Source organism: Microtus oregoni, unplaced genomic scaffold, assembly GCF_018167655.1.
Source record: "Microtus oregoni isolate MIOR12 unplaced genomic scaffold, Mior012 000006F_ref0000085, whole genome shotgun sequence".
In the NCBI taxonomy this organism is placed as follows: Eukaryota; Metazoa; Chordata; class Mammalia; order Rodentia; family Cricetidae; genus Microtus; species Microtus oregoni.
The window spans coordinates 18,158,806-18,230,894 of record NW_024543065.1 but is presented as its reverse complement, the minus strand read 5'-3'; positions in this window follow the sequence as shown (position 1 = coordinate 18,230,894).

The window sequence follows — 72,089 nt, the reverse complement described above, 5'->3', positions numbered from 1 at the left end:
GGAACCCTCAGAGAACAAGCGTGGCTGTGGAATCTGGAACATGTCAAGGGTGTGTGGACTGTAACTCAGTCGTGTTCTGTTTACCTTGCTTACCTCTAGGGCTTGCTCTGTGATCTTCTGCTTCCAGATCACTTATGTGTCTAGCTCCCTCCCACCCTGGCTTTTCTCTGGCTGGATTACAACTTATTTCAATCCACATTTGCAGATGGTTTACTCCTTTCCCCTCACATATTCACCTCACTGATTTCTTCTTCCTGTTCTCTAACAGTGCCTCCCAGTTCCAATGGCCCAAGAGCCTATGTTCCAGCAGAGACCCTGGATAAAATCCCCAGTGCATTCTGTAGCGATGCCTCCTTCCCTTACTCCAGGTTCCTCACATTTGCCGAGCAGCTCTGAACTGAAAATTGAAATAAAAATTCAAGGGTGAGTTCATTCGCATTATAAAGGACAGAGGGATGAGGTCCTTTAAGTAGTATCCTCTCAAGTGTTTGTTCATAGATCATTAAATATTTAACTTGGTGAATAAGTAGAAACTGGACTGTTCCAAACTACTGTTGGTTAAATAACAACTGGGACTTAAGATAAGGCAACTCTAAAATGAAAATAAAATTCAAGGGTTCTGTTATCAAGTAAGTAGTGAAAATACTCAACTCTGTGCTTCAACAAGGGACAGTCAACAACCTTGGATTTAGACTTCACCAGCAACTGAGACCCCATGCTTAGATTTTGGTTCCATCTGATATCTACATTGTCTCTTCTGTGAGAGACAGAAACAGAAACGCTAAACCTCAAAATTCTCACAATAAGTGAAAAGGACATTTGGAACTTCAGTGTGAACCATGGCATTAGGAAGGGACAAGACTTGATGGAGCAGTGGCATATATCATCTAAGACAGAAAATAACCTTCCAACTTTGATTTTACCTTGGTATTTTCATCAGGAAGCATGATCTTTAAATGAGCAAGTGGAGCACAAACACAGTTAAGAAGTCATAGGAGCCCAGGTAGAGAAATCATAGCGACAAATCACTAAGCTGTCTCTAGAGTTGGGCAAAACTTGGGCAAACTGTATTCCAGAAGGATGTTAGTACTTGACAGTACTATCGGCCAGCTACTTTGGACTTTGGAGGGTTTATGAAAGAGATGCAGAAAGCCTGGGAAAGGTAAATGTCCTAATTAACATTCAGGAGAGAAGGCAGATTTCAGAGATAGAAATTTGAAGGTAGGATTTAGAAAAGGAAATGACATCTGCACTACTATGGGTTTAGGTAACCCCAATAGTGATCTACACAGACTTAAGGCCAGCTCAGCAAGAGGAAATTCATGCCTGGTGCTGTAAGTCTAGGAACTACCCATGGATGGTAAGGTCATGGGACTTACAAAAGCACCCACGGTTGCCACTTTACCAAGCTAGTATAATCTCTTACCCTATTCTTAATACTCATCATTATACTCACAAACAAGTGTATCTTTTATACCTAATCAAAAAAGCTTGCTTTTGCAATAGATACAAATCAGTATAGAAAGCCACAACTGGTCAAAATACAGAAGACAACTGACTTTGGGGTGTCTAGCCCTAATTGATATGTCTAAACACAACCCCTACACCTAAGGCTCAAGAAACATTGTGTGTGTGTGTGTGTGTGGTGGGGGAAGACTGTAAGAGCCAGAGGACCAGTATGTCTTTTGTGGGATTGTTCCTTCTATATATGTCAGGGAAGTGGCATTTATGATCTCTCAAGAATGTTTCTGAGAAATATGAAAAATGAGAATACTAATTGACATGCCAGCGTGGGCTTCACTGCTTGACAAAGAGCTATAGGCAATTAACGATTGCAAGAATAGGTCGTCTCCAGGCATAAATCCCCTAAATTGATTGTCTAATACCAAGTGGGCAACCCTAAGAACATATGCATATGAGTGACACTAAATACAACCCAGAAGGTTGTAGTTGCATCGTGGAGGGGATAAGAGGAGACAATATCTGCAAGCATGTAGGGAAGGTGAATGCAGCGGAAAAGAAGCACTACTGTGTCTGGAAGTATATTCCCATTTTTGGCAAAGACATCTGAGTTAATGGCAGTACTCTTCTTGATGCCCTTGTAGAAGGACACTCCAAGGGTGGATGGAGTGACTTTAAACAAACTGTCTCCCAGAAGCACTTTTTCGTCATGTGCCAGAGGGTTCTGTGGAACTTTGAATCAACCTGTGGTGAAGCTTAAAAAGCAAACTCATCAAACCCGAGGATGACACGGAGCTGAGAGCAATGACTAATTAATTGGATGAGAGACTCAGGGCTCAAAGACACTGACAGGCTGGATTGATTGTCTTCACCGAACAAGATGACATTTAATACATAAAAACATGACCTCTGGCACCAAGGTTAGGAAAAACAACCCTACCAGAGGAAAGTTCAGAGTTCTGAGCTAGTACCATTGCAACTCTTAGCTGTATTTGCTTAAGGTTGCTTGACTTTCCCTTAAATCTTTGTTCAATGTCAAAATTCCTTCCTTGCTCATCACAGTACTTGCTTCTTTGTACCTGACCTCTGGTAGTAGACCTTCGCCTCTTGTCTTTGGCCTTGGCTTTTAACTTAGTGTTTCTGTCTCTGTGTATTTACAAGCAAGGTCATACTCAGTGAAGTCTGCCCTTGGCTTGCAAGTGAGTTCCCTGTCAGTCTAAAACTGCAGTGCCCTCTGATGCCTGACCTCAGAGGGATCCCCACCACTCTTATCTGAGACTTCCTGTCTTATCTGTTTGTTATACACCATGACCATCACTTTCATTCTGCCCAAAAATTAATTCAAAATGAGTCACAGACTTTAGGCTCCCATATGGCTTTCTCATACACAAAAGCTAATGGACTATTATCTATCTCTCAAACTTTCTGTCCAGACTATCTTTTGCTGATCTCATTTCTTGCCCCAAATAGAGCCTCCTTCTGCTTTGATGTCACATGTATTCCATTGCCTTCTCTTTTCCATAACTCTTCTCTTCATTAGGGACTCTTCAGCTGTTTTCATGATCTCCTTTCTAATTTATACACACACACACATACAAAGAGATTTTACACACGTGTGTTTTGATTTCAGATATAGCTGAAAGAACTAGACATCTATCTTCCAGGGTCTTGTAGTGATAAGGTGAGCAGACCTGCTTTTCATCCTGCCCAGCTCCCGCATGGTTAGCGTTACACCCGAAATAACAACACACAAATTGTATTCTTTTCAACACTGCCTGGCCCGTTAGTTCTAGCCTTTTCTTGGCTAATTCTCACATCTTGACTAACCTATTCCTAATAATCTGTGTAGCACCATGAGGTGGTGGCTTACCAGGAAAGATTCAGCCTGTCTGACTTGGTGGCTGGCTCCATGGTGTCTGACTCAGAGAGGAGAGGCATGGTGATTGCCTCACTTCCCTCTTCCTCCCAGCATTCTGTTCTGTCTACTCCACCTACTAAGGGCTGGCCTATCAAATGGCCAAGGCAGTTTCTTTATTAACCAATGAAATCAACACAAAACAGAAGACCCTCCCACATCAGGGTCTGGCTTAGTTCCCTTAACATGATGATCTATCCCATCCATTCTGTAATGTTAGGATCTCATTTTCTCTTTCTGCTGATTGATCTTCCATTGTGTAGATGTGCAACATTTCCTTCATCCATTCCTCTATTTATGGACATTTAGGCTGCTTCTGTTTCCTAACTGTGTGAACAGTACAGCAATGAACATGTGTAGTGGCCTTTCATTTGTATTTTAGTAAATAAAACTTGCCTGAGGATCAGAGAGTAAAACAGCCACACTGGCCATCCTTATAAACCAAGCAGTAATGATACACACCTTTAATCCCAGTAGCCTCACTAGTTGCCATTGAAACCAGGTGGTAGTGGTGCTGTCCCTTAATCCCAGAACTAGAGAGGATTATAAAATAGGAGAACACAGCTCTCAGTGACAGTCTCGTTCTGAGATTCCTAGAAGCAGGATCGCCACTTCGGACTGAGGTTGAGGTAAGTAGCTGGCTGTTTTGCTTTTCTGGTCTTCAGGTTGAACCCCGATATCTGTCTCTGAGTTTTTATTAATCGTGCTTCAAACAGGAATGTGCAATATTCCTGATATGTTGATTTAAGAGTCCTTAGTGTTTATTTACAAAAGTAGGAAAGCTGGGTTATATATAGCGCTCTAGTTTCAGTATTTGTGGAACCTCTTTACTCACTTCCATGGTGGCTACATCAGTTTACATTCTCAGCAACACTCTGGAAGAGCTCACCTTTTCCCTTGTATTTATCGTTTCCTTGATGCTTGTCATTACCCATTTTGACAGGGGTGAGTTGGAATTTCAAGGTTATAATGAATCTGAACATAATTTTATATATTTTTGGCCACTAATATTTGTTCTTTTGAGAACTATCTGTTTAGTTCATCAGGTCATTCTCTAATTAGATAACTTAGAATTATTTTGGTAATTAATTTTGCAATTTTTTATATATATTAGATATCAGTCCTCTGTCTAAGATGTGGTGGTTAAAGCCTTATGTGCAGTCTGTAGGATGTCTCTCCAGTCTGGTGATTGCTCCCTTTGCTGTCTACAAACCTTTTAAGGTAACCCCATCCGTGAGCTCCTGGGGTTATTTTCTGGATGCAAGGAGTCCTTTTCACAAAGTCTTGGACTATGGCTGCATCCCAGTGTTTTCTACCAGTTGTTTTGAAGATTCTGATCTTACATTAAAATCTTTGACCTATTTTGAACTAATTTTGTGCAGGACGAAAGTGGCATTTTTCATTTTACTCTTTAATGGGTACCAGTTTTCCTGATCATGTAGGAAATACCTTTCAGGGATACCATTCACTGAAAAGGATTTTACCCCCAAATGTGGTTTAGGTCCTTTTGTGTAAAAGCGGTATTCACAGCTATGTAGGTTTATTTCTGGGTCCGTTATTCCATTCAATTGACCCAAATGCTCAACTTTGTACTAATTTCATATAGTTTTCATTACTATGACTCTGTTGTATGACTTGAGATCAGGCATTGTGATACTTCCAGCATTGGTATTTTTTTTTTCTATTTCTTATAATGTCATTGGAATATACATGAAACAGCACTGAATTTATAAATCCCTCCTGGTAATGCAGTCATATTAACAATACTAATTCTGCCAATCCATGTCCATGAGGGGGTTATTGTCTTCTGATGCCTTCTTCAATTTCACTTTTGAGTGTTTTAACGTTTTCGTTATAGAGCCCTTCCACATCCTTGGTTGGGTTTATTCTTAGGCACATTATTATTTATTTGAAGGTGACGTGAGTGAGGATTTCCTTTATATTTTATTCTAAGCAAGATCATCTCTGCTGTATAGAAGCAAATCTGACCTTTCACATGTCGGTGATGCATCGTACTAGTTAGCTAAGCGTGTTGGCAACATTGAGAATTTTCTGGTGGAGTCTTGGGAGTCTTTCAAGAATTGGCTCATGCCATCTATGAAATAGAAGTAGTCTGGTTTCTTCCCTCCTTATTTGTATCCCCTTGGCTTCTTTCTCTTGCTTTACCACTCTGGACACATCTGATCTTAAGAACGAAGTGGCCAGCATGAAGATGGGAGGCCACTCTGATTTGTTGTCTCTTGTCGGATATGACTCAGTATGGCACGGATACATGCCTGTAGAACACTGACAGAGGTCTCACTTTAGACATGAGAGCTCCAGCTCCACCTTCTATGCACCTGCTCAAGAAACTCAAACCTTGCACTCACACCGTCTTATCATGAGTGCTGCTTTCATGGACTTTTGCTTGTTTAAATTTGACCATGATGCTATAGTTAGGCTTAGAATTTTCTGCTGTACAGCTGGGGAAATGGAGGTTAAGGGTGGTGAAATAATAGGGCTACATCCACACAGTTCTTATTGGTAAAACAGATATGAAATTTCAGGCCTCTGATAAGCCCATCTCACACTTTACCTGTTTTTTAACCAGCTTGTAGGGCTCGAGTTTTCTCTTACACATGGCCTTCTCTCAAAGACACATTTTGAGACTAGTGGACAAAAGTCCATTGATTTACAGAGATGCACAGTCCTTAAAGACTAAATCCATTCTTCACTGACATGTTCATAAAAGTATATAACATTTTTGGTTATTTTCATTCCCCCCATTACCATTCCTCCTCCTCCACTACTTTTGTTAATCACTTCTTTTCCCAACCTACCCCCCCCCCCCAATTTATAGATTTTGATGTTTTAAAATTTAAAATTGTGACCCACTGAGTTCATCCTAACATGGTTGGCTAGGAATTATTTATGGGAGAATGTTAACATGCTTGTGACAACATTGCAAAATAAAATGATATACTCCCTAGTAATTATTGAATTCTGTATCTTCTTTGAAGAGGGGAAACCTCATGAGCCCTTCCATCCATGGTGTAAGTTGATAGCCCCATCTTGTCCAGGTCTTGCTGCAGATAGAACCCTGTACACGCCCTGCACAGACAAAGATTTGTTAGGTGGAACCCAACAGTTTTCCATTATTACACATCAACAAATACATCACTGGTTAAGTATGTTATTATCTTAAGGAAATATCAGAAATGGAGCTCATCCCAGTGTTGAGTAAGCATTTCCGCTTCTACCATCTCTGTGTTACTCATTCTGGGCCATGGTTGAGTGTCTGTATCAATGTTTTGCTGGTGTACCTGCTTTGTTTTGTCTCCAGCTCCAACTCCATTCTGTCCCATACTTTGAAGCGACTCAATATTGCTTTTATTATTGCCACACTTTGGATCAAAGGCTTTTATTGGCTTCTCCTTGCCTCTAGCATTATGATGAAATACCATGTCTGTGTCTCAGTGCCCTTCAGAGATTGACTATACTCATCTGGCCAAGCGATTTTTTTAGTCCAGAACTGTGTTCTCCTTCTCTTTTATCCATACTGCTTACTGTGAGTTCCCTGAAGTCCCCAGATCGAATCAGCTTTACTCAATTGTTTTTTTTCTGCTGTGGGCAGCCCCCTCGGCTCAGGCCTGCATATGTGATGGAATCACGTTAAACTGGTGGCTTTAGCGAGGGAGAGCCTTTGAAGCTTGTAGGAGCCAACTTTCCACCACTGGAATGACACCGGGTGGATATTTTATAGAGAAGAGTTTCATTAGTTCACAATTTTAGAGGCTGAAAGGCCAAGACACAGCAGCCCCAGTGGCTTGGCCTCTGCTTGTGGTGCATGGTGGGCAATGGCAGCAGCAAGTACAGGTGGAAGAGAAGCCATTCAGAAACAGGAAGCTAGAAATGAAGGGAAGGGCCAGGCTTGCTCTTAAATCACGAGAACTTATGAATTTGTTTCTTTTTTTTTCAATTTATTTATTTATTAAGGATTTCTGCCTCCTCCCCGCAACCACTTCCCATTTCCCTCCCCCTTCCCTGATCAAGTCCCCCTCCCTCATCTGCTTGAAGAGCAATCAGGGTTCCCTGACCTGTGGATAGAGGTGGGCGGTCCTTGGGCTTCCCACAGGTCATGAATTTGTTTCTTGAGAAGCATCTTAATTCCTGTCAAATGCAGAGCCCTTCACGATCCAAGGAATTCCTGCCAGGTTCCATATCTTAAAGGTGCACACCACTTCCTGATATAGCTGCATGTGAGATCAGATTTCCAACTCATGAACCGCTGGAGTAGCCACTAAAACCACCATATTCCTTACAGCTAAGAATGTTGCTGCCTAGGCAATGTCTTAAACCTGAATTGATAAAGATTCCTTTTCAAAGATCACAGATTGAAATAATAAGAACTTTGATAAAATAAACAGAAAGGGTATTGTTTGAAGTTTTTTAAAACATAACTTTAGGGGTTGAGTGATAACTCAGTAGGTAAAAGGCTTGCTGTAGGAGCATGCAGATAAGTTTGATCTTCTGCATTCATGTAAAAAGCTAAAGCTAAGCATAGTGGCATGTGTATATAATTCCAGAGCTTAGGAGAGAGAGACAGATGGATCTTGGGGTTCACTTGTGAGCCTACGTAGCCTGAATCAGCAAGCCTTGGATCTCAAGAGAGGGAAAGAAGAGGAAACGGAGAGAGGGAGCTAAGTAGATATTAGATACGTCTTTAAAAATGTCATCCTGAAGAATGGCACCTAATTATCTCCCAGTCTCTGAAGTCATAATTTCAGTAAGCTTCAAATAATACCCTTTCTACAACAGCTTATTATTATTAAAGTTGGTCTATGCAAGTATGTACACATAAGTCTATGTGTGTATAAATGTGCACTCTTCCAAAAACATGCATAGATACGCAACCAGATCTCCCCTCACATATAACTGAAATAATATAGTGTCTTTATTCCATATGTGAAAGGGACACAGATGACCCGTGTGAAAGAAAACCGGAGACTCAGCTGATATTCCTATAGAAAAACAGAATCCCAGACCAAAAACCCAGCATGGGCTGAAATTTGAAAGCCATTGATTAGGAAGATGTGGAATTCCAAATAGAAATAAAGTTCTGGGAAAGCAAAGGGATCTGAGACCAGCTCTGAGAATCTAGGTCACCACATTGGAATTAAATGGAGGAATGCAAACTCTTTCTTTTGTGTGTGACGGAACAATTCTTCATTCTAGAACCAGTGGGTCCTAGTTCATTTGTAGGGTTTTTACAGGTATTTTTAGGTTAAGGATCCTAACCCAGCCATAACAGTATGGGTCATCTGGGTGAGCTTAAATCCAAGTATCTTCAGGAGGAGCAGACATCGGAGTACACAGTGAAGGGAATGCATGTGTCAGAGGGGTGCAGGTCAAGCGCTGATGGGAGCGTCGGGCAGTAAGAGACATGGCATCCATGAGAGTCTTGGAGGGACTGTGGGCCTGGTGATGTCCTAATTTCAGCCTCGCGGCCCCAGAACTTCTAAGTGATGAATGTGTTTCTTCTAGAATGGGCAGGAACTTAATGCAGTGTTCCAATCTATCTGTCTAGAGAACTCTCTCTCTCAGAACAGCTTGCAATGAGTTCCTACGTACTTCTTATATTCCTGTTTCTTCTTTCCTTCGTCTTGTCCCTCCCTCCCCCAGGACAGTGACTGTTTTTCCTTTAAAGACTGCTGCAGAATGAGAGGATTTTGAAATAAGAGGAGATATTTGAGATAGTTTTGTTGGTTTTCACACAAGGAAATTAAGGTCCTCTGTTGGGAGTTGACCAAGTCCTGGCCACCATGTGCTCATCAGATTCTGTGCTCCCAGGCTGGTGGTCCTTCTACCCTGTCCTGCCTTCTAGCAAGAACCATTCAAGGTCTCACACAGTGCTATTTCTTTTATGCACCTACCAGTCAGGCATTGACCTTAAACTGTGAGTAAGCTTCTGGACACTGAAACTATTACCTTTTTTTTTTTTTTAAAAAAGGTTATTTTTATGCCTATGCATGGGAGCAACAAGAGGAGTAGGAGGAAGCACATAAAATTGTTTTTAAAGTGTGATGACGTCATCTAGTCCTCAGGCGAATCTACCCTATAGAGGAAATCTCAGATGTTTGTTAGTATTTGTTATTTAAATGCTTTCCTTCTGCACCAAGAGTTCCAAGGAAAAGCCAAGATCGGTTCAGTTCTGGGAAGCTGTCTCTTACAGTTCTGGCTACTGACATCTCTTTAATAGACTGGTTTCCTAGGAATGATCTCTTTAACAAATAGTTATGTCATATTTTAAAAATTGTAGCATTGGCACATTGAAACTCAAAGACAGATGTATTCCTATGAGACTTATCCATTATGTCAACAGTGACTAAATCTCAGCATGGAGATTGTATTATATATATGTCTAGTGAATAATCTTCACCAGACTGAAAAGCAATTATCAGTGTTCTGAATCATACGTCCCTAGGAATTTTGCTTAATTTTAAGTTTTGTAAAATGGTAAATATTCTCAAATGTTTTATATCATAGACATTCTATTTATGATTCTATTTGGCATGTGCATGTGCGTGTGTGTATGTGTGTGTGTTGGGGGGGGTCAGAGAACAACTTTTGAGAATTGATTCTCTTTTTCTACCATGTAGATTCCTTGGATTGACCTCTGGTTGTCAAGCTTGGAAGGAAGTGCATTTACCCTCTGAACCATCTTGTCGGTCCTACCTTAGACAAGCTTTGATTGTGTTGATGATTTTTTGATTATGTTTATGATATTTCAGTTTTCACAGCACTGTTTCTAGCAAGGTTATTTGTTAACTCACTCACACTTGTCATTAACACACTTTACAGGTTTCTTTAAAAAGTCATAGACATAGTCTCGCTAATAGCATTTTAAGAGAATCCCAGTTTACTTTATTAAAGGCAGTTACAATTATGCGGACAAGAAAGCTGATTCTGTCTATTATGCAGACAAGTCACGAGATGCCAGGAGGAACACGCAGACACCCATGCAGGCTGTGAGACTCAGCTCCAAATGCCTAAATGAACATTGAATATCAAGTCAGTTTCCAATGGTCCACATGCTTGCTAGCTTTTACATTTAATAGAATTTTAAAGTGCTCTGTTAGAAAAACGGTCTATTTCACAGTTTGTGAACACCCAGAGGATAAGTCATTAGTTTTTATCTGCATGACTTCGATAAGTTATTTAATTTCTTTGTATCTCCCTTTCCTAATCTATAAAATTGTGATGACAAAAGTACAGACTCCAGAGGCACTGGTGAAGAACACCTGATGGAAGCTCACGGAGGAACTGCACCAACTCTTAACTCACACGCCTGCTGCCTTCCCAGACTGAAATATAGGAGAATTAAATAATATTTGTAAATGATTACTGCTAGTGATAGCTATAGAAACATGCACTCATGGAGATACCACAGAAGATGACTTACCTAAAGTTAATATAAATATTCTATTAATATGAAAGCAACATGTATGTTTACTTCCTTTCATGTTATCTATTTTTTTTTAGACCCTGGGTATTCTAGGGCCAGAAGCAGAAAACCTTCATAAATGAATGTTGTAGGAGGTGCGGGCTGTGTTCCACCCGGCTCCCAGCTGCCTGACTAGCTTATGCCCCGAAATAACAACACACAAATTGTAGTCATATAAACACTGCTTGGCCCATTTCTATTAATGTGTGTAGCACCCCAAGGTGCACTTACCAGGAAGATTCTAGCCTACGTCCATCCTGGGTCGGAGCTTCATCGCGTCTGCCCCAGAGAGGAGAGCTACCGAGTCTGAGCTCACTTCCTCTTCCTCCCAGCCTTCTGTTCTGTTTACTCCGCCTATCTAAATTCTACCCTATCAGAGGCCAAGCAGTTTCTTTATTACTTAACCAATGAAACAACAGATAGAAAGATGACCCTCCTCCATGAAATGAATTTTGTGTTCTTCCTTCTACTCTAATGACTAATAAGTAGAAGAAGTCATGTATGTTTGGGTCTCATCCCCCATCTTCTTGTGGCTCTATACCTGTCTGTAGGTGGAGACTGTTCATTCATTTCCCAGCTGCCCAGACCTGAAATAATTACATGGAAACTTTATTAATTAAAACACTGCTTGGATTATTAGCTTAGGCTTCTTATTAAATAACTCTTACATCTTCAATCAACCCATTTCTATTAATCTATGTATCATCACGTGGCTATGACTTAGTGGCATGGATAGGGTGTATGTCTTCTTCAGTAGCTACATGGTGTCTTTCTGACTTTGCCTACTGTCTCGCTATATCTCTTCCAGTCTGACTATATTTTGCCCTGCTATAGGCTGAAGGAGATTGTTTTCTTTTTTTTTTTGGTTTTAAATATTTATTTATTTATTTAGTATACAATGCTCTGTCTGTATGCCTACAGGCCAGAAGAGGGCACCAGACCTCATTACAGATGGTTGTGAGCCACCATGTGGTTGCTGGGAATTGAACTCAGGACCTTTGGAAGAGCAGGCAATGCTCTTAACCACTGAGCCATCTCTCCAGCCCCCGGAGATTCTTTTCTTAACCAAAGGTAGTAAAACATATCCAGAGCATACATAAGGAAATCCCACATAATCTCCCCCTTTCTGTTTAAATTAAAAAAAAAGGTTTTAACTTTAACATAGTAAAATTGCATATAACAAAATAGGTAGCAAGCAAGAATTATAGTTACAATATTTATATCTATTTTATCTTTTATCATAACTAAGGAAAACTAGAATTTTATTTTTCAACTCCATCAAAGACACCAGAAGTATATAATATTACTTAAGTTAACAGGAAGTACATTGTAAGCAACTTCCAAAATTCTGGAGTTGACAGAGAAATCTTGCTGCCTGGATAGTCACCCAAAGTTCTTTTGTAACAGTGGGAAATCTATCTTCAGTGTACAGGCCATAGCATCTGGCAGAGTTTCCCATGAAACAAAAAATTTGAAGATCTGTTTTGCCTTGTAATGCCAAATTTCATCAGGTCCTTTTTTCTGTGTCCTGCAAAATGTCTTGCAGTTCTTTCATGAAGCAAGAACCCCAAAGGGCCATCTCTCTTTTAGGCAAGTTCAGCTGTCATTTTTTTTGTCAGTCCTGCATGTCCAGTTCATATAGCATAACATCAAGCAGTCCAGGCAAGAGCAGTTTCTTTCTCAAATGGCTAACAAACCTCTTAAGGAGCCTCTTCCATGCTTATCATCCTCTTGAAGTAGATTGGTGCTGTCTGGAAGAGATGCGGCTCATTGTCATGAAAAGTCCTAAGTTCTTAAAACATTTTAAATGCCATATTCTGTTAGTCTTTGGAAGGTTTGAAGAATAACTATCCATCTGAAATATATCTCTGTACATCTAGAAAACCTAACTAACTTGACTACAAACTTAACTATTTAGATGACTATCTATTAACCTGTATTTTAATTATATATTACATTTTTAAATGAGCTGTTCAAGCACAATATCTTAGTCAAGAGCAAATATACATATAACAAAACTGACCTTAAATTTGTATCAATAAACCAAGAGCCATATAAATACAAAGTATTCATCTCTATAGCATATTCCCCTTTAAATGTAATCAAATGCTTATAAACAATCGTTTTATATAATTTTATAGGGAATTTGATAATTGTTTTTCAGACTACTTTTTGTTGATTGTGAGCACTGTTAATCATGTCTTTCATGTGTTATCTTGTGTGGTAGGTTCATCTCAGCCAGCAGTCCTGAAGCTGTCATGTTGGACCATCAGGGCCATTGCTTCAGGGGGTCTTGTTTGATCAAACCATATTGGCCAGCAAGGAATCCATAGTTTTCTATCTTCTGTGAAAACAAAAGCAGAACCTCTTTACCAATGCAACATATCCTTAGACCCAAATTTTAAAGTCATGATACCTTTAAAATATCTATGCTGGTTTCGCTTAGCAGCCCATGCAATGAAATGTCTCTTTGTACTTAGCTCATTCACAGTCAAAAAAATTCAAAGAAAGCACAATAATATACATAATCCAGAGTCTGTGTATATTTTATATTTTTGTGGCTTACATTTTTACTCTATTACTTTTTGTGAGTTTAATATTTATTTTATTATCTTTAATTTTTAATCTATGATTGTAATACTTTTTTATTATGATTGTCTAAACTTTTTTCCTCTCTTTCTCAAGCCCACATACATTTATCCAATACTGTGACCCATTTAGAGCTCTTTTTTATTTGAATTTGTCTTTATTGCAAGTGTATATGTAATTCTTGTTTTTTTTTTTTTTTGTTTTTTTTTGGTCAGTCCAACATAGCAGAGGTCTGTTTAGTGCCATCCCTGTGAGCCATGCTCACAGTTTCATTTTCAGGCACACAGCGGGTCTATGCTGCCATTAAGCAGTTTGTAGCACTCTGCTCACAAACCCCATTTAAGTGCTCATTCTCTTGAAAGAGCTAGAGCTGTTCACACAACTAGCACAAACCAGGAAGCCTTCTTAAAGGAGCCATGTAGTTTTTGCTGCTATTGCTGAGTCAGGAAGCCTTATCTTATAGGAATTGTGGCTCTGCTTGCTTCTAGCAAACAGAGCCGGCCTGAGAAATGCTGCTGCCATAAAGCCATGCTTAACTTTGTCTTTAGTTTCTAGAATATTTTTTTTAAAGTTCTCTCAGGTTTTATGTGGATGTAGTCAGCCTCACATTAGGTGCCAGATGTAGATGAATATGATAAAATAGTCCCACACTAGCTCAGAATTGAGTATTATAAAGGATTCTTTATTTAGGGGTAGACTCACAGATCAACCGTCCTATGCACAAGTGGGGAACAGGAACCAAATCCAGCAGCTGGGGGTGGGAAGAAAGACCACACATCTTTCTATCTTGTTTTTATAGTACCCAAGGCCATGCTCAACGTGGTCCAGCATCTCAAAGGCCATTAGCTGAAGGAGTTCCCCCAGTACTTCTCACTACTAGCTTGTCACTGGTCTGAGGTGAAAATGGAAACAGCTAACATGTGTAATGTGTCAGCCACTGTACTAAGTGTTTTGCCTGTTTTGCCTCACTTAACATGCACCAGAAACAAAGGAGGTGAGCACTATTATTTTGGCTTCTATTAGGCTTCAAGTTTGACTTGTTGAAGATCATAAAGTCAAACACTATTCCTGGATAGTCTCTTATGCTTTGGTAATTAAACTCCATATTCTTCTTTATTGAATATCACCACTGGGGTGGTAGGTACCTCATGGTCATACACTCAAAAAGGAAGATAATAGTAATAGTAATAGTAGTAGTAGTAGTAGTAATAATAATAATAATAATAATAAAGGTTTCACTTTACTCATCTCTGGTGTTTGAATTGTCAGGAGCTGGTTGCAGACTGTTGGAGTCTCAGGAGTGGCAGTGAATAATTTGAGATTATTATCCCCATTTCACAGAGTGTGACTACTTCAGCTTTCAAAAGAATAAAATAAAATGCACACATCTCTGGAAGAGTTTTGTGCTTATAGGTTTTATTTATTTTGCATGTGTGGTTAAAATATGCTTATCATAGATTAAAAGACAGAGTGAAGTTAGGGGAAGTATCATCCACAGGATGTGGAAATGTAAATCTAAGCCTTAAAATGCCCTGAGTGCAGCATCTCAACCCATTCTTCTTTCATCTCTGCAAGAAGAGTAGGTGTAATCTGTGGAAAAAAGTAAGACATAAGAACTTGCTAGGCTTTATTAATTGAATAGTGATGGAGGTCATTGGCAATGCCAACCTATCAGAAGGTGCAGGAAATAGAACCCTCACTAAGGTAAAGTATCCAGGAAAACTTGGAACCAATAAAAGATTCTGACAAAAGTTTTTTGTGCTGGAGAGATAAAAGACTGGGGTTCTGGGGTTAGAAAGGAAGGTCCTGAGAAACAATGTAAGTTTTTAGTCTTGTTGATGCCATTTAAAATTACTGAGATAAATGTATTTAATAAAAAAATGAGCAAATAGAAAATTTCCAGGAGGATTGAAATTGTTAAAGATCAAATGAAAAATTTGATCCAGATAAGGACATCTAATAACAAAATACTATAGTTAATAGTTTGAATATAACAGGGTATTGGGCAAAGCAAAAAAGAGGTCCTATAACCTGGAAGATGATAAAAAGGAAAGTATTTAGATTGAAGGGTTAAAAGTAAAAATGATGAAAAATGTTAGAAAAGGGTAAAAGAATTATGAATTTTGATATAAAATATGCATAATTAGAGACATTGAAGGGTAGAGTAGACATTATATCAAATCTAATAGATGTCCAGTGTTAACTTTATAGAAGATCATTGTTCAGAGACTAATAAAAGATACCAACTCACACAATCAAAAGCGAATTTTCATCTCAAAGAAGGGTATATGCAAAGAAACCACAGATACATTATTGAAGAACAGCCTTCAAAATATTGGTATACAGAGGAAAAACAGGAATACAATTTCAAAAGAGTAAAATCAGTACTATTATCTGGCTTCTTGGTGGAAATAACAGGAGCAGAAAACATCTGCCAATTTAGAATTCTATGCCTAACAGAGATACCCTTCATAAGTGAAGATGAAATAAAGGTATTCTAGACAAAGAGAAGCGCAACAGGAAAATAAAACAAACTGAAGCAAACACTTCATAACCACAGAGAATGTTTCAGGCAATAGGTATCTCAGTGGAAAAACATAAACACAAAGCCAGAAAAGGAAGGACAACAGAACACAGCTCTCTGAGTATACATTTCTAAGAACAAAGTTTGCATATTCACAAAGAGGAAACAGCCTTGGAGCAAAATGTATGTAAGTGTACAGCACTCAAAAAGTCATTGCTGACATAAAATAAGTAGACATAAACCCAGTAAAAACTGCATCAATCACAGTTTTGCACACAAAGTGTTTAAAGCCCCACACAATGAGCAGTAAACACGGCATTTTAGGTCTCAAAAGGTCTGATCTTTTAACAATATAAGTTAGCTGGAGAAGAATGGCAGCTTGTATGTTATTATAAAGGTAGAGGCAGAAGGTTATCTGAGATTGTACAGAAAGCTACTACACTAGGTGCCTGTTGGTGTGGCCTGGGTTACATATGGTGCACTGAACAAGCTGGTAAGTGTTTACACTAAATCTATGTTATGCATTCATGTCTTTTACTATGTTTAATTAATGAGGATGCAGATTCTTTTGTATTTGCCTGTCTTTCTCTAAGTAAAACTGACTAATAGGAAATGAAGATTTATATTATTATATTATTCTCATTTTTAAGTGTCAAACTGATGCTTTCAAGCAAGCATCAAAGAATTAAATATAAGAAATTCCAAATGAGGCCAAGTGTGATAGCACACATATCTTTTAATCCCAAGACTTGGTAGGCATAGGTTGGTGAATCTCTGTAAATTCAAGGCCAACCTGGTCTACATAGAGAGTTCCAGGACATCCAGATATCCATAAAGAGACTCTGTCTCAACATTTCCTCTCAAAAATAGAAAATCTATATGAATATTGACTATACAAAAATAATAAAATACATAAAAATTACGTCAATCATGTCATAAGAGTACAGAAGAAGAAAAAAAATGTTGATTTTTTTGTGATCCTATTATGGTCTAAGAAGGAGAAATAGTAGCAATTTATTGTAGTTGATAATTCAAAATATCAGTTGGAATTTTTAAAATATAAGAAATTATATTTAAGACATTAACAAAGAACAGTAGATGGATATAAAGAACATACAGTTCTGTGGGACGATGGTCTTGTATCATGTAAATATTTGTTACTTGTATGTGTTCAATAAAATGTTGATTGGCCAGTAGCCAGGCAGGGAGTATAGGTGGGACGACCAGAATAGGAGAATTCTGGGAAAAGAAAAGGCTCAGTCTGCAGTTGTCACCCAGATGCAGAGGAAAGTATATGAGAATGCCTAACTGATAAAAGGTACCAAGCTATGTGGCTAACACAGACAAAAATTACGGGTTAATGTATGATGTAAGAGTTTGCTAAAAAGAAGCCTAAGCTATTGGCCAAGCAGTGTTGTAATTAATATAGTTTCTGTGTGGTTATTTCAAGTCTGGGAGGCTGGGAAATGAACAAGCAGACTCCTCCTACATCTTTAATGCAAAAGTAAGCAAAAATAAAAAAAATAAGAAAATATGGAATAAATTTAAAAGCAAATAGTGAAACAACAATGACAATTATAGCTACTAATTGTACTTAAGGAAAGAACTCTAAATACTCCAATCAAAAGACAGAAATTACTATACACTGCTGTAAAAATTCTTCACGTTATGAGACACAAACTTAGATATAAGAATACAGATGGACAGTGGTGGCACACACCTTTAATCCCAGCACTCGGGAGGCAGAAGCAGGCAGATCTGAGTTTGAAGCCAGCCTGGTCTACAAGAGCTAGTTCTAGAACTGGCTTCAAAACTACAGAGAAATCCTGTTTCGAAAAACCAAAATAAAATAATGCAAAGTTACTGAAAATAAAATATACCCAGCAACATTGGGCGCCATTTTGTTATCTGAGTTTTCTGTCCTGCCCAGTTCCTGCAGCCGTTAAGTCCCAAAACAATCACACAGAGGTCTACATTAACCATGAACTGATTAGCCAATTAGCTCAGGTTTCTTATTAACTCTTATAACTTATATTAGCCCATTATTTTTGTCTATGTTAGCCACGTGGCTTGGTACCTTATTCGGCAAGGCTGTCATATCTCGCTTCTTCTGTGGCTGAGTCACGACTGCAGACTAGGACTTCCTTCTTTCCAGAATATAGTAAATGCATGTTTGTTGTTGTGCCTTTGATGATCAAATGCCTTCAAACAGCATACACAATTATATTCTCTTATAGTATTTTATGTAAGAAACACAAAACTATTTAAAATTTATGTATTCTTTGAAAGTTTCATGTGTACATGGAGTGTATCTTGGTCATATTCACCTCTTGCTTCCTAACTCCAACTCCTCCCAGGACCTTCCATCACATCTTCCCAGCTGCATGACCTACTTTTGAAATTGTTTATTTATTAAACCCAATGAATCCAATCAATGCTACCCATATGCATGCACTCATGGTAAAAAATTTCTAAAAGAAATTAACTTTTCCTCCCCTAGAAGCTATCAACTGCCACTGGTTCCTCTCTTAGGAGTGGTGAGAATTCCTCCTGCCTCTATGCTGGAAGTTTTTAAGTGGCTTGATCTTTGTGCAGGTCTTGTATAGACAACCACAACTGAGTAAGGTCATCTGTCTAATATTGATGTCATGTCCAGAAAGAAGCATTTTTATAATGCCCATCCCATCCTCCAGCTCCCATGTTTTTTTTTCTGCATCCTTTCCTTGATGCTCTCTGAGCCATCTGTAGGATGGAGGTGGGTTCTGTGGAGGGTCCCTGCAGGCTTACAGTTGGTAAGGAAATTATCTGAGAATCTATAAGATGAAACTTCATTCAGCCTGATTTTGGTACCAGTGCTGGTCCAGGACTTCTAAAGTCTGACATCAGCTCATATATTCTTTGTCATATCTAAGCACAGCACAATACTTGGGAAAATGTTTTCAGGTAATGGTTAACTCTGCCTTGTGTGTGCAATAAAGCTTAAGACATATTTACATTGAAGCTCTTCACAAAGTACATATGACTTAATCCATAAACAGGGTTCTGGTTATCTTAAAAACAAGATAAGGGTCGAGGGAGAATGACTGAAGTAAAAACAGTATTTGTGGGAGTCAGGGTTTAGTCTAGCCCTAAGATAACACAGAAGTCACTTAGGCTGTTGTAAGGTACAACTGACCTCTCTCACAATGATGAGTTTTATGACTTAGGACTAATGCTCAAAGTTTTAGGGTGAAAGGGCCTAGGATAAGTAAAACATAAATTCTGGAAGATACAGGCAGAGCCTGGCTCATCAGATAGCAAAAGATTATCAGGTTGTGAACTATATCCATTCCAAACATTCCAGCAGGAGAGGCTAAATGCCACTTTCCTTTGAAGGATGCCTATGAGTTTAACTTTCCTGGCTTCTCCAGTGCTTATCTGTGTACACAAGCACCCTTTGCCCTCTACATGGTTGATACAGATGTCTCACCTATATGTGAAACACTCACAGATGTTTTTCTCAGCACTCTGAACAATTATGACAGTTATGTGTCTATGCAGTAAATGTGACCCACTGCCATAAGAAGAATCTCTGGCCAAGGTTGGCAGCAGCACAAATATATAGATATAAATAAACATGAATATTTAGAAAGCAGTTAGATAACACGACCATTAGAAAAATAATACCAGCAGGTTCTCCTCCAGGGCCTATGTCCAGAATTCCAAGTGAATGGTGTCTTCATCAATAGGATCTCTGGTAGTCTGAATATAATTGGTCCCCATAATCATACAGGAAGTAATATCTGTTTTTGGCGGATCCATGGAGTCTCTCTGATTCTTTCCTTTTCCCAGCATTCAGTTTTGTCTTCCATGCCTACCTAAGTTCTGCCCTATCAAAAGGCCAAGGCAGTCTCTTCATTCATTAACTAAGAAAAGTGTTGCAGGAGCACATTCTGCTCCTTCAGCCAATAGCTGTCTCTTATACTTTAAAAAGCAATGGGAACCATGTGTTCTCTCTCTTGCTTCCCGTGGCTAGACTCTGTTTCCTGTTTGCGATGAGAGGACTGTTGTTTGGGATGGTAATCTGTAAGTTTTCCCCCTCAAATAAATAACCTTTTTTTTTATTATCCATACTTTCTAACTGGTGTGGGATTGTTTTGTGGCTTCATTTGGTGCCCAGCAGCTTCAGAAAAGCAACACACAGAGGAGACTCCCACATCAATTGCGACTACAGCAGAAATTAGCATGAATGTGTAAGTGTCTCTGCTATGGGCTAATTTGCCAAACAGTGATTTAATTAATACAATTTCTGTGTAGTAAGTCATATGCCCAGGAGTGCTTTAGCTACTTCATGTGGTAGAACTATTCTAGTTTGCCAAGAGACTTTCAGACTGATTTTCAGAGAGGCTGCCCTCCCTACTTTCCATCCCCACCAATAATGTATGGGGGTTCTCCTTTCCTCACATCCCTGCCAGCATTTCCTGTCATTTGCTTTTGGCGATGGACATTATGACTAGGATGAGTTGAAATAGTAGCACAGTTCTAACTTATGTCTTTCTGATGACTAAAGATATTGAACACTTTTAAATGTATTTACCAGTATTTATTTCCCAGTAAAAATTGTTTATATTATACTATATTATATTATTTTAATCTTATGTTATTGTTTACTGGTATTTATTTACCAGTATTTAACAGTAATTATTTTCTTCTTTTGAAAATTTTTGTTCAGTTACTTAGCTGGTGTAGGAGGTCCTTCTGTCTTTGTGTTGCTTTCATTGATTAATAAAGAAACTGCTTTGAGATTGTTGGTAGGGCAGAACTTAGGTAGGCAGGGAAGACAGAACTGAATGCTGGGAGAAAGACACTAAGGAGCTGCTGCCAGAGTCAGACATGCTGAATCTTTGCCAGTAGGCCACTGCTACATGGTGATATACAGATTAATAGAAATGGGTTCAATCAAGATGTGAGAGTTAGCCAATAAGAGGATACAGTTAATGGGTCAGTGATTTAATTAATACAATTTCTGTGTAATTATTTCTGGGCTAAGTTAGCCGGGTGGCCAGGATGAACAAGCAGGCCCTCCTCCTACAGGGCACTCCTCTTTACAAACTTAGCCCATTTTTAAATTGGGTTCTTTTTTTTCTTGGTGTCTGGTCTTTTGAGTTCTTTATATATTCTTGACATGAATTCTCTGTCAGAGGTATAGGTAGTAAACATTTTCTCCCATTCTGTAATTTTAATCTTCCCTCAATTAACTGTTTGGTTTGATGTAAGAATGTAAGAAGTTTTTTAGTTTTGTAGACCCCACCTACAATTGTTGCTCATATTTCCTGAGTCACCTGAGCCCTATTTGGAAAGGCCTTACTTGAGCCTTAGAGCTGCAGTATGCACCCTGATTTTTCCTCTAGCCGCTTCAGGGCATCAGGTCTTATGTCTAGTTTTGTGACGGATGAGCGGTAAAGATCTAGTTCATTTTTTGCATATTGAAATCTAATTTCTTAGCAATGTTTGCAGAACGTGCTGTCTTTTCTTCAATGTATATTATTGGTGTTTTTGTAGAAACTCAGACACTTATAGTTTCATGGAGTTATATCTGGGATTTGTTCTTAAATTAATTTAAATTGTATTTAATTACTTACCTTTAAGTGTATAGGTTTTTTGGCTGCATGCGTGTCTATTCATTATGTATGCAGAATGCCTGTGAAGTCAGAAAACTCTGTTGGATCCTCGGAAACTGGAGTGGCAGACAATTCTGAGCCTCCATGTGGGTACTGGGCCTTGGCAGGATCCTCTGGAAAGCTGTCAGTGATCTCAACTCCTGAGCTCTCTCTCCAACCCCATGGATTCTTCATCCTATTCCATTGATCTATATGTCTAGTTTTATCTTTTTGTTGTTGTGTTGTTGCCGATCCCTGCTGTTTTTGTTAATATGTAATTTAAAATCAAGTATGCCGATGCCTTCTATTATATTCTTTTCACTCAAAATTGATTTGTTGAAAATCTATTTTTTTGTGTGTGTAGATATATGTGTGTAATTTTATGTACTAAAATAGAAGTGTCTGTAGAGTTTCTTCTAAGCATTTTTAGCCTTTTAGACGCTCCTAGCATGCCTAGGATGATGGTCTCATTAGCAATCCTATTATTTCCATCCCTCCTTCTCTCACACTTCCTTTTCTAACTTTCCCAGTCACCATAGATGGAAGTATGCTCACAGCAATGTTGCCATACACACTACTTTCAAATGCATATGAAACATTTATGAAAACTGAGCATAAAAGTGCTTTAAAGGAACTCTTCAAGGATTGTAGTCCCTGAGAGCATGAGGGCTGGTCACATTGTAAGTGTGCAGTCACTAAGAGCAGGAGGGGTCACAGTGTAAGTGTGTGGTCACTGAGAACATGATTACTGGTCTTACTAAAACTAGGTAGCAGTCATGGAGAGAGTAAATGTTGGTTACACAGTGCGTGTTCAGTTCCTGAGAATATGAGGGGTTGCACTGTAACTAAATGTGTAGTCACTGAGTGCATATGGGCTTGTCACGCTGTAACTAAGGATGTGGTCACTGAGAGCATGAGGGTTGGTCATGATGTAAATAGGAGTGAAGCTCCTGTAACTAGGTGTGAAGCTATTGTAACTAAGTGTGAAGATCCTGTAACTAGGTGTGAAGCTATTGTAACTAGGTGTGAAGCTACTGTTACCAGGTGTGAAGCTATTGTAACTAGGTGTGAAGCTACTGTTACCACGTGTGAAGCTATTGTAACTAGGTGTGAAGCTACTGTTACCAGGTGTGAAGCTATTGTAACTAGGTGTGAAGCTATTGTAACTAGGTGTGAAGCTCCTGTAACTAGGTGTGAAGCTATTGAAACTAGGTATGAAGCTATTGTAACTAGGTGTGAAGCTATTGTAACTAGGTGTGAAGCTATTGTAACTAGGTGTGAAGCTACTGTAACTAGGTGTGAAGCTACTGTAACTAGGTGTAAAGCTATTGTAACTAGGTGTGAAGCTACTGTTACCAGGTGTGAAGCTACTGTTACCAGGTGTGAAGCTATTGTAACTAGGTGTGAAGCTACTGTTACCAGGTGTGAAGCTATTGTAACTAGGTGTGAAGCTCCTGCACTAGGTGTGAAGCTATTGTAACTAGGTGTGAAGCTACTGTTACCAGGTGTGAAGCTACTGTTACTAAATGTGAACCTACTGTAACTAGGTATGAAGCTACTGTAACTAGGTGTGAAGCTGCTGTTACCAGGTGTGAAGCTCCTGTAACTAGGTGTGAAGCTACTGTTACCAGGTGTGAAGCTCCTGTAACTAGGTGTGAAGCTATTGTAACTAGGTGTGAAGCTCCTGCAACTAGGTGTGAAGCTACTGTTACCAGGTGTGAAGCTATTGTAACTAGGTGTGAAGCTACTGTTACCAGGTGTGAAGCTATTGTAACTAGGTGTGAAGCTACTGTTACCAGGTGTGAAGCTGCTGTTACCAGGTGTGAAGCTCCTGTAACTAGGTGTGAAGCTACTGTTACCAGGTGTGAAGCTCCTGTAACTAGGTGTGAAGCTCCTGTAACTAGGTGTGAAGCTATTGTAACTAGGTGTGAAGCTACTGTTACCAGGTGTGAAGCTCCTGAAACTAGGTTTGAAGCTCCTGTAACTAGGTGTGAAGCTATTGTAACTAGGTGTGAAGCTCCTGTAACTAGGTGTGAAGCTATTGTAACTAGGTGTGAAGCTACTGTTACCAGGTGTGAAGCTATTGTAACTAGGTGTGAAGCTACTGTTACCAGGTGTGAAGCTCCTGTAACTAGGTGTGAAGCTATTGTAACTAGTTGTGAAGCTCCTGCAACTAGGTGTGAAGCTACTGTTACCAGGTGTGAAGCTATTGTAACTAGGTGTGAAGCTACTGTTACCAGGTGTGAAGCTATTGTAACTAGGTGTGAAGCTACTGTTACCAGGTGTGAAGCTGCTGTTACCAGGTGTGAAGCTCCTGTAACTAGGTGTGAAGCTACTGTTACCAGGTGTGAAGCTCCTGTAACTAGGTGTGAAGCTATTGTAACTAGGTGTGAAGCTACTATTACCAGGTGTGAAGCTCCTGTAACTAGGTGTGAAGCTCCTGTAACTAGGTGTGAAGCTATTGTAACTAGGTGTGAAGCTACTGTTACCAGGTGTGAAGCTCCTGAAACTAGGTTTGAAGCTCCTGTAACTAGGTGTGAAGCTATTGTAACTAGGTGTGAAGCTCCTGTAACTAGGTGTGAAGCTATTGTAACTAGGTGTGAAGCTACTGTTACCAGGTGTGAAGCTACTGTTACTAAATGTGAACCTACTGTAACTAGATATGAAGCTACTGTTAAGAAATTTCTTAAACATTAGAAATAACCCAGAGTCAAGAAGAAAATAACAATGACAATTAGAGCTACTTCAAATGGAATGAAATTGAAATATGGCATATTGAAATTATGGAATGTATAAAGTGTATTGAGGGCAAATTTATATCTTAAATGCTTTATTACCGGAGAAGAAAAGCTGAAAGTCAGTTATAAGCACTCATTACAAAAATAACAAGCAATAGGCACAAAGGAAACTCAGTAAAATAAGGCAAGTTCGCAGATTTTTAAAAGAGAAAGATTAGGCAGAAATGTGTCTTTCAAATATTAGTAGAATTGATATTCTCCTAATAAAATGTGACCTTGCTGACTGCTGATGGGCGTGCACATTAGTACAGTCATAATGGAAGTGAGCACAGAGGATATGCAAATAATTACAAACTGAACTATGAATGACCCAGCTTTACCACTCCTGGGCATGTACTCAAAAATGTATTTTTTTCCAGAGAGACACTTGTATGTTACATATATGCTTATTGCTGATTCACTTATGATAACAAGAAAATGGAATAAGCCTAAATGTCCATCAGTAGATAAGGAAATTGTGACACACACACACACACACACACACACACACACATACACACAGGATATTACTCATCTCTAAAGAATAGTACAATATAAAATTTGCTGCAAGGAAATGGATGGCTCTGAAAATACAGTGTTAAACATTGTGACATAAACTCAGAAAGACAAAAGCAGCATGTTCTCCCTAATATGTAGGTCCTATCTTTAAAACACATGCACACGCACGCACACACACATATGTATGTGTGTAATATACAAAACTCTAGAAAGGAGACTAAAGAGAGTAGTATTAGGTGATGAGATGAAGAAGGGCAGGGGATGCCCTAAGGACACATAGAACATGGATGGGGAAAAGGACCCTGGTGGGATGGGCTCCAAGGAGGAAACAGGGACACCAAAGGTGAGGGAGATGGGAAGGAGTCAGGGGGTTTGGGGAGACATAGTGGTGGATAGATATGATCAAAATACATTGTATAAATACTGGAAATTTTCACAAAACAAAAATATCAAGAAGATTGAAGGAAAAAAGGTGAAAATTACTAAAATTCAGCATGAGACTATATGACTGCTTTTATCATAAATATTAAAATATAAGAAAAAAATGAAAAGGGGACTATGTTGCTAATATATTTGAAACTATAGCTATATTTGAAATCTATGTCTTCCAAAGTTGCATAAAAAGATGATAGGTGATCATGCATTTATTTGTTAATAAGCATGTTCCCAAAGAAAAGTCTCATCATCAGAATTGTTCAAAGTCAAAACATTTTAAAAAGCAAAAGTAATGGCAAAGCATGTTAGCTTAGTAGATGCACCAAATCCAACTCTTGATTAATGGTTAGCAGCAAAACTGACTCTCAGCAGAAGAGTATGGGAGAAGAAGTTCTTTAGTTTGCTAAAAGGTATATGACGAGACACTGCAAACTGCCCTGCTTTCTGTTGGAGTACTGAACACTTCTGTGAGATTGAAATGATGCAAATTCTGCCATGCCGTGCCATTCAACATTGTAAAATAGGGCAGAGCAAGTGCAATAAAGAAGCGACCAAAGTATTAAGATTGGAAAGAGGGCATAGAAATATAAAGTCTATGGAAAATATAACAGAATCCACAATCAAAATATTTGAATAAATAAGAAAACTTTGAATGAGTATGTAGATTTAAAATGATTATATGTATATTAATTTCTTTATACTACCAGCAAATAACTTGAAATGTAATTTATATTGGTATCAGAAAGTAGCAAATACTTAGAAACAAATCCAACAAAATGCATGAAGTTTTCATCTAGGAGTATGCAAGACTGTTTTTGAGAAAATCAAAAGCAGAATTACATAAACGGAGAGCCATTCCAACTCTGTGTTAAAATATGTTAGGATAACAAACTCATTCTAAAAATTCAAATGTTTTTTTTCTCTCAAAATCAACAAGGTGAACCTTAATTATGAATGAAAAAACGAGGAGCCAAGACTAGTTAAAATATTAGTCAGTTTTCTAATGGAAGAAACCAAACCCTGGGTGACATAACATACTACCAAACTTTAACATATATTCCAAAACTTAGCATAATCCAAAGTGTGTTGTAGTGGCGGAAGGACAAATAAATAAGAAATAACATGGTAAGTTCAGAAATGGATTGACCAGTTCATGGTCACTGGATACAAGACAACCTGACCAGGGACAAAGGAAGAGTGGCCATTGTGTGGGATGTTTCATTAGATATCTCTATGGGAAAAGTGGACTGACATCTCTGTTATGAGACACAGAAATACCAAATCCAGGTGGATTATAATGTCTGTGTAAACAGTAAAACAATAAAGCCACAGAGCTCACAGGAGAGGGCATTGGAATCATGACTTTAAATTTGGCAGAAATTTTAAGGAGAACACAAAGTCCTCGGCTTGTAAGTGGAGAGGCTGACAAACTGGGATTCATTAAAATGAGAACAGTCACATGGAGGAGAGCGAAGAGACAAGCCTCTGTGGGAGTGTGTGATTGTGTTTTATAGACTCACAGCCTCAGTAAAAGCAATTCCCAAATTAATAAGAAAATGATGGACAACACACTTAAGAAATGTGATTACACTCATACATGCACTTCAAGGGGAAGGGGGCTCTGCAAACAGCCAATAGTCAAAGGAAGAGTCTGTAGTCACGAGAATACAGGAGTCACTGCCTTGTACGATAAGACTGATGTATTTCATAAACACAGTGCTGCTCAGAAGAAGCTAGAAGAGGGATTACTCACGTGATCATTCAGAACCATTCAGAACAGATACAGAAATTGCTCAGTGACATCAGAACAAAGGATCTTCTGGGCAGTTGTCCAGATGAGGAGCACACGTGAGCCAGGACTCTGAGGGGCCAGCAGCACTCGTGTCTCAGGCTGGTTAGTTGCGCACACATGCATACATGTTCAACTGAGGCATTTGTGTTGGAAACATAATCCTTAGTATTTTCTCTGCATTTGTGAACTTGTGATAAAAAGTAGAATTATAAAACCCCCAACACAAAGTTGAACCTAGATTAGATCCTGAAAATTTGAGGACAACTGGGGAATTTGAGTATTATTTTGACATTGGGGGCAATTAGCATATTTATTCATGATTAGAGATACAATGGTATTGTTGACATTAAGGATAGTGCTTTTATTTTTAACAGAGAGTGACCGGAGTAGTTCTGAGCAAACTGTCATGATGCCAGCAACATAGTCTCAGTGATTCAGTGAAATGAAGATGTGCATATAGAAATATGTATTTACTTAGTATAAACGCAGATGCAGCACATACGAGACAGTGCTCTCTACTGTGCTTCTTATTGCGATCAGAGTTAGAGAGGGGGAATATAGTGTGTTGATCCATCAGTATTCCTCTGTGGTTAAAACTATGCAGTATAGAGAACCGGGGGACCTTCTGAAGTATTGCAGGGTGTTCTTAGCGTCCTGCACCTGTTTTCTGGAGCACTGCACAAGATGGGCCATCTAGGATGGCTGGAACCTCGCTTTGCCTGTCTCTTCTAAGACCGCCTCCGCTCATTGACTGACCCTGGCTCCCAGGCCAGTTGCCGCCTTCCTCAGCTGCTGATGCCACTGGTTGCCCTCGGTGGGCTTCTCCTTTGGCACCCTCTCCATTTTCTTTATCTTCTTAGTGAGGTGCCTTCTTTCCCTCCTTTTGGCACCAAGCACTTCCACTCTCTTCTGTTGAGAGAAGATGAAGAGCAACAAGGAAATCAAACAAATACATCACCTCAATTCACTGGAGGAGGATCTAATTGAACAAAATGAAAACCATTTCTCTGCAGCCAGCACCGCAGCAGGAGCCCGGCTTTCTAATGCACGCCAGCGACTCGCTGTGTAAACATTTTCAGATAGTCTTGTTAAAGGAAAGAGGGAAGCCATGCCGAGACCTGTCTCTTCCAGATTCCTGTAATCAGAATGGTCAGGACTCTTCCGAAGAGGACAAAGGGCCGCACGAGGCCTCTGCGCATGATGAGATGGGCATTGATAGGTTTCCCCGGGACAATGAATGGAACACTGCGGAGAGCAGGCAGAAAGGCCCCTGACCCGTGCACAAAGTGGGAAGGATGAGAGGGTGGCTTTTCTATGGGCATCATGGAGTGTGAGGCTGGGAATCCACCGTGTGAGCACAGCGTCTTCAGTCCCAGTTTCTCATTTGTATACTACTGAGCATGGCAAAAATATTTTTATATGTGCCTCCATTGTTTTCGTCTTCGTCTTTCTCCTCTTCTCTCCTCTTCTCTCCTCTTCTCTCTCTCCCCTCTCTCTCTCCACCCCCCCCCCCCCTTCTCTCTGCCTAGAACTTCCAATCTTGCTGTCTGTACCTTCAAGACGCTGGGACTGCAGGTCTGAACCACCACATCCTGCTGTCGCTGACACAGTGGAAACTGTTTGTTTAAAGGTGGTCTCTGAACCTCACAAGCCCTCAGTTTGCAATTCAGTCTCCATGGCTTGCTTCTGTCTTCTGATTTCTGGCAGACCACATTCTCCTCTGGCTCGTGAGATGATGCTATTGCTACCATGCGCCTTTTGCGCTTCCAATGTATTAAAAACACAAAAGGCCTAGGCTGGTGCCCAGCACAGTCTAAATGCCTTCTCTCTGCAAACTGCTAATGTTACTGTAGTGATGAGGAGAGGGAGACCTCAGAACGAGGAGGACTTCATAGTCACCATGTCCTCTATGTATTAATTAATGTCCTTCATTTATTGACTTCTGTTTCTGAAATGACTGTTTTAGCTTCAGATTCCTAACTCTCTGAGCCATTGTTAGTTTTGCATTTCCATTAGGTTTTCTAGCCTCCAGCTGATTAGTTAACAGGGCTTGTGGACTGGACTTCTTGGGTGTCTAACATCTCTTACCCTGTTTGATTTTCAAAAGCTTCTTTGTGAGTTTGCTTCTTATCTGAAACCTGGCAAGGGCTTCTTGTTCCTGGGGACCCTCTAGTTCCCCACTCCCTGATGTCCCACAGTGCTGTCATCTTGGGTAATGTGCAAACCTGTGCAAACACTGTAGTGGCTGTCTATTTATTGCCTGCTAACCAGCACATGGCCTCGAAGCCAGCTCCAGGAGCCTGGGGAAATCCTGACCTGCATTTCTAGACTTAGCCCTTTTTATTTATTGATATGCACTGAATTCTCCAATTCTGCATCTCACAGTCGCTGGAGGCTTGCCAGTTTCAGATTGCTCTACTTTTAGCTCCGTGGGTCTGTCCATCACCAGTTTCACGGTCGTCTTTTGCAAAATGTACACACACAGGCTTTCCGTGTGGGGTGGTGTTGATAAAAGGAGTTGATACGTGTGGAGCATTCACTGCTTAACATAAGGTAAGATTTTAGGAATGCCAGCTACAGTGTGTGCAATTATTTATACTGCTCTCTTATATGCAATCTCTCTTATCTTTCCATTTGACAAGAAATCACCGCTCTTCAAACAGGGAATTCACTCATGCCTTGCCTGTCAACAGTCTTTTCTCATTCTACCCAACCAGATGCCTTCTCTTCCTCCTACAAACCCTCATCTGCTGCCCTTGCATTTGTAAATGACACCCTATACTCCTACAGTAAAAATGTTCCCCCCCCCCCGAGCCATCTTTGTTAAAAAACTGATAAAAAAAATCTTAGAAAAATCATTTATGTATTGATCTAGTGTCTCTCTCTCTTTGTATGTAAATATGTTTGTATGCATGTGCATATGCAAACAGCAGCACTTATGTGGAAGTCAGAGGGCAATTTCTGGGAGTTAGTTCTCTCCTCTTGCCATGTTACTCCCGTAGATTGAACTCATGTCATCAGGCTTGGTGGCAAGCACCTTTACCTGTTGAGCCCTTTTGCCAGTCCCCAAAATACTTAAATAGGCAACCCCTGAAAGTATGGACTGCTACTTCACCCATCTTCCTATTGTCTGCTGTGAGGCCACATGGAAATCCTTCAATGTCTCTTTAGTAGGTAACATAAATTTAATGGATTGATCAACGATTAAATTTAATTGATACGTCTATTTTGTGGGTTTAACTGTTAACATCTCAGGAATTCTGAGAGTACCACCATAGAACTAGATGTTAGCTACTCCCTACTGTCCACCACTTTCTAGAAAGGGCTGTGTTATAGAAATATCTGTATTTAGGACAACTGTACAACCTTGTGAACAAAAATTCCATGAAAAGATTCATAGTTGATATGTTACTGTTAAGAGCTCAGGCTAAAGCAACTGATTCCACTTGTTCACACATACATGATGTAGGCAGACTAAGTCACACAGTAATGTTTTCAGTACTGCTGGGAGGTTATTTTTTTCCTCTCTACTTAGCCTCTCTGCCCACCCCCACCCCATCCTCTCCTCTTGCATTTCTCTTCAAAACAGAGCAGACCTCCCATGTATCCCAACAGAACATGGCATTTCAAGCTGCAGTAAGACTAAGCACTTTCCCTTGTATTAAGGCTGGATGAGGCAATTCAGTATGAGGGAAAAGCTCGCCAAAGCGGGCAAAAAAGGCAAAGATACTTTTAGGAGGTCTGTTAGGAGTCCATAAGAAGACCAAGCTATACAACTGTAACGTTTATTCAGAGGACCTAGGTCAGTCTCATGCAGGCTCTCTGGTTGTTGGTTGAGTCTCTGTGAGCTCCTCTGAGCCCAGATTAGTTGATTCTGTGGATTTTCTTGTGATGTCCTTGATCCCTCTGGCTCCTTCAATCCTTCCTCCCTCTCTTCAGCAGGATTTGCTTGAGATTCTTAATCTGATCATTCTTTTCCTCTTCAGCAACAGGGGAAGAGACATTTCTCAATTTTGCTTTCATTTTCCTCTTAGTCAAGACCTGCCTATTTTCTACTTCTTTGTGGGATATTGGTAGGAAGTTTAAGCAGTGCTGAGGATCTTCTTTCTCATTGCAAGGCTCTGGAGCCTCTGTTTCCTGATTCCTCTTTTTCGGCTGTTCCTTTCTCCAGTAGCCCCTTGCACTCTGCAAGCATGCCACCTGCAGAGAGCTGCTGGTTGCAGGCTTCAGACAGACAACAACATACTTCTCCAGCCCTAAATAGGGATGACGTTGTTCATTTCAAACACTGGGGTCTCCAGAGCTCTCCCTCCCCTAAGTAGGTCAAGCCATTTTAGACAAGATTTTGAAAAACCAGAAAGGTTAGCTCGGGATGGGGAGATTTGTTTTTGTGTTATATGTTTGCTGATGTTTTTCTGTACACACCCTAGCTAAGAATCCATGCCTCAGAACCTGGGAAAGTTCTAGGTCAACGTGAGACGGTTATTTTGGATTCACGAACTAGTTCACAGGAACTGTTTATATCAGGGCCAAGAGTGTGTGTATACTTACTGCTGCTGTTCAAAGGACAGGTCACGGTGTCGCTTACCTGCATCTGCTTCAGACTTTCCACTGAAATCTGTTGCCTTACACAGGTAATAGTATCACTTTAAAGAGCTCCCTCTAATGCATTTATTTTCCAGACAACAGAATGCCAGGCTGCTAACACATGAGCTGTTTGTACTTTAAAAATTTACTGTTCCAGTTAGGACATTCTTGATGGCGTTTTACATTCCCTGTGCCATGCAGCCAGCTGATTCATGCCGAATTCTGAAGGTTATGAGTCTCCATGTGATGTTAGGAACTATACGTCTGAACCACTAAAGAAGAAGCGTATAAAATGTGGGGCTGCTCAGTAGAAGTATATGAGCCAGAAATATTTCATTTTATGCCACGGTTCTTGTTATGTTTGGAGCTTTTGAGTCCTTGCAGTCCTTTCGTTTCCTTTTGCTTTTGGAGTTATAGCTGTTCTCTCTTTCCAAAAACATAGAGCAAGGCTTTTCAGAGAAGTTCTTTAGATTATTGTATGCCTTTTAGATTCATCTGAAACATGCATGGCTGACCGAATTATTGTACATGAGGGTTTCTCTACACTGTGCAGAGGACTCGTGATCTCTGGTTGCTGGGATCGTCTGAGCAGCACTCCTGAAAACCCCTGGAAGAATGTGTTAGAGGTGATCAGAAAAGTATAAGCATAAGGAAGGTCCAAAGGAGAAGTGCTTGTTTTGGGGAGACCCAAAGAAGAAATCTAAGAGAAAAATGTCTTTTGAAATCTAAACTAAAAGATGAACAGGATTTCAATAGATGAAAAATAAATTAGCCCTAATTCAGGAGTTCAAGGGGGAGAAAAGAAAACCACAAATCCAATGGAGAAGCAGTTTGACAGGAAGTCATGGTGGGTACTGAGGGCTTGTGGAGAGGAGTCGAAGGGCAGTCACCCATTATCTCCTCTCTTGCTAGCATGCTGCTGCTACTTGGGAGTGAGCCTCAATCGAAGACTTCTCCCTGGGAATATAAGTGGAATGGGGAGGGATTTTCCAGCTCTGACTTGACTTCCACATTGCGGAGGTGACACTGGAAGCACATTTAGTCTCATATAGAAGCGGCTACAGGTTGGATTTAGGATGTTGAGGGACTCAGAGCACTTTTTACCTGCCCCTGAGTGGATAGACAAGAAGCCTTTTAGTGTGTCAAGCCACTGAGACCTGGCTTTCTTAAGATAGATGGTGTTTACCTTAATGAAGCTGCCAATTAAAAGGAGAAGGTAGATGCGGCTCATGTGTGTGAACGACAGCATGATGTAGTAGGACCACTCTGGAGTGGAAGGCATGAACTTCACTTATTCATTTATTTGCCTTTTGCTCATTCATTCATTTCATATTTATTGAGAGTTTCCCACCCTGTCATAGCTTGATCTAAATGCTGGAAATGCTGTGATTAATAATGCATAGATCACAGCCCTATGGAACTTAGAGCCGAAGGGAGGAGGATGAAACAACACCAGGCTATGCTAATGGAGTGGAATGCCTCATTTTCTGACGTGTGGGCTTTGGATCAGCAGGATAAGCTACACTTTGGGGCATGGTAGAGATGTAGCATCCCAGGCCCCATTCTCAAATCAGTGGAATCATAACTACTGCAGCAAATCTTAGCTGATATGCACAGTCAAGCCTGGGATGCATGGGTGAAGGGAACACAGTGGTTGGGCATGCACCATGGCCAGGGGTTCCTTCAAAGAAAAGGCACTCAGTGCAGATCCAAGTGGCTGCAGCGATGGCTTGGGAGCTAAGCTGATTTCTGTACAATGAGTTGTTTGTGCATGATTGAGTGAGGTCAAGGCAAGCACTTGTGTTCAGCTTTGTCTGTAAGAACAGGCACAACATACCAAGGTTGTGTCAAGCCATAAGACCTGCCACGGTTGCTTTGAGTCTTAAATATATGTAAAAATACCTTGACTGGTCAGAGCTATACAAGAACGGAAGATTTTACTTCTCAAACTGCAGAATATAGGAAAATGTTTCCTTGGTGTAATGATGCATTTTAATATATTCTGTAGCAAGAAGAAGTGATCTAAGATGGGCTCTTTCTTTTGATTAAACATGGGTCCAAAAGAATTTTGCCCTCTTCTTATTGCAGAACACTCTAACATCTGAAAAACAAGTCTAGTGTGTTGGTTAAATACAGCCCCTGGGGGAAGGTCTTGGAAAATGCATTCTCCAGGGGTGGGCTCTGTACTTCAATCATCTGTGTCCTGAAATGTGTTCAAGCAATAGTTCAGTTCCAAAACACAAAAAAAGCTGGAGGGAATAGAATGCTCCCTAGCTAGGACAGGCATTAATTCCTTGCTACAAGCAGAAAAATAGAAGTCAGTGTTATCCAGGATGAACAGAACCATAGAAAATTAATGAAAAATAAACACAGAATAGTAATTAGTTGGTGATGATAGAAGTCTAGTGATATATTCTCCATGTGCTAGTATCCCCATGACTAACAAGTGTTTCCTTGCTTCATAGGTTTCTGATGAGGCTGGTGGCCCACAGCCCAGTCAAGGAAAAGGACACACCCATTTATGCCTTGTATGTATTTTCTTGGAGTGTTATTCCTTTTCCAACCCACTAATGTCATCCAAACTATCTAATGGTTGCCTGAAAGAAATCAGATATCATGGGTCAGACAGTATGATGCCATTAGTTACCAATTCAACCAATTGTGTTGCCTTTTCTTTAAAGCTTTCTGTAGGCAAGAAAGGCGTCACTCACCCTGTCTTTATTGCTTGATGTGCTTAGCTCATCTGAGCTGTGAGAATATGTGGTCTAGGTTGTATTCATTTCCGATCCCAGGCACTTGGCACTCTGCCAGACAAATGCTAGGTTCTCATTAAATGATGAGATGGATATGAGAAAGGTCAGCCATTTTAACAATGAATAAAGAAGTGAAACTTTTGCAGAAAAACCAACAGAAGCATAATTACCTTGTCTTTTAGCAAGAGAATCTTGCTAATGTTCTAAGACCATGAAGAGCTACTCACAGAGAATGCAGGTTCAGATATGTTTAGATATTCATGTGGGTACAATTTGCAAAACATTGAACTGCAGCAGTTTCTTTAAAGAGTAACTCTAAGGATATTAAGAAAGGACACAAAGTTTGTTAAGTATAGAATAACAAGACTTGCTTATGAGCAAATCGGTCATCAGTTTTAGATTACTTAAATTATAGTGGAACTGTGATGTAAAAGTGTTCTCATTAATGCAGAAAGATATTTATGTGACGTCAAATATAAAAAGCAGGTTACTAAATACAATATTTACCAATTAGTCATTTTATAAAAAAGGAAAAAAAAACAAAGATATATATATGTGTATATATATATATATATATATATATATATATATATATGCCTTGGAAGAGAAGTACTCTAAAATGATTAAAGATTCCCTTCTGCCTGATGAAATTGTGTGTCAATTGAATTTCTGGGGTCTTTGCTTATTGTCTGTATTAGTTCAGTATTTTCATTCTGGATTATGAAGCTAACTTTTAAAATTAGAGCAGGAACAATAAACATCTTCAGAATAAAACATTCCTCTTAAGATTTCTATAATGCTCCATAGTATGCATGGGTGTATGTATGTATTTTCTTGGCATTAGTATATATTCATTATATAACAACATGGTTTTCATCATGATATTTTCATATATGTGCATCATTTACTTTGCTCATGCTTACCTCCCCATTACCACATTCTCCCTCTGTAGCAAGGGAGAGGCCCGCTTGTTCGTCCCGGCTGCTGGGCTTGCTTAGCCCCAAAATAACCACACAAAAACTGTATTAATTAAATTACTGCTCGGCCCATTAGCTCTAGCCTCTTATTGGCTAACTCTCACATCTTGATTTAACTCATTTCTATTAATCTGTATATCGCTGGGAAAGATTCAGCATGTCTGACTCTGGCGGCTCTCTCTGGCTCTGCTTTCTTCCTCCCAACATTCTGTTTAATTTTCCCCACCTACCTAAGTTCTGCCCAAAGCAGTTTCTTTATTAACCAATGAAAACAACACAAAGACAGAAGGACCTCCTATACCATCCTCCTCTTCCCACTGCCCCATTTCTTCCTCCAACATAATCTTTCTATTTTCATGTCTAGATTTAAATCTAAATTCCACATGTGAGAAAATGCATGTGATGTATTTGTTTTGAGCCTAACTTGTTTTGTCTAGTATACTATACTCAAATTCTACCCATTTTCCTTCAAATAAAAATTTTGCTCTTTGGACTGATTAAAAGTATGACTGAATTAAACTCAACATATATAACACCTTTTCTTCATCTATTAATCTGCTGATGGGCATCTAGATTACCTTGTTGATTTTTTAAATTGTGATTTGTGTTACAAGGAACATGAATGTACAGATCTCTCTGTTTTATGGTGATTTAAATTTGGAGGATGTACACTTTGGAGAGGTATGGCTAGAGCTGGATCATAAGGTAATCTTATTTTCAGCTTTTTGGGAAACCTCTAGACTGATTTCTGCTATGACTCTACTAATTTAAATTCCTACCAATTGTGTATAAAAAAATTCCTTTCTTCCTGTGTCCTCAGCAGTATTTGTTGCTTGTTGTTTTTCTTGATAATAACTGTTCCGCCTGGGGTGAGATGGAGTTGCAATGTATTTCTCATTGCATTTCCCTGATGGCTAAGTATGCTGAATATTTTTTCCCACATATTTATTGGCCGTCTGTACTTCTTTCGAGGACTGTTTGCTCAATTCACTTGCCACACGCAGAATGAAACTAGACCCTGGTTCAGTGTGGCTTTTCAGCATTCCCAGTATGCGTTTCTTTCTGAAGCCTTGCTTCAATGGAGTCTCAGGACTCTTACAGGATTGTGAAGAGCTTGGAAGCTTAACTCCATCAAAACTCCTATTTCGGTTGCTTAATTTAAAGCATGAGAAGTCTGTGTTTGGGCTGGATGAAATGTCTTCTGGGATAGTAAGGTTCACAGAGGAGGCTGCGGGCCAAGCTCCAAAGATGCTGGCAAATACGCATGCACGATGTGGTTTTTGAATATAGAAAGGAGCAGAGGAAGAGAGAATGGAACAGCAGAATCCTGTGTTCTATAGGAGAACACACTTTTTTTTTTTTTGTTCTTTGAGAGAGTGAAATGCATGCTTCTCAAAACAGCAGTGAGGAGCAAGACAGATACCAACTACCAATCTATGGAGTCTAAGATGCACAAAATACAGAGAACAAAAGGCATCCCATGTGCAGATCAGGGCTCTATGAGTCCCAGGGGTAGCTGGGTTTCACTTAGGGGTGGATGTTGTTGTAATCAGATCACAGTAATCATGCATCTCAAGGATAAGCGGAAGTCAGTATCCCAGGTCTTGCAGACCTTCACATTTTGTTCATAAGTTATTCCCCAGGCCAAAATGATAAAGCACAGTTCCTGGTCAGTGCAATTTACATATGAAAATTTTGCATAGGTTCCTATTTGAACATTTGTTCTTTAGTGGGTGATCCTATTTCAGGAGGCTCTGAAATTTTTAGGATGTGGTGTCCTCATGGATGGAGCAGGTCACTGAATGCATGACTTGAAATGTTATTACTGTTTTCTGTGTATTCCTCTTGTTGCACTTCCTGTATACAGTAAAGTGAACATGTCCCTTTATATATCCCCATAGCCATGTTTAAGGTACATGGGCCAACTGATGATGGACAGAAACTTGGAGACTGTGGAACCATATACATCTTTCTAAATTGGGATAATAAAAAGTCACTGGCTTTAGGTAAGTTACGTTAGTGAGGAATCTATACCCAGGATATCCAAAACAGCAACCCAATATTTAGATGCTAAGTTTTAGCTGTCAATTGTTAGCTTTTGTTAGATCCAGTCCAACTAGCTCTCAGCTTGCCCACTCACCCTTGGGCACAATTGCCATGCCTAAATCCTTCCTAGTCTCTGCCTAGCACTAGATAGCAAGTTGAGATTCCATGTCGCCAAGACTGTGACACCTGCACATTGAGAACTTACAGAGGACAAGTTAGAGGCGTGAATCAGAAGGGCTGGAGTGGGGTTGATGTGTGAGAGTGACTGAGGCAGCTCTCGCCAGAGGAGACAGGGTCATTTTACAGACACAGGGAATGACATGAGCAAAGACCCGATGGGAAGATGAGCAAATCAAGAGTGTAATAATATCTTTTGTATAACAAATCTATTTAAATTTTTCTAGTTCTTTCAATTTTGGTGATTCTGGAGATCAAATCTAGGAGCTTGTATGTGCTGGGCAAGTACTTTACCACTGGGCTACATTCCCAGTCCTCCAGGTCCATTGTTTTAAAATTAATTTTATTGAGATCTAATTTATACAAAATAAAATTAAGTCTTTTTGGGTAAGACTTGAAGACATTTGCTGTTATGTAGTCATGTAGCAGCAATTTATAAAAAAAAGAGGCCATGAATTTGAAAGAGAGCAAGGTGGAGTATATTTAAGTGTTTGGAGGGAGGAAATAAAAGGGAGAAACAATGTAATTTTATTTTAATCTCAAAAATAAAACAAAAAATAATAAAATCAAGATGCAAAACTTTATGGTCCAATAAAAGTATAATGAAAGCCACTTTTAGACCTCAAATTTTAGGAGTTACTTAAAAAATAGAAAGAAGTAGGCAAAGTTTATTTTAATAATATGTATTATTTAACCAAATATATGGATATAATGTAATCAAACTAAATTGTTGAAATATTTTACATCTTTTCATATTTTTCAATGTCTTATTCGTCTTTAATACTTATAGTGTATATCAATTATACTCACATATAACAGGTTTAAAAGCAGATGTGTCTAGGGGCTATAGTATTCATTTGTCTTGAGGAAATATTTAAATCACTGTATTATATAATATATGGCTTCAACTAACAGAAAAACAACTTTAACAGACAGAAATATATTATTTCAGATAAGGATCTTGGTGTGGTTATCCAACAACAACAAAAAACCCAATAAAGATATAGAGTGACTCTCTCTGTGTGTTGTTTGCTCACCCAGGCTAGTTTTCATTTCTGATCACAAAACAGCTGTGAATGTCACAATTCATCCAAATGTCATGTCAGAGGGAGAAGATGAGGCTGTGCGTAGTTTAGAGCTGGGATAATTCCAAAGGCCCTGTGTTGGAGGCTTGGGTCCCAGCTTGAGAACTAACATGGATGTGGTGGAGTATTTAGAGGGTGAGGCAGGTGTCCCTGTTGACAACGCTTGAAAGTATTATTGAGAGGTAGTCTTGCTCCCTCTCTTCCTTTCTGTCTGTCTGTCAGGTGGGCAGTTGTCCCTTCACATGTGCTTACCATGAGATGCTGTTTTTCTGTCATTTCATGTCATGGGGTCAACACACCATGGTTTGAACCAAACTGGCATCCAGTGTTTCCCTTTTCTTGGTTGATGGGCTCTAGGGTTTTGTTAATAGTAATGAAGCTGGCTGATATAGAACTTTGTCTACATACTCTTTTCTCCTTCCTATGGACATGGAAATCTTTCCTAGAAATCTCAACAGATTTTGTTATCTCACTACTCATTGCTTAGAACGCAATCCAATCCCTAGACTTTGTCTGACCTGGTTGAAACATTCAGAACCTGCCTGTTTGAGTGAGCATTATGCAATTTCCCCTAAAGCCCATGGTAGTGCAGAGAAAGATGGATACCTGAGCACAAGGGGTGGGGGGCAATCTGCTTCATGCTGCTCTTCCCCTTGTTGCTCCTAGTGGATGCCACCTTTCCAAGTCCTTACACATCTACATCCCATTTTCACCCAAAGCTCAGCAATAGCAAAAGGAACCCCAAGCTTATCCTTTAGAATGGGAAAATATAACTTGAACTTATTTCTCCTTCAAGACAGGGTTCTAAATGACCCCAATCATGCCTTCAACAATAATCTGCTAATACATCCATGCTGTGAAAGGTCTTGCTGTGAAAATAAGTAGGGATAAAATCAACCTTCTTCTTTGAATGATTAGGATGCAAAAGAAAGTTCTAAGCTAAAGAACCATTGGCGACACGAGCAGAGCAGTGACTCTACACAACAGTGCAGAACTCTGACAGCAGGATGATGAAGGATGGTGGAATGACAGCGACATTGGAGGGGTTCAGAGGAGGACAGACACCTGGGAACAGGAGCGAGGAGAGATCCTAGATGGCTTGACAGGGAGGCTCTACACAGGCAGACAAGAGTGTGGGAGGCTCGTGTCACAGCGTTCAGAAGTGACTGGACCAGTGTGTGGGGAACAGCGTGACATTTGGTGGTATCCAGGATGTAGTGCTTGCTCAGTGCTCACATTGATTTTTATTCCCACCCATTGTTAGATAAATATTTTCTGTTTGCCCATATTGTCTCAGATAGCGTCCTAAGCAAAACAAGGATTAGAGAGTAAACCAGGTGGATCAGAAATCCTGTTCTCATAGAAAGTGTGCTCTAGTAGAAGAAGGGCGGTAAGCATACAAGTAAGAAAAGCATACTGATGTCAAATAGAGTAGAGGAAACTCATGAACTGGGTGAGACAGAATGATGAGGTGCTACAATTGCAAGGGGACAGTTGCAGCTTTGGGGTTTGCAATGGAATGTTTTGTAACAGAAAAGAACATGAAGGGACGTTGGCTGGAGCATGCAGTGATCAAGGTCCCTTTTCCTCTTGCCAGTTGTGGGGGAGAAAGGCTTGTGTAGGAGGGCTAGTGACTTTACTCTTATGAATTATAGGAGTAGTTCTATAGGCTAGAACTATAGGTTAGAACCATGCTGCTAATAATGGATCAAGCAAACTAGATGCGCTTGACTTGTATTCTGTTTGTTTTGTTGCCCTTAATTTTCCGTTTTGAGACAGGGTCTTGAGTAGTCCATTCTGACCTCACAGTTGCTACATAGCTGAACTCCTGATCCTGATCCTGATCCTGATCCTGAACTCCTGATCCTGAACTGCTTTCACCCTCTGTGTGTTGGGATTGTAAGTATCCACCACTACCCTTGGTATATAGACACACATCCATCTACCAGCATGACAAAGACAATCCATCCAATGAGTACACTTGAGAACGGTTGTGACGCTCCTACTGTGTTACAGAACAGAAGAAAATCCAAAACGAGCCAGTAAATATTGCCCTTAAGACATTTACGTTAAATCAATTCATGCTTTTACCAAATAATAACACAACTTTGCTTTTTCCTAGGACGTTTTAGAGTGATTAAAGATAGTGTCAGTAGTAGGTCCAAACATGGGACTGCTCAGCTGTGTGGTATCTTCTTTCAGTTCTGCTTTACTCTCTGTGTATGTATATGTATCTTTATTTGAGTATAATAATCCTTTGTTGGAGCTCACTGACCTCCTTGTGTCCTATTGCTTATTGTTGGATATTTTGATTGTTCTCTGACCTCTGCTGTTAGTGTCCTTTAAACCTTCCCTTTGTTTAATGACTTCTGACTAGCCCTCTTGCTGATGTGACCCTATTTGATCTGTATCCCAGTTTCTTGGTTCTGGCTCCTTGCCTGGTTCCCCTGACCTGCTGCCACTCACAGTCAAGTACGACAGATGGTCATAGGCTAATGGCAAGGACATTCCATCAAGCCTTGGCAGTGCAGTCACAGCAGACGCATGGCAGGCAGCAGAGAAGAAACATGAAGAGGCTGATGATGTTTTCCACACATCTCAGTTTGGAATCTGTTCTTGGCTGAACTCTTCAATACCCTTTTAAACCAATGACTATAAATGCGACCATGTGCAAATGGAGTCTTCCTTTAGATCGGTGTTTGCCTTGCTTTAAAGTAGCACATCCTTTTTAAAGGCGAGTTGCATGAAAACGCATGCTGGCTTCTGTGGGGCATATAAAGATGACATGTCTGATTCAGTCACTTCCATCAGTGAGCTTTTCATTCAAGAAGGAAGATCATGTAAGCATCAAGTCCTAAGTCTAGATGGAGCGATGTCCGAGCCAACCCTCAGGAGGCACACAAAGCCAGGAACTTGACCATGGGAAGGATGTGGGGATGGTTTTAGATTGCAGCTCTCGTTTTGGTTCTTAGTCTCCTGGGTCTTGAAAACTACAGGTGACCATCGGTACCTACCAATCCCTGTGCATTCCTCAGCAACCTTGTGCTTTCAGCTTTCCCCACGAGCTCCACAATAAGGAATGTAACTGTCCTATACATGAGATTCAAAAGTGAGTCAGATTTATAGACGAAAGGTTGACAGCATAAGAAGGATAAAGAAAATAATGGCTCATTGTGATAAAATTATGACTTTTATTAATCAATATATGTAAATCTCCAAGGTCGAATACTATCAAGACCATTTTGCTCATCCCATTATCAGAGAACTACTGTGCCAACTTCAAGACTTATTTGTCATTTAAATATTTAGGTTGTAATTCTTTCACCTGGAAATGAAAATTTCTGTCCTTGACTTATATGTGACCAAGATTGATTAGGAGAAAGAAAAAAAATCTCTTCAAAATGTTCCAAACCTATGAAAAAGACTTTTTCCATTTGGAAAGATACTATATGAATCACCCAAATTATTTCAACTGCTGTTCCTAAAGATTACTTTTATAATATTACATTATCAAAACAAACCAACCTGCCGTTTAGATAAAAATGAACAAAAATTGACAATTTTCATTTCATTAGAAAAAGACAAGAAGATTTTTTTTTTTTTTGCAGCATGTAGGTCTTTAGAGACCAGGCTCTTCTCATTTTCCTTGCAATATTTGCTCAAAGAAAGACTTACACAGAAAAATGCATGCTTGTATACAAGTATTGGCATTAATTCTTATGTTCTTGGAACTCCCATATACATGTATGTAGAAAAAACATCTCATCCTGTTTCATGTTCTTAGTCTCATTATGAAGTCTAGTGAACCAATCAAGGCATAGAACATCAATGGTTTTGTTTCTAACACTGTGATTTCCATTTCAAGCACCTAGATTGCTGGAGTGGTGTATATTTTATCTTATCAGTATGGAGTTCCTTATGTTCCCCTTCGGGTCATGACTAGGACTAGAGGTCTCTACTATACCAAGATATTGTAATATAGCGTCTCTAGTCCTAAATGCTATCTTTCCATTAATAAAGATATTAGAAAGAATTCCCTTATTCCTGTTCTAAGTTATCCTAAGAAGCCAATTAACATCTTAAAATATTTCAGCATATTAATTTATGGTTTTGCTGAAGTTCATTCTTTTAGTTATCTCATTAAGTATTTGTCCAGATGTCTGGTATACATGTAATACGTCCACAAAACAAAAATGAAATGGGTAAATTCAATATGAATTCCAGTTTATCTTGAGATATATCTGACAGAACCACTGGAAGGAGACATAGATATAAATAAACAAAACATTAGATGCTTGATGAATTTTTAAATTTAATTTTTATAACCTCATTTCTTCCAGACAAGATTTCACGAAGGACCAGAGACCAAACAGTAATATATAAGAGAAAGAGATAAAAATAAATCATGCAATAAGTTTATGGAACATAGCTAGAACTGTATTGCAAATTGAATTTGGAGGTTTTTTTTTAGTGGCTAAACCAGGGGAAATTGCAGTTTGTGGAAAGATTTATACTTCAATGTTACATTGTTCTGAGGTAGCACAATCTGCCCCACACGGTGTCTTCAGAGGGAGCTCTGGTAGATGGTCATGCGTGAGACTTTGTGGCTTATGAGCAGTGTTCCTAACTCCATCCTACAAAAGACCCACAATTCATAAAAATAGTTCTAAAAGAGGCCACATCTTGCTCCGCCATTCAGGTACTGAGTTTCCTGCTGGTGCGGAGCAGGGCTAGTATAGCAAGCACACAGAGGAATAGAAGTCACGTCAGCATTCGGCTGAATTGACCACTTCAGTCTGATTGAATTCAGGTTCAAGGTGGGTATGCAGTGAGGTTCCCCCAAGGCACAGTGCTGCTCTCTAGAGGTCCTGCCACCATTAATTGAAGGCTCATTGCTGCCACCGTTTGTGTGGAAAAACCCAACCTTCTGACCTTAGAGTTCAGAGCAGGGCAGTTTCAGAACCCCGGGCGAGCAGAAGGCAACACACTCATCACCTGCATGACTGCATGGCTTCCCGACAGCACTCTTACCAGTACGTGCCATCTGGCCGCTGCCTATTTTTGCTAGTTATTTTTGCAGTGAGGTGCTGCTGAGCTCCTTGGTTTCTGCGCTGCTGAAGGGGAGTGTATTCTGTAAACAAGTAAATGTCATATATTTTTAAAGGAAAAGTTTTAAAAATACATTATCATTTGCTTCTAAGTTCTAAATTTTTGTGGTTTGAGGCAAGTGTTGAAAAATGCTAGCTGGCACCCTGGAGCCACCTCCCAGAAAAGATTCCCCAGATTGAGGAATGTCACTTAAGGCACAACCTCTTGTACCTCGTGCACAGGAATATGTAGGTTTTCTGGGAATTAAAGTTCTTTGTAGATAGCAATACCAATTACTTATTTGGGCTCTGCACCATCTGGAAGCTAAACTGACTCATTTGACTTAGGTATTGGCCTAAAAATAGTCAATTTCCAGGTATTTTAACGTAAGGAAGTGCAGACACCAATTCTTTATCAGTTATTTGCTAATCAACATTAACTAGAGGTGACAATCTGCCATCACGTTTTTAGTTTATTGGGGAGGGGGAGTGGATAACTTTCGTATGATTATCTATATATCTTAATATTAGACGTATAGCTGACCCAGGAGTCCAAAATTTCTCACATGCCACTTTCTGGTCTTCCCATGAGTGCTTTCTAAGTGCTTTCTGGTTTTTCATCTACAGTTAGAATTCTGCCTGTTTTCGGACTTACTGCAAGTTGGTTCATCTGCTGCATCATCCTCTAGGCCTCACTCTCCTTTCCTTAAGACTGGGTTTTGGGATCCCCTTTGTTGCTGCACCATACAGTTTGCTTCTTGTCCTTGCTTCTTGTCCCATACCGTCTGCTCATTCTTCCTGTATAGATGACATTTGGACAGCTTCTATAAAAGCTAGTCTGCAGACTCTTGTACATGCTTCCCGGTGGAAATGCGTTTGTTTGTGTTGCATGGGCCGCGGCTGGGTCAGAGGGTAGCAGTATAGTTAATTCAACAGGAGAATGACAACTTTTCTCCCAAGTGGCGCTTGCATTTCACAGGCTCACAAGCACCATGTGGGAGTTCAAGTCGTTCACATCCTCCTCACCATTTGCTATTGTCAGTGTCTTTTCAATTATAGCCATCCTGGCTATAATTTTAATTTGTGTTTTTCTTATGACTACAGATGTCAAGTACCTTTTCATGTGCTTACAGTACACTTGTATCGGTCTTTTTCAAAGTGGCTATTTAAGTCTTTTGTTCCCTTTTATTGCTGTTTTTGGTTCATCTTTTTCTTACAAAGCTCTAGTCAGCCTTTATAATCTGGATGAAAATCTGTCAGGTATGTGCTTTTCATTTTTTTTTCTCAGCCTGTAACTTGAGAATTTTATTTTTCTCCTTATTGATTTCTAAGCCAATGCTTTCTTTAAACATATTTAAAGTTTTAGCCTTTACTTTTAGATTTATGAGTCATCTTGAATTATGCTTCTTAAGCTAACCATAATCCAGAGATCTTTTTACCTCCATTGTCTGGATGTCTAGTGATTCCAGAACCATTTATTGAGATTTTCTTTTGTGGTGGACTGTGCTCATTGTTAATAATAATAATAATAATCATCATCATCATCATCATCATCTAATTGGTTTATTGGTGTGAGAGGCCCTTCTGCCTATGTGTTGCTTGTATTGGTTAATGAGTAAAGAAACTGCCTTGGCTTGATAGGGCAGAACTTAGGTAGGTGGGGAGGACTGAACTAAATGCTGGGAGGAAAAAGGGCTGAGTCAGAAGACGCCATGGACCTGTGGCCGGAAGTAGATATGCTGAAACTTTGCTGGTAGGCCATGACCTTATGGTTATATACAGATTAATACAAATGGGTTAAACTAAGATCTAAGAGTTAGCCAATAAGAAGACAGAGTGAATGGGCCAAGAAGTGATTCAATTAATATAATTTTTGTGTGATTATTTCAGTTCTGGGCAGCTGGAACAAACAAGTGGCCCTCCTACAGTTGATAGCAGGACAGGAAGGTTGAGTGAGACAGCCTAACACAGAATGATGGAAGGAGGAAGGATCAAGGCAGGGGAGTTGTGGGAGATGCCAGCCAGCCACTGAGCAAACACAGTGTATAAAAAATGAGATAACAAGCCACAAGCCATGTGGCAAAGCATAAATAGAAGTGTGGGTTAATTTCAATGTAAGAGTTAGCTAGCAACAAGCCTATTGGCTGAGCATTTATAATTCATATTCAGCTACTGAGTCAGTTATGTGGGCCTGGGCAGTTGGGACAGGAAATGTTCATTTGCATTTTTTTTCCAGTAAGTTCCTTTGGTGTCTTCACTGAAAGACAATTTACTGATTTAGTGTGTTAAATCTCTGATTCCCTATTCTGTTATTCTAACCTCTACTTGCCTATTCCTTATGCCAACAATATACCATTTCCCCCCCGGCTTTTGCACCTTTTGGTTAGGCAAAGGACTTGATAAATAATACAAAACGGCAGCCTACAAAATGGGAAAAGATCTTCATCAACCCCACATCTGATAGAGGGTTAATTTCCAAAATATATAAAAAGAAACCAAGAAACTAGGCATCGAAATACCAAATAAGCCAATTAAAAAATGAAGTACAGAACTAAGCAAAGAATTCTCAACAGAAGAAAAAAATGGCTGAAAGACATTTAAGGAATTGCTCAAAATCCTTAGCCATCAGGAAATACAAATCAATACGACTCTGAAATACTATCTTATACCTGTCAGAGCAGCTAGGACCAAAAACATTGATGACAACTTATGTTGGAGAGGATGTGGAATAAGAGAAACACTCTTCCACTGCTGGTGGGAATGCAAATTTGTACAGTCACTTTGAGAATAAGTATGCTGGTTTGCAGAAAATTGGGACTCAATCTACCTCAAGACTCAGCAATAGCACACTTGGGCAAATAACCTAAGGAGGCACATCCATTCAACAAGGACACTTGCTCAATCATACCACAAGGACATTTGCTCAACTGTGTTCATAGCAGCATTATTAATAATAACTAGAACCTGGAAATATCCTAGATGCCCCTCAACTGAAGAATGAATAAAGAAAATGTGGTACACTTACACAATGGAGTACTACTCAGCAGTAAAAAATAATAGCATCTTGAAATTTGAAATGAACAGGACTAGAAAAAAGCATTCTGAGTGAGGTACCCCAGACCCAGAGAGACAAACGCAGTATGTAATCACTCATAAGTGAATATTAGACTTAAAGAAAAGGATAACCAGGCTACAATCCACAACCTCTGGAGAAGCTAGGTAACAAGGAGGACACTAAGAGAAACTTGCATGGATGCCCCTGGGAAGGGGAATAGATAAGATCTCCTGATTAAATTAGGGGGGGAGGAGTTGAAGGGAAGCAGGGAGAAGAACATGTAGGAATAGGAAGGCTGAGTTGTAGGAAGAACAGAAAGGGAGAACAAAGAAAGAGATATCTTGATAGAGGGAGCCATTATAGAGTTAGGGAGAAATCTAGCACTGGGAAAACTTCCAGGAATCTACCAGGACAAATCCAGCTAAGACTCATAGCAATAGTGGAGAGGCCTAGTTGGGCCTAGTTCCTGGAGTCCAGTTGAAGAGAGGGAGAAGGGATTATATGGGAAAAAAGGTAAAGATCATGATGAGAAACCCACAGAAACAGTTGACCCTAGCTAGTGGGGTCTCACTGACTCTGGACTGATAGCTGGGGAACCTGCATAGGACTGAACTAGTCCTCTGAATGTGGGTGACAGTTCTGTGGCTTGAGCACTCTGTGGGACCACTGGCAGTTGTACCAGGACTTATCCTGGGTGCATGAACTGGCTTTTTGGAGCCCATTCCCTATGTAGGGATTCTTTGCTCAGTCTTGATATAGGGGGGAGGAACTTGGTCCTGACTTGGCTTGATATGTCTGGTTCTGTAGACTTCCCATGGGAAGCCTTACCCTTTCTGAGGAGTGGATGAGGGGCTGGATGGGGGAAAGGTGGTGGCGGGGGAAGTGAGAGGAGAGGAGGGAGGGGGAACTGTGGTTGGTATGTAAAATGAAAAAAAAAACTTTTAAATTAAAAAATTACAAAAAAAAAAAACACCACCCAACCCAAAACACTAAGTGACTTTCTGTGTTTTAGATTGCCCTGGCTGTAGAGGACTATTGTATATCTAAATAAATTTGAGAATTGATTTATTAAGTGCTGTAAGAAAGTCTGCTTAGATTGCATTTGTGATCATGTTGGTTCTATAAAGCAATTAAGGACAACTAACACCTTAATGATAATGTTTTTCCCCCATCTGTTACCCAGGCATATATTTTCATGTATTTACATCAAGTAAGTAGTTCATCAATTTTTTTGTTATCATATCTATAAAGAGTGTCCTGATTCTATTACAAACATATTTAAATTTCACCATCAATTTGTTTACTGCCAATGTAAAGAAACACAGTTTAGTGATTTGATCCTATATCTCATATTCCTGCTGGATTTAGTTGTAGTAGTAGCTTTATGATTTTTTTTTTTAGAATTTCCACAAAATAATCATTTCATTGAAATTAAAGGCCATTTGACAAAATGTTTTTTTAGATATTCATATCTTTTGCTTCTTTCACTTGTTTTGTTTCAAAAATGGCAGTTTAAGAAATCTTTGCTTCTTTTTCCTGTTTTTTACTCAGCCCTCACTTTGCCTCCCTTTCCCCAATATCCACATCACTTTCCTTATGTTCTTATTCAAGCTCTGAAACTATTTATTCTTAAAACGCTCACATCCTCCTTTCTCCCCAGGTTAGTCATAGTCTCATTTATAATCAATTAGCACTTTGAAGCATTCATGTTGATGATGCTTAGTGAGGTGGCCTTTCAGCTATGACTAATAGGACAAAATTAAAATACACATTGGGGGAAGGCTGCACCTCACTGCCAGGAAGCAACAAAATTCTAAGTGGGTAGTGAATTCTAAAGCAGGGAGTTTAGTACAAAATTACTTGAATAAGAGAGTTGTGGATAAATCCAAAAACGGCAATTTATTATTCAGAAATGCCAGGCTATTTCTAAGGGCACCTTGACATTGCCTAATTGTGAAGATTTAAAAGTACTATAAATTACAAATCATTGGCATAATGGTTTATTTGCTTCATTTGAAACGATAAACTGATCTGAAATTTTATTCACTGCAACAGATACTCCCTCCTGTTATGGAAATTATAAAGAATACCTGTCAATTCCAAGTTAAGTTTATACAGCTGATCATTTTATTCAACTTGCCAGCATAATTTTACCTTAAAATTTGTAATTGATCTAATTAATCAATTCGTTCATGAGATGATAGTTTCTACAGTGATGCAGAATTTTTATAGAAGCAAGCCCATCAAGTGGTAAACTGAAATTGTTTTATCAATATGTGGTTTGTGGGACAAATAGAAATCACTTTGATGAGAAAAAAGTACTTAATGGATGGCGAAAGCTTATTTTTTTGTGAATCTCTCCACATATTTATTTATCTGGAATAGTTTATAGTTAAAATAAATGTAAGTGATACTGGTATAAACATACCAAACTTCAGCTTTTAGTCTAATTAATATAGTTTCTTGAAACCAACGAATGACAATGAGAAATTGTGACAAGAAGGAAAGTACTCTACAACCTAATAACTCAGTTTTCAATTATTTTGGCATCTGAAAGCAGCAGGAGTGTAGCTTGTGCAAAGGCACTCAGAAGCGCTTTGGCAAAGTTTTTCATCCCTGATGCAATAGTATACTCATTTGTGATGATTCTAAACATCTCAATTTCCAGGAGGCCCATTCTGCTTCTCTAGTTTTAATGCATTGATGATTATTTTTTTCCTATCCAGATAATATCTCTATGTTAAGGCCAACTTATTTATAAACACATTTACACACACACACACACACACACAACATACAAGCAAATACCTTATAAAACGCAATGAATGTGATATAACCTCATCATATAAGCAATAGTAAGGATAGGGTGGAGATCATGAGGACCATTTTGTGGTTTGAATGTGAAACATCTCAGACAGACCCATGTGTCTAGATACTTGGTTCCCAGCTGGTTTAGGGAAGCTGTGGATGGAATCTTTAAGAGGAAGAGCCTTGCCAGAGAAAGTGGGTACAGATGATGGGCATTAAAGTTGTATACACTGGCCCCACTACCTGTTCTTCTCTGTCTCCTGACTGCCAAGGCAAGGTGATCAACTGGTGTCCTACTTATGACACAATGCTTTCCCTTGTAGGATGTAATGTACCCTTCCTCCTTTAAATTGCTACTTGTTAGGCATTTTATCACAACGGTGTGCAAAATAACTAATGCAGAAACTGGTACTAAGAGATGGAGCTGCTGTTGTGATGAACCTGATCACATGCTCCTTAGTCCTATGGAACTAGTTTGTGGAAAGGATGTAGAAGAGTTTGTGAGTCTGAGCTAGAAAAGCCCTTGACTGCTTCAAGAAGAACTTAATGATCTGGTCTGGTGGGAGTTTCATAAACAAAATTAGGGAAGAACATGTCTCTGGAGGCCCCACTCATAGAGTTTCAGAGGGGACCAAGGACTCTGTAGGAACTTCATCTATTCATATAAAATCATAGCAAAGAGTCTGAGTGCATTCTGAGAATTTTAGTTAGGCTGTATTTGGAATTTACATTCAGTAGTAGGAATTGCAGGGCAGGGTAATGTTCAGGCTGTGTCATGGTTATCACATGGTTACCACGCTTACCCAGATATGCGGTGGGAAGAGCAGTCAGTAGGACAGAAAAGTACAAATATGTTTGTTCAGAAAAGAGTTGGGTAAGTTGAAAGTTGCAGCCAAGGCATGTGCTTAGATAAGGCTGTAGTTGTTGAAGAGAAATGGTGTAGGAAGTTCTTCTGTTTATGTGTTACTTTCATTGGTTGAATAAAGAAACTGCCTTGGCCTTTTGATAGGCTAGCACTTAGGTAGGTGGAGTAAACAAAACTGAATGCTGGGGAAGAAGGGCAGACAGAGAGTCGCCATGGAGCTGCCAGGTCAAACATGCTGATTCTTTCCCGGTAAGCCATGACCTCATGGTGATATACAGATTATTAGAAATGGGTTAAATCAAGATGTGAGAGTTAGCCAATAGGAGGCTAGAGCTAATGGCCAAGCAGTGTTTTAATTAATACAACCTCTGTGTGATTATTTCTGGTGTAAGTTAGCCGGGCAGGACGCCCAAGGGGCCCCACACTCCTTTCAACAGAGAAAAGTCTGGGAAAATGGAAAAACTGCTCCAAAGGTAAGACCCCATCTATTAAACGCTTTGATGCTTAAAATGAAAATTTATTTAAAATGAGAGAGCCTGATCTGAGAATGCAGTTTAAGTGGTTCCTGTTTAAAAAAACAGCTGCACAGCAAAGTGGTTTATATAGTTAGCAAACAGGGAATACAGATACCAATATAGCTTTGGTTCCAAGGGATCAGTCTCCATCCTGGGATGACAGCAGAACATGGCAGCATTATTCATGAGAGCCTGGTTTTGCTGACAAAAAAGGGAATCTTTTCTCCACCATTTTAGACAACTGCTACTAATGTCAGGCAATGTGTTTTGGGGTTGAGCTCCCTACTATAATGTTCTGAGAAGTTTCTTGCTGAAGTTATGAAGAGGAAGCCTAAATTCCAATGGTGAACACAAGAGGCTTGGAGATGTCGGGGCCATGGAACATCTGCCAAGGGCAAATGCGATCTTTGAAACCCAGATGATTCTATAAAGAGCCACACATGGTAGATGTGGAGCTTTGGGGTTTGTTATTTGTCCTGCTGAATTTCAGCCCCATTTGGTCCAAGCTTTCTTTGTTGTATTCCCACCTGCCCTTGTTTATATTGTGAGTGTTTACCTGTTGTCATTGTAAGTTAGAAGTACCTGATTAGTCCTTTACTTTTTACAGGAACTTGCAGTTAAGATAATGCTTTGAGTTTCAAAGAGGACTTAAGACTGGGGCTATGTTTTCAGACAGTTCTTGGCCTGCTGAACACAACGGAGGACTTTTGAAGTTGTATTGAGTGCATTTTGGATTATTAAGATGGCCGTGAGTCTATGTGGGCCCAAAACAGATGTTATGGTTTGAATATGAATTGTCTCGCACTGGCTTGTGTGTTTGACCACTTGGTTCCCAGCTGGTTGTACCCTTTGGGAAGGTTGTGAAACCTTTAGCAGGTGGAGCCTTGTGGGAGGAAGTAGGTCAATGAGGTGAGCTTTTGGGTTTTGTAGCCTTGTCCCACTTCCTGCTCACTGTCTATTCCCTGAACTCCAATACAGTGTCTTCAGTACAGCTGGTCTCCCATTCCTGTCCCCATGGATCCCTAACATTATGACATATATTCCCTCAAACTGTAAACTAGAATAAACCCTTCCTCCCTTAAATTGTTTCTTGTTTGGTAATTTTATAAAAACAATAAGAAAAGTAATTAAAACCCATACCATTCTCCAGGCCATGTCTTTGTAATAGCAGATAGCTTCAACATCAGTCTTTGAGTAGGTCACAATTCCATATATTCTGTGGGAACATTGGCATTCGAGAAGAGATGATTGTTGCTCATTACCATCCATCATGGTTTGAAGGAGGATGGCTCCCACAGCCTTATATATTTGAATACCTAGTCCCCAGTTGAGGGAACTGTTTGGTAAGGATTATGGAGTATGGTCTTGTTGGAGAAGGTGCATCCCTGATGGTGGACTTTGAGGTTTCAACTCTCTCTGCCTCATGCTTGTGTCTCAAAAGGTAGACTCTCAACTACTCCTCCAACACCATGACCACAGCTATGTTCTTTGACAGGATGATCCTGAAATCTAAAATTCTGAAACTGTCAGCTTCAAATAAACCCTTTCTGTAAAATGCCTTGGGCACTGTGTCTTATCACAGATATAGAAAAGTCAATGTCCAAGTCCCATGACTTTGTTCAAATGATATTCTCGCCAGACATTTTTTTGTCAACTTTAATATATACTGTATATTTGATCAACTGTCAAGGTGGCTCAAGTGGATAAAGGCATTTGCTACCAAGAATGAAGATGTGAGTTTGATCCCTGGAACCCATTTGGTAGAAGGAGAAAACTGATTCCTGTAAGTTGTCCTCTGATCTCTACATGAGTTATTTAGCACATGCGCAGCCCAGCACTATCCTTACGCCCACCCCAAACAAATAGAGAAAGTAATAATCGATTTAAGAAAGGACTTATTTTTTATCTGGCATCTACAAATTTCTGCAATCATTTGGCTATAAACTGCATTGAATTTACCATAAGCCTGGTGTCAGGGAGCAGCAGGAAGCTAGAAGTGGGCAGAGTCAGAAAATAAGGGCGTGGTCTGCCAGGGGCTGGAGTGTCCTGATCAGCAAAGAAGTAGCAGGCAATTCACAATGCTCAAGGATCCAAGACTGGGCTGAGAGTTCTGAATGCCAGCCAGCAGGTGACAGCATAGTCCCTGGGTGGGAGATCACTGTCAGGGGTTACATTACTCTGTTAGCATTGTGGCAGGCTAGTTGGATTTAAGGAAGTCCTCTTATCTCATTTTGAAACCTGCCAAAGTTGGTTAGTAGAACTGGGCAGTCCTGTGGGTGTTTGGAAAGGGTTGTTGGCTCAGTTAAATATGGAGGTTTTGCTTTGGTCTTAAGTTATTTTAGATGCCGTGTGCTAGGGAGCTAATGCTTCCAAAATTCTGCCATGCTTGTGAGAAGACTGGAGAGAGCTTATCAACCCATGAGTATTTTAAACTACCATAGCTGCCTGTGGCTAGGATTGGCAGGATCAAATCCTATCTCATTGGACTTCTCAGGCCTAGAGACTCTGACCAACCCTTTCCTAACATGAGACTTGGGAGTAGACTCTTCTTTCATTGATCTCACATGGACTGAGTGGGGCATGAAGCCATGGATGTCTCAAACCCCTGGTCACATGAGAGGGGATAACATGAGATCCTTGAGTGGGTATTGTCGAAAACACAGAAGGAATCCAAACCCAAGGCCTGTCTTCCTCTATTTTCCAATGTTATAATCAAACTCTCAAGTCTGGATAATTGTCACAGGTTTATCTCTTATAGTTCCTGAGGTCAGTAAGTTCAATATCAGGGTGTTGGTATCTACCAAGGGACTATATGTGGTGTCATTCATGGTGGAGGGCAGAAAAGCAAGAGAACAAGATGTGACCTACCTCACTTTTATTCTAAGTTCGTTCTCAACTAACCAAGTTACTTTCCTGATAACAGCCTTTGTGATTGTTTGAGTGAGAAAGGTTCTTTACAGGCTCACGTACAAAAACCCTTGTTCCCTGGTTGGAAGTACTGTTTGGGGAGCTTCTGAAACATAAAGGAGTTGGAGTCCCAGAGGAATTATATAATTATGGGAGGGTTTGGGGTGTTTATAGCTTCACCTCACTTCCAGTTTGCTCTCTCGTGTTTGCTGTTGGGGAAGTGATCTCTCAGTTTGATGCTTGGGTCGGCTGCTGCCGTGCTTTTCCTGAAACTATAGGCTTCTCTTTTGGAACCAGAAACCAAAATGAATCCTTGCTTCCATAACTCACTTTTTGTTGTGGTGGTTTATCATAGCACCCAGAAGTCACAAACACAACATTCCTCCATCCATGGGGTCAAAGGCTGGACACTCCTATCACCTGTCACCAGGCCCCACCAATCACTACTGTTAGACTGGAGATTAAGTTTCATGCACAATAGCTCAGTGGAACATGACTAAATGACAGTTAAACCAACTAAAGAAGGAGCAATAGAGAACAGTAGCTGGAACACAGGGTAGGAGGAAGGGGTGAAAGAGGCAGGAAAGTTGGGGCTATTGAGGGAGAGGAGGCAGAAAGGGTGAAATGCATTCATTCATCCCTTGCGTCCTGCCTCTCTCCTTATATCACCCCCCCCCATTCTCACTCTCTGCGGCACTTCTTCTCACTCTCTCACATTGTCAGCACATTTTAGCTTGAGCTAAAGCGGGCAGATGGGCCTTTCCATTTTACCTCAGTTGCAAAACTATATATATATATATATATATATATATATTTAAAAAGCACATACACATTTGCAGAACTGTATACTCTGCTGTAAGGATAGGTTAGCATTAATTTCAGCAAGGAAGATAAAAGAATGAAAGGGGGAAAGATGTTATCCATAACTAGGGCAGAAATATTATTCTACCTTGCATAGCTCAGATTTTTACCAGGATCTCCTGAGAAACGCTTGGAAGCTAGCCGTCTAAGGATAATTAGTCTAGGTGTTACTTGTAACTTGCTTTATCATTGTGAAGCACTGCTACTGTTTCGGGTTTGCTCCATTGTGAGGAGAAAAATCCCTTTTATTCTATGCATGCTCATATGGAGTTTCAAAGTAGAAGTCTCTTATGTGTGGCTCCAGCTGAGTGCTTTAGCATGGAGTTAAATGAGTAGGTCCTTTCGATGGCTTTCTTGACATCCTTACTATTAATCTCTCTTACCTTTGAGGTTAAATGCTGGAGGAGATTCAAGACTGTTTTATATTCTGTCCAATAAAGCAAGTTAAAGTGACATCATGGTGACTCCCATCATATCAATAAGGCTTGAGAGTTACCTAGGTTACACTGGTCATACAAAGCTTGTTGGAGCCTGTGTCCTTCCTTTCTTCCTTCCTTCTTTCCTTATTTTCTTTCTTCCTTCCTTTCTGTCTCTCCCTTGAGCTGCATTATGGGAAAACCCAGAGACCTCCATGTGGCTAGGTGCTCATGGTATGTCTTGAAAGTCTGCTGGTAGTGGTCACTTCCTCTCTGTCACCTGCGTAGGCAGGTGGGGTAGTTTAGAGGGCATATCACATTCCTGCCTGGTACTCAGCAGTATATCTCTAGCCATTCCTGAGAGACCAACGCCTTTCTGTAAAAAACCTGATTTACATCGTGTGACCGAAAATTAACAAGATGGATTTTGTCCTGGCTTGCTGAAATCATTCTTGAGAGACAGTGTTTGAAAGAAAATTTAGCAAATGGTCTGTGGTCTATTTACTCCCAGATATTAATCTCTGCCTATGATGCTAGAAGGTTCTTTTCCTCATGAAAAAGTTTTATTCTTGCGAATTTATTCTATTCATGTGGAGTCAACCCTAGAAGACTTTTATTGCCTTTTCATTTGAAGGAAATAAAATTAAAAAAAAAAGGATGAAAAGACACTGGCAACTCACTGTGTGGTCCAGTTCATAGAAAGGGAGACACATGATCTTTTCCGATTCTTTAGGTATACACAAAGCTCTACTAAAATAGAACTTTGCAGTGGAGGAGGTAGCTATTAACTGGGGAGGCTATGGAGTTTCTTCCCACTCAGGATAAAAGCTTCTTAGTTTGACCCCACCCATTCCATAGTGCATTAGCATGACGTGCAGGGGCAGGGTTTGCTTTGTTATCCACTTAATCAGTGGTAACTTTCCTCTCATGTACTCTGACTTTTAGTTAACGATAACTCCATGACTTCAAAGAATGCAAGCCGGTGTTCTTGGAAATAGTGAGCAGCATGGTAAAACAGCGACTATTTTTCAGCTGCTTGTTAATTGCCTGTTCCATTATAGGCTATAATGCATTATTCAGAAAACTTTCTGAAATATGACTATGAATAAACACTGTAATTCTTTACCACCACCCTAGCATTTCTAGAAAAATGAACGGTAAGCAGGAGAAAGGAAAAGGGCTGGCTGGGAGTATGCCTGTCGCCATCCTCAATTTTCATAGCTCCCCACTCCCCATTGCTGCAAACCTAAAACTTCACTTAAATCCTGCTCACTGATTGCATGGGATGATGGGTGATGTGGTGGTTACAGACAGAGACATGCGCATTGGGAGGTCCTCAAGCCCTCTTGGGTGGGCAAGGGGAGTGAATGCGCAGGGGAGGAACTTTGTCATTTTTGTAGGAATTGATTCTGGATACAAAGATAGGATACAGGGATTTATTCTTAATGCATACTTAGTGATGTGGCTTAAATTCAGGTAAAAGGTTGGACCCTTCCTTTCGGCCATCTCGATTCCTGTGAAAGTAAGACCTTCTATGTCATGGTAGGGATTCCTGTTGTCTTCTCCAGATTTGAAGTCTTTTAGTATCAGCCATTTAAAGACTTTTTATGTCGGACCATGCAAATCCTTTACAATCAAAGCGCAGGAGGATCCCTGCGATATCAGTGATATCTGTGATATCAGAGTGAGACCCTAGAGGTTACTGGGATGTAGTAACAACCTGAGTGTTTTCATAGGGAAGAACGGCTTATCAGTTTTTAAAATGTTCAGTCTGTATTGCAAATTTTGGTAGGCACAGGGAAATACTGGTGTGTTAACTGACAGAAGGAATAATAAACAGTTCCAAAAGCCTTCAGTCTAGAACAGCAGATCCACCAAGATCATAAGCCACCAAACAATAAACACCATCCATCTTTGCAGCATATGGGAGGCGTATTTCACTCTGCTTGTTACTTGGAGTGAATGGAGAGAGGAAACTCTGGGAGTCTGGCTGAGGCTTGTGCTCCTGACTTAGGGTACTGTTTAGAATGTTGATTGTCTTCACATTTTATGACAGTGAAACAATATGAGTTTTATAAAACTGCAAAGTTTATGAGAGGATTAAGCAGGTTTTACTTTTATAGCCCTAATGTGTTCAAGCACATTTGCATCAAATGGTAGATATAATTTCTCTTTGTAATTGAAATTTAAATCCCGGCATAAATATGGTGCTGAAAAAACTATTTTATGAGCCTTCCTTTTATAAAGATCTTGTCTGGGAAGAAGGTTACACAGCTGGAGATGGTTTAGAGACAATTAAGACTTACTGGCTTTCAGCTGGTGACAAAAGTAGCATTTTGGAAGTGTTACTAAGGTGAGTGTCCGTGTGTGTGTGTGCGCACACACATACACACTCACACACACGAGTGTTTATAGACACAAGATTTAAAGGATGATCTATTGGAGTCCAATTTTATGATGAAGGCGAAGTGTCTATTTGTGTTTAACATGATTCACAAGGATTGGGGCTGAGACCTCCACAGGCTTCTCCAGAACCTTTACTCATTTCTTATGCTGAGGAAGCAAAGGTGTAGGGGATGGATTTTAGGGCTTCCTCTTTCCTGCTTCTGTTAGCTCTTTTGAACTGCTGCCCCATTCCTTTTAGATTTATGTGCGTCTGAACATTGTGAATGTGTGCAGATGTGCATGCGCAATTGTGTATGGAAGTCAGCTGTTAATGATGGTGTCTTAATTGTGCTCTAGTTTATTTTTTGAGGTAGGGTTTATCATTGAACCTAGAGATTACAGATATTACAGATGTAGCCAGCATGCTTCAGAGATCCTCACGACTCTCTTTCCCAGTTCTGGACTTACAGGGATTCATTACAGTATGTAGCCTTTTATGGTGATTCTGGGAGATTGAACTCAGTCAGGTCTTTTTCCTGTGCATCAAACATTTGACCAAATTGAGTTATCTCTGCAACCACTCTGATAGCTAATCTTGATTTTCAACTTGATCAGATTGGTGTGAACTAAGGGATATGCTTCTAACTTGGTCTTTAAGGACAATTCCTGGAAGTATTCACTGAGGGGACAGCACCTTCAGGAGTAACCTACAATAAGGTCCAAGGGAAAAGCTGTTGTCCTATCTTTCCTGCCTGCCTTCTCTTCCTGTGGGGCGTGTGTCTTCTATACCGCTACACCTTTCACTGACAGAGAAAGCTTCTCTGGCCTTTCCACATGGATTAGAGAGCCTTGACTTCCCAAGAATTGTCTAAATCTTCATTGCCAGCTTGGGACTGCAGAGATATCCAGCAGGGTAGGTTGAGGAGCCACAGTGTTCGCCGCCTCTCCAGCATGTGACTGGCACTATTGGAGCTAATTGTGTAAACTAATCTATGGAAATTCCAATTACATACTCATTCCATCAATTTCTTTCCTTAGGAGAACCTTGTCTAATATACCTCCCTTTAGATTTTAATATCTACCTCTTTTGTTTTATGTCAGACTTGATGAGACTAAAGTTCAATACACAACTAAGTGCTAGAATTTGGTACTCAAAACACTGCTGATAACATCAATGATTCCATGGATGACCCTCAACAATGATGGGGTTTCCAAAGCTGTTGGAAAATGTTTTTTCATGGAAGAGATTTTCCTAGTATTTCACCAGTTAGACCACACAGGGGATAGTTAATACTAAAGTTTGGATGTGGGTTCCCCCTCAAGGAGCTCAGGTGCCGGTTTGACTTTAACAGCTGCTAAAACTGTTAAAAAATGACCGTAAAGATTTTGGAACTCTGGGGAGGTGGTGGAAATGTTTGGGGGAGAGTTGCGGTAAGTGGTGACTGGCGGCATGCTTTGAGGAGACATGCCTTGCATCAGGCCCCCTCCCCGGCCTTCCACTGCTTTCAGTTCATATAGGTCAGTTGCTTTTTTCCATGTCCTGCTTCCTTCCACCCTTATGCTTAGCTTGACAGGTGCTCCAGAACCACAATGAAACTGGGAGTCAAAACAAGTTCTTCTTTAAAAAAATTATTCTTTATTTTAATATTGTTTTTAAGTTTTATTGTTATTTGCTATGTTCGGGTGTTTGGCTTGCAGGTATGGCTACACACCGCATGTGTGCCTGGTGTCTACTTCTGAGGTCAGAAGAGGGCGTCAGATCCTGGAGACAGGAACTGTGTTGCCATGTGTGTACTGGGGATTGAACTCTGCTCTTCTGGAAGAGCAGACAGTGCTCTTAGCTGTGAAACCAGCACTCCAATCCCTTCTTTGAAATTTTAAATTATGTGTATGTGTGTATGTTGAGGGCCGCACATATGAGTGCAGGTGCGCTTGGACTCCAAGAGAAAGCCTAAAGTTCCTGACTGGACTTGTCGGTGGTTATGAGCTGACCGTGGTTACTGGGAATTGAACTTGAGTCCTTAGCAAGATAAGACTGGTATACGATCTTTACTGCTGAGCCATCTCTCCACTCCACATCCAACACACTGTCTTTCTTTTAAGATAATCATGTTATATATTTTTCAAGGTGATAAAAAGGCTAATGTATTTGCTTTATGAGAATATTCACCTGCAGTTTTAGACAACCCCATATAATATAATCTTTTACAGTTAAACATATTAAACTGACAACTGTTTTGGTCCTTCTTATAGTCAGACCATAGGTGGCCACAATAATCAGATAGGAATCTGACAGAGCCTATGTTCTGAGTTTTCTGATAAATCTATATATTACTGACATTTAATTCTTGATTGAGATATGATTTTTTACCCATATTTTACTTAAATTAACATTAATTTGAGGTAGGTGTTACATGTAGCACAGCATGTGTGTGGAGATATCAGCTCAGCTTACTGGGCTTGGGTCTCCCTTACCCCTATATGGGCTCTGGGGATTGAAGTCAGGTTGTCACATGTACCCTTCCCTGCTGATCTGTGTCGGCAGCTCAAATCTCTACAATTTAGTATGGTGGTATTTATTTCTTGATATGTAGTTTGAGGCAGGCAGAATACCAATTTAATTTAATTTGTCCCATTGTACTAATGCTATGTGTCTATTAGCTTTTGCGGGGGGAACGTATTGAACTTGTCTTTAATCTGCTGTTCCACGGGGACGGGAGATGGTGTCACACATGCTTCCCATCCCCATACTTTGCATCTAGTTGGCAGGGTTTTGTTCTCTTTGACAGACATTCAGCAGTAAAAAGTGGTGCAATTATTAATTTCCCACTTGACAGAGTGAACATTTCAATGCTAAGTTAGCAGGTAAAAAAAATGTCACAATCCATTCCCATTGTATCTATCCACTGAGTTCCCAAGGTTTCCCAGCAAACCTTTAGTAGAGAGAAACCAACGGTAACGCAGCAGACAGCAAGTACAATCAACTTTGTTAAGGGAACTTGACCTTTCTGTAAAGTGCTCTGTTTTGTCAGGCACTTGTTTTCATGGGGATAGTTTGAAGAAATTAGCATCCATCACCATAGAGTGGAGAGAAGCTATTTTAGCAAAATATGCACATTGTTTTCTCACATAGGGAGCAAATGCTACTCCCCAGGGGCTACAATACCTGCCAAGCACTAGCAGATCCAGGAAAAGCCCAATCTGCATTACTGGAGTGATAGATGGCGAGGGACCATTGCTTCTTACAAAGGCACTGCTCAGTGATTGCTGTCTGAGAGTTACAGTTCTCAGTGTTATCTTGAGCTTCATTACAGAGCAGAGTGCACTAACGTAGGGAGGAGGTCTCTTCCTCGTGTTTGATGCTCGTAGGTCAGACCAGGAGAAACATCATCCTTGCTCTATAAATATTTTTGTAGTAATATGTAGATAGATGGGGGAAATCATTTTACATAACTAAATCCAAACAGCTATTCCTTCCCTTTGCGACACCCTCTCCTTGTCGGGTGATCTATAGCCCTGTGTGGCTGGTAGTTGTCACGTTGTCCAGCGTGGCTACAGAAAACATAGAGCTCTGTTATTTATAGTGTAAATGTACAAAGCCTACTGCCCAGTCCACATCCTGTGTTCACATAAGGAAATTGGAATGTAATATGGTCATGGTTTATGTCATAGTTCCCTTCCGTCAAGAGTTACAACTTTTCTTTTGGTATCGCTATGGTCCAGGTGGAAATGGAGCCATTTGTCTGACTCAAGTTGTTTGGAGGAAGGGATTCACATACAACTGTTTGTGGCTGTCATTTCCACATCCAGAAAACAACGATACTAGACTCTAACTAAAACAGAATCATATGTAGATTGGCATACTAAAACAATTAAACATAGCTTTACAGAGATAAGCTACCAAATGTGCTGTTTTTTTTTTTTTCCTCAGCTAGGGTTCACAGAGCAACGAAAGTATCACTGAAGTGGCTTGAGGTTTCCACAGGTTGGGTGAAGACAAAGCCAGGCAGAAGAAGGAAGGGTGTCTGAATCAGAGACGCTCAACAGGGGAAAGCATCCTCAGGTTTCCCTAGGGTTTGATCCAGTGACAGTCAAGTTCAGATTTTAGAACTGGTGAGATTGTAACGATGTTGAAATGTTAAGAAAAGAAATCCTTTTTGGTGGTAATAATATGGTTAGGATAATAGATGAGAGCTTAAGGTATGTAAGAAGGAAAAATGCACAGCTTCATGTTCAGCTCCTGTCCATCTCATTTGAAAAGGAAAGCGAATAGCAAAGTAGTACAAACTTTTTGAGTACATACTCTTTGGGGGATACCAGTGTGCACAGGAATATGACAGTGATGTTAAGTGCACTTAGTAACTTTCTGGGAGGCTAAAATATGGCATGCCATGTCAGATACTGCAGAGAGCAAGGAAAGAACTGAGATACAGTTCTAGCTGAATGGGTGTCATCCCTGCTGTGGTCAGTATGAAAAGAGAGCTTGGAGGTGTGTGGGAGGGAGGGTGTGGCCTGAAACCAGAGTTGGACCACAAAGACAATGTAAGATTAGAAAGTTGGTGGGAGAAAAGGAGCAGATAGTAGATCAGACACTTAAGCATGTTTATAAGTATTTTTTGTGTGACAAACATACACAGCACAAAATACAGTACTTTAACCAATTTTATGTGTATAAGATTTGCCTGCACATATGTATATGCACCATGTGTGTTTGATATCTATAGTGGTCAAAAGCAGGTGTAGACAGTGGGCATGAGTGAGCCAGCCCTGAGGGCGTGAGAGGGGCATTGCTCTTACCACCTCCCTTGGCCATGGTGCGGTGGTCGGGACAAGGGAAAGATGTCCTTCTCCCGCCTTGCTCCTATCTCCTCCAGTTGGCAAGAGAGCTGACCCCTTTATCAGCCCCAACACTCAGGAAAGTGGTCTATGCCTTGTCCGGGCAGCACAGAGTAGCTGAACCTGTTGACATGGACACAGGAGAGCCGGCCTGGGAATGTGAGCATCGGAAACATGGTATCACCCCTCATCTACCATTCAGCAGCATGGGTCGGGGAGAGATGCCTTTCCTCTCATAAATGCTGAGGCAGGTGGGAGAGCTGGACCTGAGGTCATAAGAGCAGGAGAGCTGCCCCATCCCTCATTAACTGCCATGCTTGGGAGAGCAGGCTCTGCACCATGTTTGGGCAGTATGATAGAGTCGATCCTGTAGGCTCTATTGTGTGGGTGAGCCAACCCTGAAGTTGTGAGCATGGGAGAACTGTGCCCATGACTTATATGTCATGTGGCAGCATGGTTGGAGGGAGAGATGCCCTTCCTCCTTACCTGCCCATCAATGACTGAGACAAGAGGGAGAGCTGTCCCTGAGGTCATAAGAGTGGGAGTGTTGTGGTTGCCCCTCATCAGCTGAAGCACTCAGGAGACTGGCCCTTGTGCCATACCTGGGCAACACAGTAGAGCTGGCCCTGAAGGTCTAGGTGTGGGAGGTCTGACCCCGAGAACATGGAGCAGAAGGAATTTCGCTGCCCCTTGCTCATGGCTGCAAGGGGTGAGCTAGCCAAGGGAATGCAGGAGAGCTCACCCTGGTGATGAGGAGACCTAGAGGGCTGACCAACCCTGTAACTATTCAGGCCCTGAAGCAGGAGTATGTGTTTGTCCACCGCAACATTTACCCCGTTCGTGATCTGTTGGACCACGCGAAGGGAGCAGCCCTTCAGACCTAAAGTTGCAGTATTCCCACAACGCAGAGAAACAGCAGGATAACCAAGTAAGTGATCAAAAGCAGGTATCAGATTCTCTGGAGTTAGATATAAACTGCTGTGAGCTACCATAAAGGTGCTGAGAATTGAACCTGGGTCTTTTGTAAGAGCAGAAAGTACTCATAACTGCTAAACCATTTTTGCAGCCCCCTACCTTTTTCAGCCTAACAACCAGTGGTATTAAATATTCACAGTACAATACGGACATGGCCATATTCATCTCTGAAACTCTTCATTTTATGAGACTGAAGACTATATTACATGATAACTATATAGTATACATACATGATAACTATATATACTATAACTGCATATATATATATATATGATAACTATGAGACTATACTACATGGATAATTCTACTTTTTTTATTAACGTAGTCCCTAGTAACCACCATTCTTTTTGTTTATGTGAATTTGGCTACTCCTGAAACAAAACAATACAGTCATACAACCATTATTCATTTGTGACTGTGTCACATTGTTTGGCATAATGTCCTCAAAGTTTATTGATATGTCATATTTTGGTAGGACAATTGATTCACATATCTGTTTAAAACATGGACAAGAAGTGGAAGGAGACTAAAACTAAATAAATAGAAACGAGAACTAGGAATAGTGGTTTACCTTGTGATCTAAGAACTTGGGAAGCTAAGCCAGGAATAACATGTGTTCAGGGCCAGGCTCAGATACATACTGAGATCATAACACACAAATAGAGACACAGACAGACAGACAGACAGACAGACAGACATATGCATGCACACCCCAAACCATGACCTCCATAGTTCTCCAGGGCTGTGCTAGGAAAAAATGAAGTCTGCTTCCTGTCCAAGCCTTGCTGCTCTCACTGCTGGAGGGATTAGACTTGATGAAATGAGTGATCTCCGCTACTGTCCTGACCTGGCAACCTCCCAAACACTGTTTTCTGGTTTCTTTCCATTGATACATTAGTTTTAGTGCATACACTTGTCACAAATTGAAGGCTCAGTAAAATATAAGAAATGATTGAGATTGTAGATTGTAGAGACAAACTATTTCACAAGCCCAAGGGGATAATTTGCTTTTCATCTGTTCCTTCTTGCTCAAGATAAAGAACCCCCAACAAATGGTATATAAAGGAAAACAGAGCAAACAGAAGAAGGAAACTTTGCAATCTATTAACTGAAGCATGAAAGTACAAAAAAAAAAAAAACAAGCAGGGTTCAACTTACTTGGAAAAATAGGTTTAAAGCTATTGAATTAAAACATGGTGTTGCACTAATCTAATGAGTTTTAAGGCAAATGGAGCACGAAACATTGCCAAAATATAAAGTTGGTAAAATATCCAAATTACTCTTTAATGCCACTATATGTTTTATTTTATTGGGAGCTGGTAAAGAATAGATTATTCCTAAATCTGCATTACTGCCAAAGTAAGTAAATTATCTTACAAGAAATCGGTTAAGTCACGTGACTAATGGCAGATCAAAAGCAGCTGAACCCCCCCCCCCCCAAAAGACACATCAATGCCCATTTAATCAGAAAGCCTTAACAACACAGAGTATGTTTTTTAACCCAGTCCTTTGTTCCATAAGAATTCAGGGTAATGGGGCAGGGGAGATTGGCTCAGTGGCTGAGAGTGCCAGCATGTGCAAGCATGGGAAGCAGAGTTTGACTCTTTAGCATCCATATAAAAAGTTAAAAAAAATGCCTATGGGGGCATATTAGTTTGTAACCCGGTGCTAGCTGTGTGACGAGGCAGACTGTTGAATTATTAGTGTTTCCTGGCTGTCTGCCTATCTCCAGCCTCATTGATTGACCCTCTATCAAAGGAATAAGGTGAAGAATGATGCCAGAGCAACTGAAGTCCTTCCCTGATCTTGGCACACACATACATCGGCATGCACCCCTGCATAGGCATGCAAATCTACATAGGCATGCACCCCTGCATAGGCATGCACCCCTGCATAGGCATGCACATCTCCATAGGCATGCACCGCTGCACAGGCATAAGCACACATGCACACTCACACGAGCTTGACAAAAACAATGAAAATAAAAGCAATAGAAAGAAACCAAAGATGATGAAAGAGACACGGAGTATGCTGGCCCGTGAGCGTGTTTGTCCTTATTACTGAGGATTGAACTATAATCTTCTGTAAAGAAGCAATAGAATTATTTACCAGCCATATTTAGAAAAGAATCATGATCATGAAAGAGTCTTCATCCTAGACCTTTCCCTGGAGTTACTCTATTACATTCTGGATATGGTTGAGTGGAACATTCCCCATAGCTGAATGAGATTAGGAAAAAGCTCTTGGTTGTTTTCAATAGTGCAAAATGGGAATGATTTCTTCTAAGAATCCCGGTTGTATTAAAGTATTGTCAAATTACTAATTAGTGCCAACTTAGTGACAGTTTGGTAAGGGCTGTCAGCTCGTAATTTTTCTTAGCTCCTTACTTGTCTGGTGGTTTGAATTTGTGTACCACTTAAAATTATTTCTACTGATTGCTACCTCTTGCTATAACATGGACAATTTTTTAACTACAGAGGTCTTATAGTGGATGAAATTTTGTATTTATTCTGCCTAGGTGAAACAGGGCCAGTTTTATAATTTTATTTCACCAAGTGTGTATTGCAGATCTTTTAGCTGCAATAGCCATAAGAGATTCTCCACACTCACAGGGATGTGCTTATCAGTGAACAAGCAGGTTCCCAGTGTGCACTTGTTTGTGTCACCTTGGGCTGATTTAAATGCCCTTACCGCTCTGACATCATAATGACAGGAGGGACATTAGAAAATAGAGCTAGCTCAGCAAGAAGGAGAGAATTTGGAGTTTCTGTTTTTAGCAGCAATGAGGGGTTGCTTGCTTTATCTTCACACAACCAGACGTCAGAAGACTCGCCTAGAAGCTCCCTGTCTCCATGATTCTCTTTCACCCCTTTTGCAAATGGTACCTGGTTCCCAGCCTTTTTAAAATATTGATTCTCTTGGCTTTATCACATACCATGCCCGGGGGCCTTATCTTCCTGTCTTGCCCTACTGTGATTTGGATCTTGGACTTCTTTCAAGTTAAACACCTTGCTCTTCCCTGAACGATCATATTGGCTTTTCCTTCTTTTTCAGTGTGTTAGTTATTTCCCTATTGCTCTGAAGGCAACTTGTAGGAAAAAAAATGATTTAGGCTTGCACTTCCAGAGACTACAATCCATGGTGTGGAGTTGAAGGCATGGCCGCAGGAACAGGAAGCTTAGAGGTCACATCTTGAACAGCAAGCATGAAGCACAGAGAAAGCACAAGAGATGGCAAGAGTCTTTAAACTCTCAAAGCCCTTTACTGGTGATTTACTTTCTTCAATAAGGTCACACCTTTAAAACTACATAAGCATCATCATCAACTGAGTATCAAATATTCAAATGCTTGAGACTATGAGGCATAGCACAAACCACCACATCCAGGCACTCACATAATACTACACCTTACATCTATCCAGTTGGTCTTCAAAGGAGTTGATGAACTAAATTTTCTACTATTGGCTACCAGCAAGTTGTAATACAATTGACAATAAAGGGAAATGTATCAAAACTGAAATGGAATTTGCCTGCAATTCTTCAATTTCTGCTTGTGCTTTTAAGGTGCCAGAACACATAATTTGCCACTGAGTCTCCATGACAATAAGAAAAGGGATAAAACTTCATGAAGTCTTAAGTCTATCTCTACGACAAGTTGTCTCAGTAGGATTAAGGAAACATATGGCTTTGGGACTTGATGAGAAGAATGAATCTTACCTGTTTCTATGGAAATAAGTCTGTGTGCTTCACTGCTAAACTTTGCAGATGTATTTACTGATACTGTTTTGTGAGTTTTTAATTGGAAAGCAACAAGTGGAAGGCTTTCTTAGGCAGTGTTTCCTAGCTTGTGTGAGCATGTATGTCTCTTTTCAGAGCACAACTGGGAAAGCCTGCTCTATCAAGGAACCCATTGAGCTTATAGTTTTGTCTCCTATACAACAAAATTGAAGCCCGGCTTTCTTGGTCTTTAATTGGCTGAACTGTTGAAGAGTCAAATATAAATGTCATATCAAACACCCTTGAAGGCCTAATCAATACCAAAATTCATTGCCAGGCTTATCCAAATTTCTTTGCTATAATTCAAAATTTCTATTCTCCTCTACAAAATGACTTCACTCAAATTAATGATGACATACATCATCAGAGAAAAGCACATGTTGTCTGATTTATTATCATATGTTCTGTTTTCCAACTGTTAAGAATGTACCGATTGGGGACTCTTATTAGACATTTTTTTAAATGTTTGTCAGTGCCCCTTGTCTTTTAAAATGCTGTTGCTTGGGCCACTATTGGTAGAATTCCAGGTTCTGGGCAAAGAGTTGATATGAAAAAAGAGATGGGAGCGTATGTCACAGGATCACATAAAGAGAGCAAACCAGGAAGGACAAGAACACAATGGGAAATAGACTGTGACTGTAGCAGGATCTGTGGTTGGCTGCCTTTGATCTATACCTTTGGGGACCTTTTAGCTACAGTCTTTCTTCTACAGCTCTCCTTCTTCAGCGTGGCTTTGCATATAGCTGCCAAGAACAGACTGCCTGATGTTCTCTTCCCTTTGCCCCCAGAGACCCAGTAAACCCATTTCTTTGTCATTTAGAAAATCATGAAGAGAATGACGACTGGTTCAACTTGGATCACTTGGTATTTGTATCAACCACTCTACTCCCAAGAGTGGGCCCATTCAGGAAGAGGTCTGCTTTGGGTGGCAGCATCCAAGACTGAAATAGGAGAGAGGAGCTGGAAGTGCATTGTAAAATGAGGATGGTGGTCTCATAAGAAACAGGGAGCATGGACAATCCTTCAGGTAATAAACACCTCATTTGAATGTCACTTTTATTTTCTGACTAACTTCCGTGCACTCCTACCTGTCTCCACAGGACATTTGTCTCCTAGAAACTTCCTCTACAGTCTCTTGACCCTCAGCCCAAACAATGCAATGGTGTGAGAGGTTTTAATGAGTGCAGAGAAAGAAAAGATACAGGCAAGGTAAACAGAGCACTAGTGGCAGCTTGTTAGCATATTTGAGGTTAACTGTGCTTTTCAGAGTTCCCCCTCTGGTATTGGCATATGTTAAACAGGAATATCTGTCCTTTCACCTTCCTAGTTGCAAGGGAATAAGTTTACCAGAATGATCTGGTGTGTCTGTGATGATTCCTTAAACCTCTTCCGGTCCAGTGAGTCTGATAATTGTCCTTGCATCTAATGTCCCACCACTCGTGACATTCAAGCTCAGTGCCAAATTAGTCACTTCTCTCCCCTTTTGGGAGAAGGGAGAGGAGAATAGAAGGAGAGGTGGTTTTCTGTGTCATTTCTGTCTGGCCCTTGCCAGTGTGCATCTGCCTGTAATTTCATTGAAATTCTGAGCAGTACAATTCGGCTGCCACTGAAATTCTGTTAGCCTTGTCTAATGTCTGTGGGTGGATTAGACTAGTATAATTACAATAGATTAGAGATGGAGTTATGAATTTCATTTGATATGATTTAGTTTAAATTAATGCACAAATTAGATGATTTTTGTATTTTATTTGTACTAATGTTTTTAGCAGGGTGACATGGATGAGAACTTCATAAAGCTTCAGAATGTTAGAGGCATCAGAGAATCTGAATTAGTAACTTGCTAATGATGATGAAAATGATGACAGTGATTGCGGAGGCCCACAGAATCAAACCCAGAGCCTCACATGTACAGGCAAATCCTCTCCATACCAGCTATAACCCCAACACAATACACTTCTTTTCAGAGGTAAGAAATGAGATACTCAGGCTGACAAGAAAAGTATATTGTTCTAGGTTTTGAAAATGCCTCTTAAATCAAGGGGTAATATATGTTGTGAATTTGCTTTATCAGTATAAAGAAGTGTAAATTACTGTGTTCCAAACTCACAACATTAAATGTATGCAGACATACTTAAAGAAGCCTTAGACTTAAATTTTTCTATCTTGAGAGTCTTCTATTGTATAATAAGTCTCCCTTCTTTCTTTCCTTCCCCTTCTTTTCCTATTCCCTTAATCTTACTTTTCCTCTATGGTATCAACTGCTTGGAATTAGATGTTTCTTCAAGAAAAATACTGTTGAATTAGGAAAATCAGTTTCATGTTGCAAGATTGTCAAAAATGGATAGAAGTAAGTGATCTGACACGGAAACACTTCTCATTATTAATTTTCAATCTGTTGTGGACTTATAAAATAGCAGAGCTTACATTTGCTTGTACTTTTGTAGATGGTGAAGTACTCTCATACACATATAATTTTAGCAGGTTTTTAGATTTAAAAATGTAAAATACTAAGTTAAATTTTAATTCCAGACAGAAAACAAAAAACTTTAGTATTTAAGTATATTTTTAAAACTTCATAACACACAAACATACATACACCCACAAACACACATATACATACATATATACATAATACTATCTATTGTTTCTAAAGATATATAATGCTGTGGGATAATGTTCTTATACACTGTGAATATTTGTCACTCATATTAGTTTAATAAAAGACTGATTGGCCAGTACCCAGGCAGGAAGTATAGGCAGGGCAACCAGACTAAGAGAATTCTGGGAAGATAAAAGGCAGAGAGTCAGTTACTAGTCAGATGCAGAGGAAGCAAGATGAGAATGCCTCACTGAGAAAAGATACCAAGTCATGTGACTAAATATAAACAAGGATTATGGGTGAATTTAAGCTGTAAGAGCTAGTTTATAATAAGCCTGAGCTAACAGGCCAAACAGTTTATAATTAATATAAGACTCTGCATATTTTTTTGGGGACTGAACTGCTGTAGGACCAGGTGGAACAGAAACTTCCATCTGCAAATGACAGCCAAATGTTTGGCAAGAATTTCCAAATAAAGCCTTAAAAAGGTTTTTAAAAATAAAAGGATTCTAGCCAGTCAAGAACAAAATCAAATACAGATTCTTGTTAACTGTCTTTACTCCAGTGGACTCTGTTTGCTGGCTGCAAGCAGAGGTGTGGCTCCTTTAAGAAATGTTTTCTGATTCAGCAATAGCAGCAAAAACGGCATGGTGACTCTTTGAAGAGGCCCTGCCACTAAACGCTTAAATGATGTCTAAGCAGCCAGTGCCATGCTTCTTAGTGGTGGCATGGACATAGAAACTCTGCAAAGTTGTGGCAATAAACATGGCTTCTGACAGATCCTCCACCATGAAGCAGACTCTCAAAAAGATAAGGAATGGTGTGGAGTCAGCCACCAAAACTGGAACTTTAACCCTAGCTATATTGTTTAGCATTTTAAAGACTCATGTGGTCAGAAAAAGATAAAGATATAATTAAAGACAGATTCAGATGGAAAAAAAGCCTCTAAATGGTTTACAGTGTGTTTAAAAATAGGCTTGGAAGAGAAAAGAAAAGGATAGAGAAAGTTTTTAAAAAATGAAATAGAGTGGCCATGTGTGGTGTCACACACCATTAATCCCAGAACTGGGGAGACAGGAGCAGGCAGATCTCTGTGAGTTCAAAGCCAGCCTGGCCTACAGAAGAAGTTCCAGGACAGTAAAAAATACACAGAGGAACCCTGTCTAAAAAACCAAAAATTAAATATAAAAATGAAAAGAAAATAAGAAGAGTAAAATAAAAAGTAACAATAAGATGGAGAATATGCAGAGATTCAGGATACTGCATGTTATTATGTTATCTTTGGATTGTTTGACTACTGAGGAAGGAACAATAGCTGCTAGAAGATATTTGATTATAAAAGCTTCTAGATTAATCCAACCTATATATTTTGAATATGCCTTGACTTCAAAATTTAAGTCAAAGATATTTTACTTTGGAGAAAAGGTTTTGCTTTTGTTTCCACAGGCAATAAGAGACTGTGGATTCATTCTGAGTTAAGAAAATTATGGTTTGATCAGGTGTAACATGAGCAGGGCCTGCTTGTTTGGGTTTATGTTCTGCCCAGTTCCCCACAGCCAACAAGCCCCAAAGAAAATCACACAGAGATCTCTATAAATTATAAAGTTGATTGGCCCATTAGCTTAGGCTACTTATTAGCTCTTGTAGCTTATATTAACCCATTATTCTTATCTATTTTGCCACATGGCTTAGTACCTTTTTCAGCTGGCAGGTCACATCCTGCTTCCTTGGTGGTCTGCGCAGGACTGGGAGAAATTAACTTCCTCCTTCCCAGAATTCTCCTGTTCTCATTGCATCAGTTCTACCTCCTGTCTGGTTTTCCTGCCTATACTTCCTGCCTGGCCAATCAGCGTTTATTTAAAACATGATTGACAGATTATAGACAATTATCCTGCACCAATCAGGAAGACACCCTGAAAAATCTCTAATGGGAAGATATGGCCCAGATGATCCCACATTTTAGATCATCTCAGTTGCAGTTTCCTCTGAGCTCAACATCCAGAACAGTTTCAAGACTGCTGACTAAGATGACCCAGTTTCACAGAATACTCCAGTCAGGACTTGATCATAATCCTAAATTTTCTTTGGGTCCCCATAAGATTATCAGCTTCCCCAATCAACAGGAAATATCCTATAAAACTATGCCCACATTCCTAAAAAATGGATTATGGATCTTTGTCTTTGTTTAGAATATTTATTACATGTTATGGTTAATGGTCTGGAAAAAAACAAACAAAGGAGATTA